General features: G+C 43.1%; 1 protein-coding gene across 1 annotated transcript; it reads right to left on the reverse strand.

The window, feature by feature from the left end:
• Nucleotides 1-2,325: 2,325 nt before the first annotated feature.
• Nucleotides 2,326-60,328, reverse strand: Serpine2 (serpin family E member 2). The gene is made up of 9 exons (XM_026390376.2): nucleotides 60,255-60,328; nucleotides 27,051-27,331; nucleotides 24,451-24,678; nucleotides 19,217-19,414; nucleotides 9,525-9,723; nucleotides 7,421-7,521; nucleotides 6,360-6,446; nucleotides 4,035-4,118; nucleotides 2,326-3,068 (listed from the first exon to the last, which is right to left on the reverse strand). Exons 2-9 carry the CDS (start codon nucleotides 27,307-27,309, stop codon nucleotides 3,031-3,033), a joined length of 1,194 nt encoding a protein of 397 aa, XP_026246161.1. The 5' UTR covers nucleotides 27,310-27,331; nucleotides 60,255-60,328; the 3' UTR covers nucleotides 2,326-3,030.
• Between the last annotated feature and the right edge of the window lie 11,761 nt (nucleotides 60,329-72,089).

Raw genomic sequence — 72,089 nt, forward strand, 5'->3', positions numbered from 1 at the left:
AAAGAAAAAGATGAGTAAGTAGGGATGGCCAAGCGAAGATGGAAGGGTAGACAGTCTAGGAACCTTGATTATTATTTTTCCAAGTTCCATACATCATTCATGTTTGAAACTTTACTAATAAGTGTTAAGGTCTGTAAATAAGTCAAAAATAACACCTGGTATTTTGCCAGAGAAATGTTAGAGTTCGTAAACAAGTCTGGATGGTGCCTGGCAAAATGTCAGAGGGAGTGGTTTGAGAAGTAACAAAAGTGAGCCATTAAGTGTGGAGATTCCTTATTGGTTGATTGATGTATCTAGTTTATGCTAATTAAGATAAGCTGTGCAAAATGTATAAATAGCTCTGTTACCCTACAATAAAGGGCTCCCATTCCTGCTGTATCAATCTACAGAAGTTATTCGTCACCCCCCGGCTATTTTGCTGCAGCCGGACCGCGGCAAATAAGGAAAGAGGTACTCAGAAATAGGACCACATAATTCAAAGTTTAATGTGACCAGTATATTATAGATAGATGGAAAGCAGCCCATCTATATCACATACCAGGGTTGCCCTGACTTATGTAAGAATTGCCAATTCTCTGGTCCTTTCTGGAATGAGCACTGTTGAGAGTTAGGAGCCCAGGGATCTTTGGCTGTGCAACCACTAGTACATTCTTTCTTGGACTCACATCCAGTTGGTCCTACTCCAAACACTTGAAAGAGTGAGATACTTGCTGTGCCAGGATTCTCTCTCACTCCCAATACTAAATTATTACACAGGGAAAGGACGTATTGATCTCTGCAGCTTCTAGTACTTGGTACCTACCTGGTAGGCTCTTGTGATATTTAATTTCAGGTGTCAACTTGACTGGAGTAAAGGATGAACTCTCAAATAGCTGGTAGTGTTATTTCTAGGTGTGTCTGTCAGGGTGTTTCCAAAGAGACTGGCATTTGAATCAGTGTTCTGAGGAAGACCTTCCCTCACTCAATGTGGATGGGTATCATTCAACCAGTTGAAGGTGATAAAATTGATCAAGTTATGTGCTTTTGTATATGAATATATCATGATCAAACCCACCATTGTGTATAATTAATATGCACCAATAAAAAGGAAAAAAAAGGCAGAGGAAAGGCAAATTCACTCTCTTTGGAGCTAGGAGATCTTCTGTCACTGCACATCGGCACCCCAGGTTCTTGGGTCTTCAGAATTTCACCATGGCTTCTCTGGTTCTCCTGTCTGCAGTCTTGGACTGCACTATACCCCCGGCTTTCTTGGTTCTCTAGCTTACAAACGGTAGATCACAGGACTGTCCAATTTCCACAATAAATCCCTCATGTACCTATCCTTATTGGTTCCGTTTCTTTGAAGAACCCTGTACAATATAGCATTTGAATACGTAATGAATGAGGGAATGGAGTAGGTAGTTATTCTACTGCTAACACTATTACTATTCTAAACAATTCAAAATAATATTACGGAATGGGAGACACTGGAAAATCTAGTAAGACTGGCTCTAAAAGGCATTAGTTACAGTTTGCATGTTTGCTAGAATATATGTGGCTTGAAGGAACCATCCAAGACAGCTTTTTGGCTTTTGTTTCTCAATAAGGAGAAATAAAACGTCTGGTTTGCTAAAATATACATACTTCAATAGGTGCAGACAGCAACATTCAGTCCACTTTACCAATAAGAATTACAAATGGCAAACAGGGGGGAGTACTGAATGTGATGTTTTAATGTTTAGCTAGAATAAAAAGTGGAACTCACCCTCTAAGAAGAGAAATAGAATAATATTTGTAAGTTTTGATAAGAAATGTTAAGCCATTTTGACTGAGATATGACTACACAAATCTTTAGGAAATTCATAAAAATGCCCACACAAATGGTAACAATTTTGACGTTTGAGTTAAACTTGGAAAACTCATCTCCAAAAAAACAAACAAAACTTATCATTTCAAAAAGCACACACTGCAGCTTATCACCCCAAACAAAACACTCATTGCTGCCTCAGATTTCCAAAAGTTATTAGTCCCCAGCCGTCTCTTTCCACACTCTACAAAATCCCTGCCTTTGCTGAGGATGCTTGGCCAGAGCCCGAGCACACTGCATGGTTACGCTCAGAACTGGGATTTTCCAAAGGTGACTCTAGTGATCTAGTGCCGAAGCAAGAACAGTGTTTCTTCTCAGGTTTAGAAGAAAAAGAAATAAAGTCCAGGGCTCTGAATCTCCTGTTGTGTGTCTAATGCAAAGGCTTAGAAGAAGAAGCTGATGTGTGTTTTAAATGTGGTTTATTCTGCCATATTTTCAAATAGCAAAGAAATGTCAATTTTTTTTAACTACCCATAACACTTTATTTCTACTTTGTACAAAATACAAAAATGCAAATCTCAAGAGTACAGACCGTGGGGACAGGCACACTGCATGACAGCAAACCTTGCTGAGCAAGACATTAGTTTTTAAACTTTAGTGAATACATGCATTATATAAAACAATAACAGCAACGACAACAAAAACACACAGAAGGCTAGAGATTCTGCTATTTCCACCCCCAAAATAATGCTTGCTATCAAGACTTTGGATGGAGGTGGGCTAAAAAGAATTAAAGAGGCAAATAATATTTTTTACATAAAAAAGTAAAAGCTACCATAAAATCTTCTTTTTTTTTCTTCTGTCACACTGATTAAATTTCTCCTGAAAAGTCACACATAAACAAAACAAAACAAAACAAAAAACCTTAAACCAGACAGACAGCAAATACTCAAGAGGGTTGTTAGCCTAGATAACCAATCAGTAGTTTAAAGAATCTTCCAGACATTCCGAAGCCTTTCTATTCATTCCTCAGTACAGTGTTGTAGCCATCCTGCCCTTTCACCTCCACAACACCTCCCAAAACAGAAATGCTTGCTTGCATCATGGAGTCTGTGGCTAAGAACTAGTTTTGAAAAAGAAAGCAAGGTACAAAAATATTTAACAGAACTATGACGACGTAGGAAAGGAGTCTTTTCTTCATAGCAAAGTAGTCTTTGCTCGCCTGGTTTCTTTTGCATTATTCTTCAGGGTTTGTTTATCTGTCCCATGAATAAGATAGCACCTAGGGAATTGAAAAGAAACAATAGACGAGTCTTATATGATGTATTAAGAACTATGTAATGTTATGAACGACCAATAAAAAAAAAAAAATAGAAGAACAATCCTTAAAGTAGGATGGAAAGTGTGACTTTGAGGGAAGGGAAGGAGCAACAACTAGCCTATTGCTCCACTTCGACTGGGCTGTTAACAAAACTGTGTGAAGAGAGAGATGGCCTACTGCTTTGCTGTCCAATGTGGTGGCCACTAGTCACGCATAGTGATTGAGTGCTGCAAGTGTCACCAGTGTGACCAAGAAGTTGAGGTTCTAATTATATTAATTTAATTAGAGTTAAGGTTAGTAGACACACATGGCTCCGGGCCCCTGCACCTAACTGCTCAGCTCTGCAGCATGCTAATGGGGATGTTGAAGATGCAGAGGGAAAAGGAAATACTTTGTTATTAAAATAACAGTAAAATGTATTAGTGCCTGCTCTCTACTCTCCCCAAAGATGATCTCATACTTCATCATGGAGCTATAGAAAACGCTAAAGGCCAGAGTCAGGTTTGAACCCATGACTTGTGGGGCTAAGAGCTACTGGGTGAACAATTCCCAGGTCATAACAGCAGGGCAGGCTTAAAGATTGAAAACACAAAGGTTCTGGCAAAATTTAACTAATGCATTTATAAAAATATAGAAAAAAATCACTAGATGTCAAAAATGTCCCAATGGGATGTGGAGCCTCTTTGTAGGTTACACATCACCACAATAATCACTGCACCCAAACCTAAAATCCTATGGGTATTTTAAGAACTCTGTCATACTCTGCAACCGCGGCCTTGACTTTCCTACCTCGTTAATGTAGGTGGTTCTATTTTTCCAAGTATTTGTGGTTGTGACACAGGAGAAACAGACGAAGGGCAATATTACTGGACACAGCTATGGCTGAATTCTAACAGAGAACAAGGGAAGAAGAGGAGGCTCATTTACCTGTAGGATTATGTCGGATGAAAAACAGGAAAGGTCTGTCTACTATGAACCAGGGAGGCGATGACCTTGCAATCAGGATAGCAGCTACGGGAAGAAAAAGGACATGTGTTATCAGCAGGAGGCCACAAGGCAGAGGGCTCAATGGACCCTCAGACACTGGGGTCTGAAGACACACTTATCTCCTACCCCACAGGCTGGCCGTGTTGTCACTGCCTCAACGGTCACCATTTATTGAACGTCTACCCTGGGTCAGGCCCCTTATATTTACCGTCTCATTTGTTCTATAAAAGCATCCTCTTCTCTAATAAACCATCCTTGCTCCTCATGGAGTTTATGAAAATTAAATGACATAAAACACACACAGCTCTTAGGACACTGACGGCCACGACATGAACACCATTCACTGTTACTATTAGTTACTTTTTATTTATACCACCTGCCACCTGCTGGCGCCCCCTGGGCCTTTTTAACCTAGTTACCTCTCTTCTGTGCATGAAGGCCCAGCTCAACTCTCAACAGTTTTGTCCGTTGGCCCCTCATTGAGGTCTCCTCGCCTCTGGAATACAGGCCACCCATCTAGACCTCCTACCTCACACTGCGCTCAACTCCTCAGGTGAACATCTGACTTCAGCTCACGGCTCTCAGACCTGCTTACTCTGCCATGCTCACCAATGGTGGCTCTCACATCGCAAGCCCGTGACAAGGGTGGGTTGAGGCAGAACCGCCCCACGCCTGCTGCAATGACTCAGTCCCCTTCCTTGGACTCACGGAAAGCACTGATGGCTTTGCCTTAATGTTATAAAGGACACCTAGAGTTATTCTGGGGCAAGCCATCCCATCCACGGTTATGAAAATTAATAGTTAGCAGTTGTTATGGACGGAATTGTGTCCTCTTCAAATTCACACATGGAAGCCCCAACCCCTCCCCCGTGACTGTATTTGGAGACAGGGTCTTAAAGGAGATAATTAAGGACAAGCAGAGATCATCAGGGTCAGGCCCTGATTCAACAAGAATGGTATCCTTCCTAGAAAGACGAGCAGGCCATGTTTGTGTGCATACAGAGAAGACCAGGTGAGCACGGTGACGAGGCACCATCCACAGGCCAAGGAGAGAGGCTCTGGGAGAAGCCCAACCTGCTAACACCTTGCTCCTGGACTTCCACCCTCCAGAGCTGTGAGAAAATGAATTTCTGTAGTATAAGCCCCTAGCCTGAGGCATTTGTTAGGGTAGCCTGAGCTGCCTGGTACAGCAGGATCTGGGAGGTGACACAGGATCCCATAGTTGGCTTAATACCCTGCTGTTGCAGTCTTGAAATTCTTAAGACAGTTTAAAAAGGGGCTCCATATTTTCATTTTCCCCAGGGTCCCACAAATTGCATAACTGGTCCCAAAAGTTACACTAGCTGGCAATATTGGTAATAATTTTGGTGAAATTTAGATTTCACAATCACCTAGAAAAGACAAAGATTATCTTAAAAATCTCAAGCCTCTTATTCAAGGTCTTCATTTGAAATGTTATTTTAAAGGAATAATAAAAAAAAAAGTGTTTGAGAAAGGCAATGTGGTGTCTATTGTGAGTATAAATGATACCAGAAATACTACCAGAAATATTCAGCCAGCATCAAGTGTAGCTCACTTTATGCGCTCACAGGTTTTGGCCAGATTTCTTTATCCGGTCTCATATGGACAACTGCAGGGGTGGAGGGTCAAGACTGTTCAGTCTTTTTCCGCATTACGTAAGCCACCGAGCAGAGCAGATGAGGGTGCTCTACTTATCAAGAAGGCTGCACAGCAATCCTGATGCCATTCAACAGATGCTCTCTGACTGTCCTGGGGGAAGCTTACAGCATATTTTCCTACATGTTCTTGCTGTTATTTATGTCTCAATCTGAAGACTGATCTTCTCAGCCAATAAGAAGCCAGAGTGTGCTTTATCCTCCTGAGACTGTCCTCAGGCCAAGTCTACAGGGCCAAATCCTACAGGAAGCTGTGGGGACAGGGTCATGACCATTCACTTGCATCGTCTACGGCTGCCTACATGCTACACTGGCAGGCTCCGGAGTTGTGATGGGGACCGTGTGGCTCACAGGGCGGAATGCATAATATGTCCTATCTGGCTCTTCACAGGGCTTGATGACGCCCATCCTAGAGGGATGCCTCTCACTTCCGTGAAACACTGGTCTGTCCATCCGGACTGCTGTCTCTGCAGGTCGCCCCCTGAGGCCCGGCTGGACAGCTGGCTGCCTAGGAGACTGCTGAGGTGAGGACTGTGCTGGGCCTCGGCTTCCCTCCTGGGACTGGCCCTCTTGGGCACCCAGCACTCACTTGTGGTTGCCGAAGCTTTGGTTCCATCTTCACTGACTTCAATTTTTGCTTTTTGTAAGACGTGGGAGACGTAAAGTTTTTCTGACCCTGTTTCCAGAAAATAAAATGGAATCAGCAACTGTTTGGTATGCAGGCCATCTATTTCATGGGAAAAGTAACCTCAAAGTCATGGCAAATTCCAGTTCTTAAAAACTGTCAGCAGTGACCTCAGGCAGTGCCAGAGACTGAGGGACTGTCAGTGGCTGTGACTGGGCCTGAATTTCAATCTCTGCTGAGGGAACGCACTTCCAAGAGAGGCCAGGCCCCGACGTGTTTTAGAGCCTCTAGTCAATTCAACTCCAATCACAAAGAATTTCATTTAAAAAAATGAAAACAACAGGGCTTTAAAAAGGAAGCCTAGTAAGAAGCAAGACAATATTTTATCAGCATGTCACACCCAGAAAGAATTTCAGGTGGTATTTACAGATGGGGAAACTGAGGCCCAGAACGCTTCACCAGGGGAGTTCCACAGTCTCCAGAACAGGTATGCGGTGCTCAGTAGCCTGCAACTGGGGTTGGTAACAAACTGATTTCTCACCAGTCAACGGGAAAAATACCTAACCTGGCATACAGATTATGTCTCAGCCAAGGCTTTTCTTTGGAAGGGTTGCTATGTTCTAAATTTTAAAAGCAGAGAACAGACTGGCAAATGAACCAAGGATGGCTTAGCTGCTGTGGCAAAGTCAAGACCAATTTGAATTTATGTTATTAAAGATTAATGGGCAATAAAAGGCCAAAATACCTAATTAATATCTAATCAGAAGCCATATTTTTAGGTAATAGAGGCAATGCACAAAGTGCTTCCTCAGCTGTACAGAGACTGGAACTTGCCATGCACATGTGAAATGAGGGGAGAATGACACGCACCCATTTAAGTGATGAAGGTAAATAGCGTGATTTGGTGATATCAAAACAGTTTTAAGGCAACACATTTCTAATTCTAGACTGCTTCTCTCTGAACAAATCAAACCCAGTCTGTAACATTTTATTCAATTTAAGAGTAAATTCTAAATTGTACGTACTTGTTATTTTTGCAAAATTTGACTTTGATGGATCAAACATGTCAGTAATGCCAAGAACTTTCAGTGGTTCCTTCAAATCTGTTTGTGCCATAGCTGTGAACCTACATGAAAGCAGAAAATAGGAGGGGAAATCACAAGGCTTTAAATGATACAAAATGATGGAATTGGTGCACATTTATAAACCAGATTCTATTGACTGATTGTGGTACTGGGATTGGACCGAGGGTCTCTCCCACTAAATTACAGCCCAGACTGTTTTATTTTGAGACAGAGTCTCCCTAAGTTGCCCAGGTTGGCCTCAAACTTGTGATCCTCCTGCCTCGGCCTCCCAAGTTGCTGGGATTACAGGTGTGTGTCACTGTGCCTGGCTATGGAGTCTTTTAAAGTAGGATCTAAACACCAATCTGAACTGTATCTTAACTTTTAATTCTAAATTTAAATACCAGGTAAGTATTGAAATTTAGCTCCTCTTTTACTCGGCTGACAAGTGAGCAGGACACACGAACAGCAAGTGTGGGTGACTCGAACTCATGTGCAGCAGGCTCCCTGCTGACGCTCAGGAAGCCCTTTCTCTTAAACCAAGGCAAGGGTTCAGTGTGGTGACAAGTCTCTGGTACTCCAGATTATCTACAGTTCTTCCCCACATCCAACTAAAGAGCCACACCCTGGCGCTGTAGGTACCACCTTCCTTACTGGGACTGGAGATGATGAAGAGAGGAGACAGATTCCCGATAAGGCATGCTGGGATTCTGAAAACATCTCACTGTGGAAACAGGAGTAAGCATTAAGAGTAGGTGGCATCGCACTGGTGTGAGTTTCCTGGATACTTGTGGCCAGTCTGGCTTGGGGACCATGCACATGTGAATTCCAGCTATTAAACCCATCACTAGGAATGCTTTCCCACACCTGATCTCACCCTGAAAGAGCAGCAAGGGAAAGTGAGCAGATTCCCAACACAGAGGGCCATGAAGGCAGCTCTAAGGCTCACAATGCCACCAGCTCTAAGGCTCACATTCACTTGTATCAAATTCTAATAACTATTGTATATTTATTACTCCTATTACTTAGCTGGTAACAGAAGAATCAAAAGCTGCTACTTTCCACTACCACCAAGGATGGGTAGTCAGACAATCTGGATAGTGGGAGAATGGTAATGTCAAAAAACTCATGGGAAGGACAGACATTCACCCACTCCTTCACAGGTATGGACAAGGCATTGTCTGAACTGTCAGAAATTAGGACTCCTAGAATTTGGGATCACTTTTCTCCTCAAGTCACAACAGCTCAAATCCCATATATATTTTACTTTTAAGGTATAAGAGAAAAATTGCCTTAATGCTAATATAAGAATTCTGCCTGTGTAGATTCTAAAACATTTTATTTACCAGCTAGTGTGTGGGCTGTGGTCATTAGTAACTTCTAGCTAAAACTTAAGAAACAACTAAAATGATGCTCCTTATAAAAATCCATGGAACTCTCTTAACTGATTAAGTTCTAAGTCTTCAATTTTGTGACTATTTCAACAAAGTTGACACAGGTGCATTAAGACAGCTGTAAATCATAATCAAGAGCCTTTATACAGCCTTTGTATTTTCATACCTACACTTTCCCAATGCTCTAATAATTAGCCTATTACTCTTCCCAAAAGAATAGAACCCTAAAAACATATTTACTACAAAAGTTGCATAAATGGTATTATTTATTGCTCTAAGTTTTTATAGATGTCTCATACCTGGTACGATGGGGCTTAATAGGTTAAATGTCATTGTATTTTCATCTATATTATGATAACATGTATATGTTTCTCAATTTTTTCCACCCAAATGAAACATGAAAAGTTGTTACAGAGTCATGAAGAACTTTTGCTCCTGTGGAGGAGGTTCGGAGACCAAGGCTGCCATCTCTCCTTTCTTATTATCTTTATCCTACCAAAATTGAAAGAAAGCTTTCAGAAAAGCTCAGCCTTGTATTCCCACCATGCAGTTTCTGCAAAATGAAATGGGCTCCATGATGTGCCATATTTTAGCCTCATGCTGTCTGGTATCTGACGTAATAGGTACTGATGGGACAATCCCAAGTTTTCCTTTAGGGAAGGGCCACTTACTTGGGCAGGACCACCTGGACCCTCTTGGGCACCATCATGCTCATCCAGCTGTTTACGGTCTTGGTGCTGATGTGGGGGATGATGGCCGACAGTGGGGTGGAACTCTCGGTTGGCAGGGCAATCAGCATGCTGATGCTTTCCCCGTGGTAGGGCAGTTCTATGAAGTTGTACCATAAGTCACCAGGGGTGCTTGTAGACCCTAAAGAAATCAGAGGCAGGTTCAGTGTATCTTCAATGACTTCTGGAGGGGCATGAGTGATTGCTGGTCACCAGGGGAGCCCTGGAGGGAAGATAGCAATTCCCCTGGAGAATCTCCCTTTACCAGAAGTAGCTTCCTCAGAAGGACAAAGATAAGGTCAATGATTTCTTCCTTCCCTGGTGCAGAATCCTTTCTTCAGTCTAGACAGAACGCCGTGGGGCACCACTGACCTTACTTCAATTCTGTTGAGTAGACTTTAACTAGATCATTAGGCACTCAGAATACAGTGCTTTACAAGAAGTTGACCTTTACATGAATAAAAGAATGGATCTGTCTACCTTAGAATCAGTTTTTTTTTTCATTCAGTTTTTTAAAACATAAATTGCACTGTGTATAATTAAGGTATACAACATGATGTTATGGGATACATATGGAGGGCAAAATAATTACAATAGTGACACAAATGAACATACCATCTCACATTTGCTTTTTTTTAAAGAGAGAGGAGGTATTATGTATTTTTGTGACAAGAACAGCTAAAATTTATTCATTTAGCAGGAATCCCATATACGTACAATTGTATTATCTATGCTCCTTACTTTGGGTAAATGTTTGTGTGTGTATGAAAAGAAGAGAGAGGAGAAACAGCTTCTATCATTTAGGGCCCACTCTGCCTGGCGCACAGACATAGAGCCTGCAGCCTCCAGGAGGTGGACATAGCTGGCCCTTTTTTACTGGAGGAGGTCACAATGAGAGAAGTTTAACAGTCTGCCTTATTTCGCTACCATGACTCCCTTCCCACTACGCACCTCTTCAGGAACTACCACCAGGGTTTTTAGATATTTTAGGGTACTTACACCTCCTAAGAAAATCTCAAGAATGATTTAAACCAGCATTTCTCAAAATATTGTCTAGAGCATACACTATCTGCAAGCTGCTCACATTGATATTCCACATTGTAGTAAGTCTGGGAAGTACACAAGCAAATCTTCTTATAGATTCAGAATCTATACCAGTACTGTGAAGGCTGAGGCATTTCACAGCTGAGAAAAGCATTTAACCCTATCTATCCCCATATTTCCCAGGCTAATTTGACCCCAGGACCTCTTAATTCCAAGGTAAACGTTAAAAACATTTAGCAAGTGATATGGTTTCACCGTTTCCCCTGAAAGTCACGTTAGAAACTTAATCTGCAAATTCGTATGTATATGGTATTAGGAGGAGGGGCCTGAGGGAGGTAATGGGGACTAGGTGAGCTCCAGTGAGTGGGGTCCCCATACTGGCATAAGGGCTTTATAAGAAAAGGAAAGTGACCTGAGCTAGCATGCTTGCTTGTCTCACCCTGTGATGCCTGTTGCCATGTTATGATGCAGCAAGGCCCTCACCAGATTCTGACAGATGCCAGCACCATGCTGCTGGACTTTCCAGCTTGCAGAACATCAAGCCAAACAAACCTCTATTCTTCATCAATTATCCAGTCTTAGGTAGTTTGTTATAGCAACCATAAGAACAAAAGGCTAAGATGGCTACTAAGCAGCAAAACTGAGCACTGGTGGAAAAGAGCCACGCCATTCTGTGATCTTGCAGTTGCAGAAGTTCCAAATAGGTAATTATTTATTTAGACACAGTGATTACTCTCTAAATCAGGTACCACCTCCTTCGGGACATATGAGACCGTATTAAATTGTATTTATTGTCTAATTTATTTTTTAGCCAGTTATGTAAAATAAACTTACATGCTATTTTTTTCCTCCTCTGATTTTTGCCATTAAGCCTTTAAATTCTAAACTAATTGTAATGCATCCATTTAGGAGTCAGAATTGAATGTTCTATGGGTATGAATATCAACAGAAAGTCTGTGTGTTTCAAGCCTCTCCACAAAATATGAAAAGTGCTCTTAGCATTCTGTGCTAAAACTGCATTGTTAAATACATGTGTACAATTAAAAAAAAAAAAAAGAAAACATAATCACGGAGGGTGCCAGCTTGCCACCCAGCTCATGGCAAGAGGCCCAGGAAGGCTACTAACCAACCCTTGGAGAAAGTTTTCCATAGAGCATGCCAGAGAATTCAATTAAATATTTAAATCAGTCATGTATTGAAAAGAGTTACACAAACTTAACCACATGAATGGGACACTAGTGTTTCCAGATTTATGGTGGATTTCTGAAGTGTTTCATTAGGCACATCAAGCTTTTAAGAACTCTGGTCTTGGTGCCATTATCGGAACTGCCTCCCTGTGTACAGAATGGAGATGTCAGGATGCTACAGTCTGTGCCTCCCAAAGGGCATGACGATTAAATAAGAAAACAGCTGAGACCCTGGGCAGGCCTGGCCCAGGGTCTGTGCCCAGTGAATTTTGGCTCCTGCTCTTCCAAATGATCTTGAGGGACAACACAATTATGAAAGAGTAAAAAGGTGGGTTTTCCTTCACTAGTTTCTCTGGACTTTCCTCTGGGGAAGCCCCCGGCCATCACTGCACTGGAGATGGGGGACTTCAGCAGCCAGGTCTGAGAGGGACCAGTCCAGGGAGAGAGAAAAAGGCACAAGGAGAGAAAGAGCGTGATCTTTGTTACAGAACAAATGCTTTTAGCCATAAAATATGATACAACAGTGAAGCTACTAGAATATTGATGCTCTAAGGTGACATTACAGCTGCTCCTCTGGGAAGAAGTCGTGGGCCGTCAGCAGGGTTGCCCTGTCTCTCGTGGTCCTACGTGCTGCGTAGCCTGTGGGCCGTCCAGGAACCCAGCACCACCCGCCTCAGCTCAGGATGCTGTCAAGTCACCCCAGCCTGGCTACCTGAGATCAAAGTTAGCACTCTTCATCTTCATTTTCAGTCTGTGCAATAAAATGGTCTCAGTAGAAACTGCGAAGTCAAGAAAAATGAGGAAAAAAAAAAGATCACTTCCTAACAAACCTCTTAATCCTAGAAGAAAACTTAAGTCCTATTTTGGCAGAGCTAATTTTTAGAAACTGTAAAAATCTGATAAGTAGTTAATAAATTATTGTTCCAGGGCATATCATAAGGACTTGGAGGCATTAATTGTTTTTAGAAATATTTACTGTTCTGCTAAGAAGAATGGAGGCTATGAATAATGAAAGAGCATGGCATGCCTGAGGTGGGGAGGTGGCACACCTGTCCACAGACTAAGCCATCCTTGACTGGCTAGCCACTACTGATAAGCAATACTGACAACTGTTCTGCACCCAGTGCTCACATCTGCATGACGAATGACCTTTTCCAGGTTCTACTTCTGCTTCTGACCACAGTATCCGACCAACATCAGATGCTCCACCCACATCCATGCTTGGCTTCAGGTGGCAGCTTGAGGAGTGGAGAGAGAAATCAATACCTCCCCTCTCCTTCTGTCTGGTCACCACAGCAGCCTTTACAGCAGATCCTGGAACCCAGATTCAGGACTCCCTCCACAGCGCACCAGCTCTGAGACTCTGGCAAGCTCCTTAGCTCCAGTCTTAGTTTATTTATCTGTAAAATGCTGTGATAATGCCTTACATGGAAATGGAATGAGATAATAGGTACAGAGTGCTCGGCGCAGGCTGGCACATGGCCAAAACTTCCAGGAGAAGTTTGCTCACTTCTTCGATGTTAGGTCACTGCTCATTCTGACCACAGAATCAATGCACAGAGGGTTATCACACCTGCTACCCTGGAACTCGACTCCCGAGCAGGAAGGTGCCTGGGAGCTGGGATCAGGGTGTAGAGCTGCTTGTGGTCCCAGAGCTCCTTCCTCTAAAGTGCCCACTCGTGCTCCCTGCGCCTCAACACTTGGTAACTACACCAGGGGTTCTTCAATGACAGTCTGCAGTGTATACAATGGGAAGCAGGTTCACTCACTCTGAAAAGAACAGACAAGTCTTTTCTTTTAGATGAATGGTGATCAACCAAACTCTTTATGGGAAACATAATAAGTAAACTAGTCAAGTACTGCAAGTATGTGGAGATTTGGGAATTCCATTTCTCCTGGAAAGCCCTCTATAATACTCTTATTCCCACTTTAAGTCCTACAAGGGAAGATATGACTAACTCATTGAAATGTTAAGAACTCTTCTCAGCCTTAAAATCAAAGAGACTATTTTAAATATTCAGTACTAGGAAAGCTTTATAAATGAAAGTCCCTCTAATTTCCTTATACCAAAAGTAACTATGGATTTCCTGAGCTCTTAAAAAACTTTGGGAGAAATGAAATTAAAAACAAAACAAAACAAAAAATAGATTGACTACATATAGCTATGGACATTGTGGACTGGAGTCCAAGAGGAGTTTGGAGAAATGATGGGGTGGGGGAGGGGAGTGTGTACGCTTCAGCAACTGTGTGAGCACTGGAGCCATCTGCTGCTGAGGAACCTCAGAGGGAAACCAGATGGGCAAGACGGGAAATATCATCAGTAGGGGGGCAAGTAGAGAAGTAAGATGTCAGACAGGTGTGAGCTGCAAACATGGAAGAGAAAGACAAGCTTCAAATGAACGTCTGATTTTTTTTTTTTTTGTGTGTGTGTGTGTGTGGTCTTTTGTAGAATAAAGTTCCTAGTGTCTAAATCATAAGCATAAAGACAAAAAAGTAACAACTTTGACTCAGCAATCTGCATTCGAGCAAATTACCTTTAGAAGTACTGATGTAAGAATCTAGAAACTGATGTTTAAGAATATTTATTGCAGTGCTGTTCATTATAGGAAAAAAGTAAATGGCCATCCATAGGACATTAAGGCAAGCTGATGATGGAATACTACCCAGCTGGTAAAGTCACCTAAAGCCTCAAGAAAAAGTTTTCCATAATATTCTTGCTAAGGAAAAAAGCAGATTATGGAATAGAAATTACATTTTAATCTTATATATGCACAAAAGCTTCATAAATACTTTATATATCTATAGAAAAAAATCTCAAATGGTTCTGTCGAGTGTCATAACTGATGATAAGAATACATTTACTTATCATTTTCTTTAATACACACACATTTTCTTGAACAAATCAGTTCTTAATTGAAAAGCTACCCTGAGGTGTTCCTCTCTAGGTGCAGTCCATTTACTTAAAAAAAGTTATATTTCTATAAAAGCAAACATTTGAATCTTGCACACATATGCCTAAAAATCCTTGCATATTAATCTTGGAATACTGGCTTGTTTTTCAGCAACAACAATATCCAAAAAAACATACAATGAGAACACGTCACTTTTAATTTTTAATCGAATGCGAAGTATGTACAAAAGATGACCTAAAATAAAACCGCTGAGTCTGGGGGTAGCATCAGTGTTTCAATGAAGTCTTCTCAGGCAGCACGGCCCTGGTCTGGGAGCTCAATGTGACCAGAAAGTGGAAATCATTTTCAAGCAAAAGGAACCACTTACAGTACAGAGAGTCAAAAGACTAGGTATGGAGCCAGCTATCCCTGGGTATTATCCTAAAGAATGAAGTCATCACTCATCTGATAGGAAAAGACATCCACAGACCGAAGGTAAAATGTTGGGAAAAATCACACCACTCACATGGACTATGGAAGCAAGCAGGAATTTCCATCCTCAAATCAAAAAAAGTAGAATTCAAGCCAAAGTTAATCAAAGGGAATAAAGAAGGACATTTCATACTGCTCAAGGGAACCATACACCAACAAAACATAACAATTATAAATAGATATACCCCAAACAATGGAGCATCTGTGTTCATCAAACAAATTCTTCTCAAGGTCAATAGTCAGATTGACAAAACAATAATCTTGGGTAATTTTTTTTTCTTTTTTTTTTTTTATTGGTCGTTCATAACATTACATAGTTCTTAATACATCATATTACACGGTTTGATTCAAGTGGATTATGAACTCCCACTTTTACCCCGTATACAAATTGCTGTATCACATCAGTTACCCTTCCATTGATTGACATATTGCCTTTCTAGTGTCTGATGTATTCTGCTGTCTGTCCTATTCTCTACTATCCCCCCTCCCCTCCCCTCCCCTCCCCTCCCCTTTTTTCTCTCTACCCCTTCTACTGTAAATCATTTCTTCCATTTGTATTATCTTGTAATCTTGGGTAATTTTAATACAACTCTCTCACCACTGGATAGATCTTCCAAAACAAAAACTGAACAAAGAAACTATAGAACTCAATAATACAATCAATAACTTATATTTAACTGACATATATAGAATATTTCATCCTTCAAAAACAAGCAAATATACTTTCTTCTCAGCAGCACATGGATCCTTCTCTAAAACAGACCATATAATATGCCACAAAGTAACTCTCAGCAAATACAAAAAAGTAGGGATACTACCCTGCATTTTATCAGATCATAATGGAATGAAATTAGAAATCAATGACAAAATAAAAAATAAAAATTACTCCAACACCCAGAGGCTAAATAATGTGTTACTGAATAAACAGTGGGTTGCAAAAGACATCAAGGAGGAGATTAAAAAATTCTTAAAGGTAAATAAGAACACTGACACAACATATAGAAATCTCTGGGATACTATGAAGGCAGTACTAAGAGGAAAGTTCATTGCATAGAGTTCATTCCTTAAAAAAGAAAAAAAGTCAACAAATAAATGAACTCAAAAAGCTAAAAAAAACCCCAAACAAACAAATAAACAAATAACCCAGTCAATAAATAGGCCAAGGACCTGAACATACACTTCTCAGAAGATGATATACTATCAATCAACAAATATATGAAAAAATGTTCATCATCTCTAGCAATTAGAGAAATGCAAATTAAAACTACTCTAAGATTTCATATCACTCCAGTTAGAATAGCAGCTATTAAGAATACAAACAACCATAAGTGTTGGTGAGGAAGTGGGGAAAAGGCACACTCATACATTGCTGGTGGCACTGCAAATTGGTGCAGCCAATATGGAAAGCAGTATGGAGATTCCTTGGAAAACTGGGAATGGAACCACCATTTGACCCAGCTATCCCTCTCCTTGATCTATACCCAAAGGACTTAAAAATAGCACACTTACAGGGACACAGGCACATTAATGTTTGCAGCAGTACAATTCACAATAGCTAAATTGTGGAACCAATCTAGATGCCCTTCAGTAGATGAATGGATTGAAAAAAAATGTGGTATATATACACACAATGGAATGTTACTCAGCAATAGAAGAGAATAAAATCATGGCATTTGCAGGTAAATGGATGGAGATGGAGAAGATAATGCTAAGTGAAATTATCCATTCACCCCCCCCCCCCCCCCCCCCGCCAAATGCCAAATGTTTTCTCTGTTATAAGGAGGCTGATTCATAGTGAGGTTGGGAGAGGGAGCATGGGAGGGAGGAATAGACAGATTCTAGATAGGACAAAGGGGTGGAAGGGAAAGGGAAGGGGCATGGGGTTAGAAATAATGGTGGAATGAGATGGCCATCATTATCCAAAGTACATGTATAAAGACACCAATGGTGTGAATACACTTTGTACACAGAGATATAAAAAATTGTGCTCTCTCTATATGAGTTGCAATGTATTCCACTGTCATATATAACAAATAAGAATAAAAAATTTAAAAAAGAATTAAGTCATCATACTACAGTATTACATGTTCACAGTAGCACAATTCACAATAGCCAAACTATGAAACCAGCCTAGGTGTCCATCAACGGATGAATGGATAAACAGAATGTGGTATATATACATAATAGAGTTTTATTAAGCCACAAGGAAGAATGAAATTATGTTGCTTTCAGGGAAATAAATGAAACTTGAGACCATTATGTTAACTGAAATAAGCCAAACTCAGAAGGTCAAGGGTCATGTGTTTTCTCTCATATGTGGAAGCTACAGAGAAAAAAGGACATAAAGGGGAGGATTACATGAAAATAGGAGACTAGTAGAATAGAGAGGGCAAACCAGGGGGAGGAAGAAGGGAGGTACTGGGAAACAAAACTGGCCAAATTATGTGGTGTGCATGTATGAATATGTAACAATGAATCCCTCTAATATCTATAATTATAATGCATCAATAATTTTTTTAAAAGGAGGCATTTATTATGCTCAGCTGCTTAGTACAATACTTTCCCATGGGGGTTTTAAGAACACATTGTACTTAAAACATACATTTATAAAAAACATTTATTGACTAAAACAATTTGGCGTTTTTTTTCCCTAGAAGCTTAACTGATAACGAATGATCAATAGGAAAAGTAAAGTAGACTGTGGCCCCATAAACCACTCCTTAACTTCAATCTGAATCAGGCAGCTGGCAAAACGTCTGGCTGTTTGGAGCTGATGCATCCTGAACATGAGAAAGTAACACTTAGGACCCCCATATCAGGTGTATCCTACAGCTACAATGTCTACCGTGCAGAAGAAAAACAAAGATCTTATCAGATCAAGAGTGCTTCAGTGAATGAGAAGTAGAAACCACGACCCTTGGGTACCTACGTCTGACTTGGGTACAATGGAAGACATCAGTGATTATATTTTCCCCTGTTAAACTGATAACTGCACATTAAAAGAAATTTCAAATTCGAATAAAAAAATTATTTGAAATCCTACCACTGTGAACATCCTTCAAGACATCTCTCTACAGACATGAAGATTTGCAAAGTAGTTTAAATAAGATTCATCAGCATTTGCTGCTTCATAGCTTGTTTTCTGAAATCAAACATATATTGTACAATCTTTTTTATTTATGTAAATCTAAATCTAATTATCACAATACTCCATTATCCTCAGAGCATCAGTTCTGGGATTCCCAATGACAACAAAATCCACAAATGCTCAAGTCCTTTATATAAATCCATGAAGTACTGCACACATCTTCCTATCCACTTCAAATCATTTCTAGCTTATAATGCTTAATATGATGAAAAGGCTATATAAATAGTTGTGATACTTCCTGTTTTGTTCAGGGAATAATCACAAGTAAAAATATCAACACATGCATTTTTAAAAAAATATTTTCAATGTAAGATTGATAGAACCTGAAGATACGGAATGTCAGATGTGAGGGTTGACTCTATGTTGATAGCCGACTTCTACTTATTTGCTAGAGGGTGATTTTCTTCCCTGGAGTGGGGAGCTGGGAGAAGCACCAACCCCAACACCATACAAGCTCAGGAGGCCCTCTTCCCCAAACCCCAGAGCATCCCTGGGGTTTGCCAATCCTAATTTTTATTGATATGTTAAGTGAAAAATAAACTTAATTTTTACCTTCACTTTTAACTTAGAAATGTAAGGCTGCCAACGACTTGATAATCCTTGCATGTGTTTAGTGCCCATTTATCCCTATTTAATGAATTATCCTTTCATCTTTTTCAGTCAAAACCCTACACATTATGTATTAATACAAAATCTTTGTGCATAGTACAATGATTTACCATGCACTTTTAAAAATCCCAAGTTTTAGTACCCTACGCTGCCCCTACTTTTTAAAAAGTAAAACTGAAGATTTGCTCCTGAATAATGTAAAGCCCTCCAGAGCTTCCTGCCACTAGCATGTGCTAGGACAGGCGTCACCCAGCAAGAACTTACCAGTCCTGAACACGGAGAGCTGGGCCAGCATTGGCACTTGGTGGGATTTCCCGTCTGCTGTCACGAATGTTCGCTTCTTGGTGTTCTCAGGTTGAAATCTCGATTTCCACAAACCCTTAAAATACACTGCGTTGACGAGGACCATTTTGGTGAGCATGCCATCAATAAGATCTGGGGACAGCAGGCTGTCGATCATGCCTGTGAAGTCCAAGAGCAAACAAGCAGAAACCTCAGCCTGGTGACCATGGTGAGGGCAAATGGCTGTCGATCAGGTGGAACTACAAGCCAATGGATTTTTAAAGGACTTTAAAAGACAATTGTTCAAACACCCTTTTACATGTTCTGATTTTTTTCTCACCCAATTTACCATGTTCAAGGAGAGTTTAAAACAAGTTAAAAATCCAAGACTGAAAAAGAATGTGGAGATCCCTTAGTTAAAAGAATCCAAACTTTAAATTGAGAAATTACAGCTAATTTCCTCTAACCTCCCTGGTTTAGAATAGCTTACTCATTCAAATAAACTCTATTTGGTTAATCTTCCCCATTTTTACTGATTTTTAACAGACACAATGACTGCTGGTGAGAGTCCTTGGTCCTCACAAGAGAAGTGGTTTTGTGTTGCTTTGTTTTTTTTTTTCCTCACTGGGTTGATTCAACACCTGAAAAATAAATACTTCAGTCCATGCAGAGTTACGAGGAGAAGCACTTGATTTCTGTCAAGATTTCTGAAATGTTTAGAATCCCTGGTTATCACAGGCCTCATAATTACTTTAAAAAAAGAGCTAAAATTGATTGGCATTTGCAGGTAAATGGTTGGAGCTAGAGAACATAATGCAAAGGGAAGTAAGCCAATCTAAAAAACCAAATGCCAAATGTCTTCTGTGATAGAAGGAGGCTGATTCATAGTGGGGTTGGGAGGGGGAGCATGGGAAAATTAGATGAACTTTAGATAGGGTAAAGGGGAGGTCGGGGAAGGGAGGGGGCAAGGGGGTAAAAACGATTGTGGAATGAGATGGACATAATTACCTAAAGTATATGTAGAAGACACTAATGGTGTGAATATACTTTGTATACAACCAGAGATATGAAAAAATTGTGCTCTATATGTATAATATGAATTGTAATGCATCCTGCTGTCATATATAACAAATTAGAATAAAAGTTAAAAAAAACCCTAACCTTAAAAAAAAAGAGAGAGCTAAACTTGAACAGTAGTTTCTCCATGTATACGTCAGGCATTGAACTAGGTCCCGACTAGTCATCGAGCCAGTCTAGATGACCTCCTCACTTTGAAAGACGATGCTGTGCATGAGATGTCAGGGATGGTCTGTCTTATTTGCATCAGGAGTGAAAACAGCTTCCCAACAATGCTCACGAGGCTCTTCTCGAGGGAGATTATGGCTGAAGCTTGTCTATTGTTTTCTTTTCCTTTTTATTCTGGTATTAGGGACCAAACATGCTAGGCAAATGTTCTACTTTCTGAGTCCCAAGCCTTTTTATTTTGAGACAGGATCTTACTGACTTGCTGAGGCTGTCCTTGAACTTGCAATCCTCCTGCCTCAGTCTCCTGAATAGCTGGGATTCCAGGTATGTGCCACCACACCTGGCTGAGTTTTCATTTAGGTTCTTTTGGCTTGGTCTTTGAATATTTGAATATTCAGTCCTCTCTCTCTCTCTCTCTCTCTCTCTCTCTCTGTACATGTGCACACTATTAAAATTAGTTCATTGAAATTTTTTGCTCAATAAAGCAATGCATGACATGGATGTGAGACATAATTCTTCTAGTGGTGACAATAAAATAAACAGCTTCTGAAGAAGTCATGCCACCTAACTCAGCAGACAGCATTAAGCCCTTTTAACTGAAGCTTAAGGGGATCCTGGGCACAAGAAGCAAACATTTCAATGAGCCACGGCAAATGGCACAGGTGACATTTCTATCCTACAACAGCCTCATTGCAGCTCCAAACTGCCACAAGGGGGCGGCAATGCCACCTTCACTTGGGACCAGAAAGGAACAGTAAGCTATCAACAGGCATCATTCAATTCAGGACAAGGCTGGGCAGGCACTGGGGGGGGGGGGGGGGAAGCGTCAAGGGTCAAGGTCTGCTCCTCAGACTTCCTTCCCAGCATAGTGATGTTGTTTCTTGCCTTTGATGGGAACATCACCCTGTATAGTCCCTACTACACTTAAAGATGTAGCCCCACGGTCCTCTCTGTTTACAAGCCTCCCATGACCTTCCTACCTACCTCCTGTGAGATGCCTCTTCCCTCAACCTTCCATAAAGCCCTAGGCTTAGCACCATGACACCATTTCAACTGCCTCCCTCCCCAGCTAAAGTGACCTGCACTAGAGCCAGCACACTGCCACTCACTCCACCAGCCCTGCGGGCAGCACGCACGCAGTGCTCCAAAGTGTCTGAGAAGCCTCCTCAGCCTTTTTTTTGCAGAAATAAATAATGCCTACAATTTCCACTTTTAGGATCATTATATAATAAGGAGGCAGAAAGCAATAGACGGGAAAAGAAAGGATAAGGGGGAAAACGGTAAGAGAAGCACAGTATGGAGGCAAGAAGGCACCTGGGACCTGCCATCAGTAACTGCCACAAATGTGTGTCCATCATCCAGCTGGCCATCATCCTGGGATACCCACCCAACTACTGGGTGCCAGGGCACTCTTACATAAGAGACCAAAATATGATCCCTGCCCTCAAAGAGCTGTGGCTGAGACAGAGGTGGGCTGGCATAAAGACTTGGTAAAGCACCAAGCTGCTATTTTACAAACACCTTAGAGTAGTGGTTCTGAGGACTGTGAGGGCCAACGCAAGGGATTCTGAACCAATCAGCAGGGACAAGGACGGACGGGGTCCTCGAGGAAGCACTACTTGAAATAACAAACAGCTCACACAGACTGGACAATTCCTAAGTCCTGGGCCTCTGCCAAATGCTTTATATGTATTACTCATGGCCTCATGACAATCTTTATGCCATATTATTACTCTCACAGGTATCACTATTGCATTTCCATTTTACAGAGGTGAATGCTGAGGCACAGGGAGGTCAAGTCACTTGCCCAAGGTTACATAGCTAGTAAGTGGCAGAACTGAGCTTCAAACCCAGAACCTGGTTTTTTAACTATGATGCCACTCACATGAAGGCAGAATTGAGCTGGCATCGATGTCGGGAAGCAGGATAGAAAACATCCCAGGCTGCTGGATGCATGTGTGGGTCTGAGAAGGGACACAGGGTGAGAAGCAAGGGGACCAAGCAGAGCCCACGTGGCTGGCACAAGGGTTACCTGGAGAAACCGAGACTTCAGGGTCCGACAGGTCAGACCCAACACGAGTACAGCCAAGTGCCTGCGTGTTTGACTCTCCCTCTCTGCAAGGAAGAAACTAGCATCTCCTTGGGATGAACTCCTCAATCTTCCAGTTTTGGAAACTTGTGGGAGCATCTTTGGTTGCGTGGCTAGTAGCCAGAGAAGCTGCACGCTCTGCAGTGTTCAAGAGTCTCACATGATGAAGAACTGCCCTGCTCCTTGCATGATTTTCAAGTACCCACCCAGTATCTGTGTTAGTCAGAAGCCTGCTTAGAATCATTTGAGCCCAGAACCTTACTCTTTTTGCATGTAAACCCAAGTTATTTATCCATAGAAATAGATTTGTATGTGTGTATTCTGCCAGAAATGTGACTACAAGACAAATAAAATCAAATGGAGCCTATGCTTTGTTTTGTTTTGAAATTTATCAAGCATTTTGCATAACTATAGAAAAAATTGCATCAGCAATGGTAATAACAGGGCTCAGGGCTTTTGAGTCACTAGTACAGCACAGCCATCTCAGCCTGCTTTTGTAGCTGACAGTTCACAATTATTTTAAGAATCTGGTATTTTGTTATGTCTTCAGGTATAGTTACACCCAAGAGTTTATCTATGAACCACATATATTACTTACTTTTATTTTCCCTTGCTTTTATGGTTTGACATTGTCTTTTTATTTTTTAATTGTATATGTGGGCAGAGGGTATATTTATCTATAAAATTCATTTTAGGATATTAAAGAGAATATTAAAAATACTTGAAAACCACCAGGTGGCACACTAACATAATTTAATACTGCCATCCTGCAGATAAAGAGGAGGGCCAGGTTGGTGTAATGACATCACACAATCATCCGCCAGAGACAGGGTCAGGGACCAGTTCTGAGAGCGCCTGCTGCTGGCTGGCTATCTTTCCAGGTCCACAAACTCCATGGCCCAGAAACACCACTGAGCACGTGTTGCTGCTCTCCTGAGCCAGTCATGGTTTCAGGAAAACAGAATGGTCTGCACAGTGACTGAGGAGGGATCTGCCAAAACCACCAGGGCTTGACTTGCCCTGAGCATTCTTCTTCACTGTTCACCAGCTCCTCCAAGGGTTCGCCCACCTCCCATAGGTAAGCAGGTGATGGGCTGCTAGTGCCTCCCTCAGAGATTCTGACTCGGTCAGCCGGGTCCAGGGTTCTGCATTCTAAACATGCACCAGGTCATTCTGATGCACAGGCCCCAGGACTGTGCTTTGAGAAACATGAAGGCTGTGCTTTCCCTGGGTTTTGACCTTGGGCTTCTCCCTGGGGAGTCTCTTAGCTACCACTCTTGTGACTGCCTGTTCTGTGACCACAGGTGCCCAAATCTGCACTCCTAGCCTTAGGGAAGCCGACATCCTCTGTTGTTCTAGCCCACAGCTCCTCCTAAACATTTCCACATGCACCTCCAGTTTACGGACCAGTAGGTCTAAAACACTGGTGGTGGCATCTCCTCCCTCTAATGAAGTAGAGACTCCTAAATAAGTGATCATCGTGAGAGATGGAAAGGCTGTAATGGGGAGTTTGTTGACATATGATCATAGGCCAGGAGAACCTGAGGGGGCATCCAGGGTCAGGGGATGGAACAAGCGGGCAGCTAGAGGTGAAGTGGCAAACCATGCCAAGGACAAACGGGATGTCCCAGACAAGGGGACAACAGCAGCCAAAGCAGGAAGGACAAGTCAGAAAACCTTTGAAACAGACAAGTACCTGTGGGCAAGGGCTGCAGAGGAGACACAGCCACAGGGAGAGGTGAAGGGCCCAGCGCTGCCCCCGCCCCGACTCCAGGCAGGCAGCCCCCAGGGGCTTCCCATCCGGGCACTTCTCTACAAATTGGAGTCCACCTCACCCCTCCACTCGGAGTGCAAAGTCACACCAGACACTGTGGCCACTCACCCCTGGTCTCGTTTTTAACCCACATGTTGATGGAATCGCTGGTGGACACTGGGTCCGCAAAGTTCATACTCTGCACTTCACACTGAAACACGTCTCTGTTCCTTGTAACAAAGGGCAGTTCCATTTTAAAGCCATTCTTGACAAACATGGCATTTGCCACTGTCACAATGTCTTTATTCTTCTTGGACACGATGGCCTTGTTGATCTTCTTTAGCATTTTACCAACTCCTAAAGGAAAAAAACGGAAAGCAGAAATATTTACGAAAGCATTAAGACAAGCTTTTGTATTACAGCGAACAAGCATAGGCGAGCAAGAGCAGCAAGTCTCCCGTCTTCTCAGGGGACTGTCTCTTAAGGGTTGTGTTGAGGGCACCAGGTCCTGATGAATGCTGGCAGGCCCCTCTATAGCCACGTGGGGATCCAAAAAGGGAACTTCCAATTCACTCTCTCTCTCTCTCGTCTACAAATTGTAAGTGCTACTTCCTTTCTGGCCAAGGATTTAACAATGTGACTTTTTTTTTTCTTTTTGGGAAAAAAAAAAAGATGAATAAAATAAGCATTAGAAAGACTATTAAAAATTGCCATGTGCCACCAACCAGAACAATGTGATTTTTCCCTGATATCAAGCTCAAAAAGTAAAGACATTAATTTTATGGCAACATAAGCTTTATTTTACATGAGCCATTCATACATGCTCCGTTTAGTTTTAGAGCACAAAAAAGAAAAAAATAAGTTATAAGGATGAGATGTTTTGTTTCTACAGAGAGCTTGAATTTCAGATTCTTCTTCAACACCTGGTGTCTTTTCAAAATGACAGTGTCCTAGAATAACCTGCCAGTCACCTTGACAGTCTTCCAAAGGGCTGACTTGTCACTCTAAACGGATGTGTCCTTCAGACCCCTTCAACAAGGGCAGGGCATGGTTGTCCCATGGTCCACAAAGGGGCTTTCAATATGCACGGGTCTTTCTGACCCCCCGCCCCCACCATCCTGTGGGCTAGGCCCATTTTACAAGCCAGGGAGCAATGGGCTGCAGTGGCTGAAGTCACTTCCAAGGTCAAGTGCCAGCTTGCTTTGACGCAGGCCCCTTCCACAAGTCCTGACGTATCTCATGAAGAAAAGACCAGGGCAGATCTTCCGCCACTGTCCTGACCTGCCTCCTTCCCCAATGGGAGTGTTACCACTGAGCACCCAGGGGCCAGGTCTCCAGGACCAAAATGACCTGTATTCTGAAATCACCATCCTCATGTGACTGGTAGCAATTCTGGAGGAAGAATGGGTGTGGATGGATTTGGTGGCCAACAGGACAATATTATGAAAACCTCAGAAATAATGACTTCAAATTCATGTGGCTGAGCATTAAAACAAACAAACAAAAAAAGAACCTATTGCCGTTCTGGAGTTGTCCTGGCTGGCAGGGCCTGGATCACAGTAGGAAAAGCCATAAATCTTTGCAGCGATTCACAATGAAGTTATAAATCACCCAGTTTCTGAACATCCAAGCAGGGGGTGGAACAGTGTGTTCTAAGAATTCATCCCTTCCTTGTTTCCAACAGGTGAACAAACTGCAACTCAAGACAGAAGTTTCATGCTGTGATCATGGAGCAGGGCAGCTAAACCTTTAGTCCTGGAGGCCCCGGAGGCCACACTGAGAACCAGGCCAGGGGGCGCCTAGAGTGAGGCACTCAGAAACACAGACCCCTGCCCCTCTCCTCTTACTCTCCCTGCCAAAGGCATCAAGGTGGGGATGATTCTTAGAACTGAATGGCTTGCAGGGGTAGGAAATGGCTTTCAGGTAGGAAGATTTCCTTGATTTCCAATGAAACAGCTAAGACCCAGACGTGAAATGTGACTTGTAGGTGTAGGATGACTTTGAAGAACACCTAAACTAAAGGAAACACCATGCCAGGGACACAAGCTGGCATGGTGCAATTAAACAGGTAATTAAAAATGGGTTTTTTTTTCTCTTGATAAAACTAAACCTCGTTCATGGATCCTTAATTTGAAAAAAAATATTTTTAGGTTTTTATTTTAGAGTTAAGTAGTTTTAAAACAATAGAAAGGGACATCCCATGTACCCTTCACCCAGTTTTCCCAATGGTCGTATCAAAAAATTGTCCACAGTCCAGTCCACCGAGCTCATTCTGATGTCACTCATTATTCATGCATGCACGTGTATGGCTCCGGGTAACTTTATCACCTGGGCAGGTTCCTGGAATGTTCCCACAGTTGACACATAGGAGAGCTCCAGACCTGGAGGCTCCCGGTGCTGCCCTCTGCCACCTCCCCTCTTGTCATGCTTTACAAGAATGTTTAGGACTCAACGCACTTTAGCTGTGTTCACCGTGCAAGTAGCCGAGACTGGAGGTGGGAACTGAGAGATGTAGTGGCTGACACAAAGCCACACCAAAAGAGGCTAGTCCCCCTGACCCCCAGCTCCTGAGCACCTTCTCTGCAGAGGAGGCTGACCCTGGGCCCCAGCTGGCAACAGCATAACCTCCGGATGCTCTGCTTCTCAGGGCTATAGCAAAGACCCCACAGTGTCCCCCCTAATGCAGGTCTCCTGCAGGCCCCGCTGGGGAGCACAGAAGGCACACGCACCATTCACGCCGTATCTCATCATCATGGTGAGCTGCTTCTTCGTCTTGCCATCAGCTCCCAGCTGCAGCATTCCCAGCACAGATGCGATCCCATGGGGGGAGACGATGATATTGTCATGAGGCCGTGATTTGATGATCTGATTGAAAACTTGGATCCCTATGTTCGAGCTTAGTTCCTCGAGAGGCAGAGGGTTGAACAGGGAGCACACAAAGGGCAAAGTCACTGTGGTCAAGAGGAAGAAGGAAAAATGCCAATTCATGGTTCCTTCCAGCAAGGACGGCCTGAAAAACCAGATAAAAAATATTTACATTATACGCAAATGAACACAAAGGGAGGACTACTTTGTAGACAAGGAGGTATGATTTACTGTACTCAGTGTAATTAAATGCCACGCAAGACAGAACAGTTCAGATTAATTAAATCAGCCTTAAATACACAGAGCTTAGGCAGATGGGCAGAGACAGTTGGCAAACTTCTATTTGCTGGATTCCCATCAGGTATCAGGCACTGTCATCATATCATTATGTAATTCTTGCAACCACCCTTTATTCCCTGAGGGTGTACCATGGGCCACGCCATTTCTAAGTGCTGGGCATACAACTATACATAAATAGGCAAGACCCCTGCCCTCATGGCACCTCCAACCCAGAGGGGAGACAGAAAATGAACCAGCAACAATAAAGTAAATGCAGAGAGGAATAAGGACAAGATAATAAGGCCAGGTGACATGAGTGAAGGAGGGGTTAGGGTGGGGGAGTGAACAATACTAGAGAGGCAAGGGGTACCTCTACAGTGGGAACACAGTGACGAGATCTGAATGGTGAGAAACATCCGTGGATGTGGGAAGAGTGTGCCAGACAGAGGGACGGCAGGACAAAGGACAGTGGAGTGAACACAAAGTAAGGACTCCATTCTAAGGTCAGCACAGGGAGCCAGTCCCTTGGGCTGCCCTGGTCATCTTATAGCCACACGAACTTGATTCTTTAACTGTAAGCATGTTACTTTTTAAATTAAATGTTTGTTAGTTAAAATAAATTTCAACAACTTTAAAGCAGCACCGGGGCAGAAAAATTGGTAAATTCATAAAGCGTGAGACGGTGCTGCTGACAATAATATTTTCAATTACAGTGACTTGTTTTAAATCAGCTTCATCCCTTGATTACCGCTTAAAGAGTTTTCTTTGCTATGACAAGAGGTACGAAATTTACTTGTATTTACAGAAAAGCAAATACTTTCTTTAAATAAGAACCCCACAGTAGCAGCTGCTACAAACAAAAGCAGAATTTGCAATATTGCTAATTTAGTCTCCCTTGGAGGCCCAAACCCTGGCTAGGCACAGGTCTCCTGTGGGGCCAATTTGTGCCCCTGTCATGTGCATTTATATGTGGAAGGCTGGGAACATGTGCTGAGAGTAAAATAGAAGCATTTTAAGAGACAAGGGACCAGAGTCCCCCTGGGAGAAGAAAGGGCACCAGGGTCGACAGGGTTTGGTCTCCCTGCTTCCTATCAATACTTCCTGAACTTCCCATGCAACGCCACGGCAGATGTTCAATAAATACTGTGAAATTAAATCCGACTGCTAAGAGCACTATGTTCTACTTTTATTAATCATTTCATTCCCTGAAAATAGTGTTTATTGAGTGTAGCTAAGAAAATGCTGGTTTAGTCCTGAGCCACTCCGTCACCTAAACTACTCCCCAAGACAAATGTCAGCTCTGTGTTGGGCAAGGACCGGCAGCATCAACAGCACTCCCTGCCTGGCTCCTCCACACACAGCCAGCCACTGGGGCCATCATTCAAGTGGATGTCGCAATCTTCTTATATGTTGTGAAACAAGCACCTTTTTAAAAATTCAGAACCTTCAGTGTTTCTCCAGAGCCTAATTGTAAAATAATTGTGTAAACTTGGCCTGTCTAAATTCAAAGCATGTAAGTGACCTACATACACTCCCACTTGGGCCTTTACTATGGCCAGCGTGGCCTATTTTGACTCTGGCACCTCTGACTGGCTCTAATACCATGACAATCCCCTGAGTTTCCTGGAGCCTGCTGGACACTGGAGAGTTTCCAAAGCCTGACTATGGAAGCTCTACTTGTTTCATCTAAAAATTAAGAATTTTGCTCTTCCTTCTTCCCTCTCTTTTTTTTCAAGCAATAAACTTCCCCTTTAAAAAACTGGAATGTACCATAAAGTGGCCATAAGTAGAAAACGATTCATACAATGTTTGTTCCAAATTGTCAAATCCAATGTGCAACATCCATTTTAATTGGTAACTCTTGCCTCAGTCTATTCTGGCATCTACCTTCAGCATGCCTTAATCTGTCCTCCCCAAAGAAATACTCCTGGATTAGTGCATATTTGAATAAATATTAGAATTTGCACACTCACAAAGCATAAAGGATATCAAATTGATTTTGCCTCTAGTAGCTTAAGGTTGCTTACCTCAAACATCATCTCTATTTCTTTCTTTATCTCTTGTCATAGAACAGGGAGAAAGGGTCACTGACAGTAAGAAATCCCAAGCTCCAGTGTCTTGAAAGACAGCCAGAAGAATCTCTCAAATAAAATAGCTATCTGATTTAGCAGAATTCTGCTTGGTTATGAATTTTTACTCAAAGAATCATTTCATTATGATGCAGAGAGAAGCTGCCATGGGTGTTTTTATTGGATTCTTGGACTTGGAAGTTTTTGAGAGATGTCTATGTACAATTTATAAGAGAGTCCTGGGACAGTGTGAGAGCTGTGCAGAACTTGGAATCAGAGCTATTTTTGATTGATGTTCTGGACAAAACTTATCCTTGGTTTCAACTTCCTGGGCCAAATGCTCATCATCTCAGCTTACTTGGCTTGTGTACATGTCTAAACATAAGCTTCCACTTCTCTCCCAAGTTCAGTAGCCAGGAGAGTATAGATTTTAATCTATAAACTACTTTATGTTTGTGTAAGTCTTAATAAATAAAGATACTCATGTCCTACTAGAGAATCCTTTACTTGAAATAACTGTTGGGTTTTTGGACTTGGAAACGTTTCATCTGTACAACAGATTCCCATAATGGAAGAACACACTAACCTGTTCATTTTCAAGAGAAATTACACTTTATATTTTCATATAAGAGAGAAAGAATAAAAAGTATTGGCCAAATGTCTTGGGTAGTATCAATATGTAGAATCATAAATCTGTTTAAGTGTTTCTACTTCTTAATAATGTTTTCACTTCAGTATTTTAAAAAAATTGTATGGTTTAGGCCATCATGGAGAGAGACCATAAACCTACCAATAAAGCTAATGCCACAGGCACATCCTTCCGAATGTCAGTTTTTCTTTCACCCTCTACTTCTAGTTTTTCTTACTCTAAACTCTCACTTTCCAGCATGGAGAGTGTCTCTGAAGTTACAGGCACTGCTCTGAGCAAATGCCAGGTTCAAAACGCATCCCTAAATTTACAAAAGTGCCACTTGCCAAGGGTAGACAGTGAAGTACACTCTGCAGACACATGGCTTCAGCCGTCACCTCCTCACAGGTGAACTGCAATGCTGCCCTTCTCACACTTCACTGCTTACTTTCACCTTACCATTCAGAACACTACAGTGGCCCGAAGAACCCTGCACGGGTGGGCTGTGGAGGGCCAATCGCCTCTGACACTCCTTTTTTTTTTTTTTTCATTTTTAATTGATTTTATTATTTTTTAAATACATGACAACAGTAGAATGCATTACAATCCTCTTTACACATATAGAGCACAATTTTTCGTATCTCTGTATATAAAGTATGTTCACGTCAATTTATACCATTATACATGTACATTTTTTTGTATTATAATTCTTTTTTTAACGAGAGAGAATTTTTTAATATTTATTTCTAATTTTCAGTGGACAAGAACTATGTAATGTTTTGAACGACCAACAATAAAAAAAAGAAAAAAAAAGAAATAAAATAAAATTAAAAAAAATACAAAATAAAAAGATGTTGTGTCCACTGACACTCCTTTTAAACGGCTCTATTTTCTGTTGATGGCCTTGGACTCTCCTCTCCTTCTCTCCCTCATCCTCTTCCTGGTGACTTGCAGTGCTCCAGTGCTCCCCCAGCTCCTTCTGTGGCCTGGTTGAGGCTCTTCAGGGGCCTTTCACCTCCTCCACTGAGTTCCTACAGCATTCCTCCCTGCACCTCTCAGACTGTTTTCTTTCCTTCCAACAAGAAACTTACAGAAAGCAGGGCCATGGGGCTTCAGAGTCCTGGTGCCCACAGGTCTATGCAGAGGCTTACCACCAGTAGACACCACACCAGAGGCTGAGCTGTGGGGCTAATCCAGGGGCTCAAGGGCTTGGTCTGTTGGAATGAGGACACAGTGACTGTGACTCCTTTTTGTGATTTTGCAACTACTCACGATCATTCCCTAAGTGGGATCATTCCCCAACTTTTAGGGTTTCCCAAATGGTAGGTGCTATTCTAATTCTAATTTTCTTCTTCATTCATGGGTGCAATAATTCTATTTAAAAACAAGTTCCACCCCAACTGTCTGGTCACCCTGAGGTTCAGTGGTGTGGAACGAGCAGGATAAAAACCTTGATTTACTCGCCAAGTCTAACAGCTTTCAGTTCAAGATGAGTTAGTTATTTGACATTCTTAGCTAATGAGGGACATCTGGCAAGATAGTGGAATGGGGCCGGACACTTTCCTGGCTGCTCCATGGTGTGAAACTCAGAAAGCAGATGGGTAACTTCTCTGCAAGTTAGGTACTAGAAACCTTCAGGGATGCTACAAGTCCACAGGTAGAAAATCTACTGCCTCAAATCCATACTTTTAATCGGGTAGACACACAAACAACATGAAAAACCAAGGGAACAAACTGCCCTCAAACCAGCCAAGATACTCCAGCAACAGAATCCATCGATTTTGTGGAAGACATGTCAAAGAAGAAGTTTAGAAGGTACACTGTTAAACTAATCTGTGAGGTAAAGGATGATATAAGGAGTGATATCAGAGAGCAAATACAGAAGTGAAACATCACTTCAATAAAGAGAGATTTTTAGAAAAAAATCAAGCAGAAATCCTCAAAGTGAAGGAATTAATAAATCAAATTAAAAATTCAAAGGAAAGCATCACCAACAGACTAGAACACTTGGAAGACAGCATCTCAATGAAGACAAAATATATAATCTTGAAAATAAAGTCGACCATGGAGAAAAGATGTCAAGAGATCATGAACAGAATTTCCAAGAAATATGGAATAATATGAAAAGACCAAATTTAAGATTTATTGGGATGGATGAAGGCTCGGAGACACAAACCAAAGGAATACACAATCTTTTCAATGAGATAATACCAGAAAATTTCCCAAACCTATAAAATGAAATGAAAAATCAGATACAGGAGGCTTATAGGACACCAAATATACAAAATTACAACAGACCCACACCAAGGCACATTATTAGGAAAATTCCTAACATAAAATTTTAGGATAGAATTTTAAAGATTGACAGACAAAAACAAAAAGTCATGTTTAGAGGAAAACCAATCTGAATCAGCTGATTTCTCAACCCAGACCCTCAAAGCTAGGAGGTCTAGGAATAATATGAAAGCTCTGAAAGAAAATGGGCACCATCCAAGAATACTATACCCAGAAAAATTAAGCTTCAGAATTGATGATGAAATACAGTCTTCCATGATAAACAAAAGTTAAAAGAACTCATAACTAGAAAACCTACTCTAAAAAACCTATTCAATAAAATATTTCATAAAGAAGAAACGAAAAACAAAAGTGAAAACCAGCAAAGGGAGGAACTACACTAGAATAGTCAGTCAAAGGAGAAACTAATCAAATTAAAAATCAGAAATAAGGGGTTGTGGCTCAGGGGTTGTGGTAGAGTGCTTGCCTAGCATGGGTGAGGCACTGGGTTAAATCCCTAGCACTCCATACAAATAAAATAAAGGTATGTGTCCATCTACAACTAAAAAAATATTTTTAAAAAACAGAAATAAATCAAAATGACAGAGAATAATAAAAATCATATAATAGCTTAGTAATAACATTGAATGTAAATGGCCTAAACTCATCAATCAAAAGACATAGACTGGCAGACAAGGTTAAAAAAACAAGACCCAATAATATGCTGTCTCCAAGAAACTCACCTTATATGCAAAGACATTCAAAGACTGGATATAAAAGAATAGGAAAAAACATATCATTCACATGGATCTTGTAAACAAGCGGGAGTTTCTATCCTCATAGAGGGTAAAGTAGACTTCAAGTCAAAGTCACTCAGAAGGAACAAAGAAGGACACGTCACACTGCTTAAGAAAATTATATATCAACAAAACATAACAATCATAAATATTTATAACACAAACAATGGAGCATCTATGTACATCAAACAAACCCTTCAACTTCAAGAATCAAATAGACCACAACACAGTAATACTGGATGACTTAGCCGAGGAGAGGGCTTTGCTTTGTTATCTGTAGCTTTATGAACTCATGTTTCTCAACACATTTTTAGGGGCTGACCCAGTATAAATGTAATTCTTACTGAAGTTGGAAACAAGTCTCTTCAGGCTGTTCCCAAACCTTTCAATATGAGCCTCTAGCCTTGTCAGTTTCCTTGTTTCCTGGTTTGACAAGATGTTCCAGGCTCACTAGTGCATTTCCTGTCCCAGGTAGAACCAGCTCCAGTTCCTTTTAGGTGGAAACAGAATTTAAATAAGGCAGCCTGAGAACCCTTACCTTAGAAACTCAACACATGGAAATAATGAGCAAAAAGTCATATGGAAAAGCCAATATCCATTTATATCACTCTCTGGACTACATTGAAATCCCGAAATTCAAGTTTTGAAAGATGGGCTGCTTACACACGTATCATATTGTGTCCTTTGCCATACAGGCCAGAGGAGGCCAGCTGGATGGTGACAAGATAAGGGAGTCGGCCGGCATTCAAAGTTGGGAGAGGATAATCAAAACAAAACCTCTAGAATCCATCCTAAAAGTGGGATCTTAACAGTGATGGCACCTGAATGAGCAACTACCACTCAAGATGACCTGGGGAGTCCGATTCTCTCAGTCCCCTCCTCTCAATGAAAACTGGGAGTTTCCCTGAAGCCTCAAGTATTGAGATCCTCTGGTCGGCTTCTAGGATCTTGGTTCTTGTAACCTAAGGTCCCTTATTAGTCTTCTCTGGACACACTGTTTCTTCTAGAAGGACTACAGTAAGTAGGAAAAGACTGTTGAGAATGATGACATTGCTACCCAGTTTTTCTTGACGGGGCTTCTCAAGCACCAAGATTCTGCCAGCATGCAAGGGTCTAATCTGTGAGGGTGTTGGTAGGAGGCACTCTAGGCATCCTTCGGGAGCTGACCCATGAAGACTCACGGCTGCAAAGTGACAGTAACCATTAAAGTGCAAGTCATTAGGGTTACCCTTCAAATAGGATCCCCTACGAGGACCAGAAGAGGACTCTCGTCTCTGAAACCTGTACAAATTTGCCTGAAATTTGTCCTTCAAGCAAGACCTGTCTTCGTTTTCCAAATACTCCCCAATTTTCTTAAGATAACCAAATCAGATGAACAAGCAAACCAAAGTGTATCTTGATACCCCTGGGAAGCAGACAGTGTTGTCAAAGTGAGTCAGCATCTTTACAACCTGGAGAAGAGCAAACAGGAAATGCCAAGGGCACAGCAGCTCAGTGGTTTTAAATGTGCTTGAAAGAGGTTTCTGGAGACTTGGAGGCCTCTGAATTTTTCTATTAAAATTTTATCTAACTCTAAAATGTATACTCACTCTATTACACTATTTGGCCAGAAAATAATCTAAAAATGCTTGGGAAAGAAATGTCAACCACTGAAATACATGACAACAACAGTATCTTAAAAGGTTTTTTCAATAAAGAAACCCATAATTTACTGGTAAAATATGCTCTGACATTCGAGGGCCTTTTACCCACATATTGTGCATTGTAGAAATCTCTGTTAGGGAGGTAGGGAGAGGCTAGAGATGGAGGAGGGAGGTATTTATTGCTTTTTTTTTTTTAATGTTTTGGTTAAAACCCCAGTTCTATTGTCCACTAATAGATCCATGGCAAGTCACCATCTTTATCATATTTGCTTTCTCCTCTACCATTTCTGAAGACACATCTTAATTAAGGGTGGTCATAGAAACTAAGTAAGTACAGAAAAGACAGTAACCACCCAGTTACCAGAGCATCGGGATCTGAGCAGATGTTCAACAGTGTGGGTTCCATTCTGCTGCTCTTCCTCCAGGCCCAGGACTTGAAACATGCTGATTGTATTTCAACAACTATCTAGAAAGTCTCCAAGATCAAGCTAAGAAAATGGGCCAAGCACAACATTTCCACCTTGATAAGGCCCTATCTGTTTCTTTTTAGTTTCCTTAGACTATCTAAGATATAGAGATAGAATAAGACAATACTGGTAAATCTCGGTGTTTCTGTAAGAGAAGACAGTGGCTGGCAATGGTGGGGGTGGAAATAGATGAATACATGCCAAAATATCATTTGTAGTTCTAAGATGTGTTTTTCATGGGCTGACTTAGGTCATTACATCTATTTTACTTATTGTACAAAGTCCTACCGACTTTTATTATTGTCCAGCCTTTAATAGGTAATGCCTCAAACGTTGATTTCCAAATCCAATAACCAAGAGGTAATCCAAAACATTATAATGATACTGACCAGTAGCTCTCAATCTTTGAAAATAATAAAGTGCCATTTTTTTTGCATGTAAAAAAATATCATATTGTTTTTACTAATGAGGCATTAGTACTTTTGGAAATACATAATAATGACTATGAATTAATAAAGACTTCAATAAAATTCAAATTCATTATATATAATCTTAAAAATCCAAGTTTAAGATACTATCTATTCAGTCTATACCCGAAGCTGGACCATGAATATGACAATTCCAGTCCTTTGGAATAACAATGATGTTGTCTATGGGTCTTTGAGTCATAAATGGGAAGTCAATGCTATCTAGAGCATTGCCAGTAAAAGGTGAGCAGCAAGTGTTAGAAGCATAAATCAATAAAAAAAAAACCTTTCTGAAAAGCAATCCTTGGTATGCAGAATTAATTTTTAAAATGTATATGCCCATACAAATAGTAATATGCCTTTTATCAATCAACTATAAAATATCAAGATCTGAGTCAAAAATGTTCAAAGCAGCAATATCACTGCAATATTCTTTGCAATAAATAATTGGGCTAGCAATTTTAATTGCAACCTAAATCGCCACTGGAGGGGACACTGGGTGACCTTTTACCAGCTTTGTGTAATTTATCCTGTAGCTTTTGTGTGCTCTGTTGCTAATGGTTTGCACCTGTTGCCTTTGGACAATTGCTAGTGGGAGTCCGAGCCCAGTTTCTCAGTGGGCCTTGAAGCGGCTGAGAGTTCCACACACCATTCCCACTGGGAGGCCAACAGCCACTGACCCTTGGTCTTTGTGACCAACTCTTGAGCTCTCTCTGAGCTCTGCATGTGGGACTTCACCTGATACGGTATCTTGCTGAGCTTCTTCCTGTTCTAATTCCCACTTTTCCCATTCCCTCACTGTTCGTGCCTGGAAGTAATTCCTTCTCAAATCACTTGTGTTTTAACCTTGGCTGGTGGGCTGCTTCAGGCAGAACACGGGTCATGACATCCAACAGTAAGGACAGGGCAATGACATCCAGCTGACACAGTATCACTCATATGCTAGGAGGTAGCTCTGAAGAAAACACAGAGAGATATATTCTGGCTATGTCTTCATTGAAAAAAAGAAAACTACGATATAATCAAGTATGTAAAAATTACACATAGGCACAGGAAAAAAAACTAAAAGGGCAGATATTGAAATACTATCCACATAATAATTTTTGATAGTTATAGCTTATTATTCTGTATACTGTTTGGTATTTTTCAAAACTTTGGTAATAGAACACATCACTTAAAACAAGCATCTCTTTTCTGTTTTTGAAAACATTAGCAGCAGAAACTTAGATTTTGGATTAGCTTGAAAGCTGCTAAATCAGAGTATAACAAAACTTGAAGAAAGAAAGCATGGACTGGAAAAGGAGAAAGAGTTGAAAAACACTGCAGTGAGGTCCCTTTTCCCAGACTGGGATGAATGTTATGCCCTATTGTAACCCGTAGGCCATTTCATGTTTTTATTTTTTTTTTCAGTATACAGTGGCTCTATTTTGATATACATAACCTGACCTATTTATTACTCTAAATCTATATACTACATATTTAATGTCAGTTAGTATAGTGTATTGATTCTTTGTATTTTTGTATAGCATAGTACCAACAATATAGTAGAAACTCAATAAATGCTTATGAAATAAATTGTAATTCACTAGAAATTAACTGTTCCATTACCATTTTAGGTGGGAGCAACACTGTTTTGTTTTTTTTCAAATCCAATATGCTTAGCACTTGTAAAATGTATCATTAAGTACTAAAACAATAGCCATCATTTACTGACTGACTATTGAAAGGCAATATTTGGTATTTAGAATTAATTTTAAAATGTATATACCAGACCAAATGGTCTGAATGTTTGTATCCTCTCCAAATTCATATGTTGAAATCCTAACCCTTAAGGTGATATTATTAGAAGTTAGGCCTTAGCAAATGATTATCTCACAAGGGTGGAGCCTCATGAATGCAATTAGTGCCTTTATAAATGAGACCCCACAAGGAAGCAGCTAGAAGGTACAATCTCTGAACCAGAAAGCAGGCCTTCACTAGGAACCGAGTCTATGAGTGCCCCAATCTTGGACTTCTCCGTCTGTAAAACTGAGCAATAAATTTCTTTTGTTCATAAGCTCATCAGTCTATGGTGTTTTGCTATAGCAAACAGAATGGATTAAGAGATTTACCATATGAAAAACACTGTACCCAAAGTTCTATATTCAACATGTAGTAGAAATCGGCATTAGCCAGGTGTGGGCGCATGCCTGTAATCCCAGCAACTCAGGAGGCCAAGGCAGGAGGATTGCTAGTTCAAAATCAGCCTCAACAACTCAGCAAGGCCCTAGGTGAGACCCTGTTTCAAAACATAAAACATAAAAAGGGCGCAGGATATTTCTCAGTGGCTAAGTACCCCTGGGTTCAATCCCTGGTGCCAAAAAAAAAAAAAAAAAAAAAAAAAAAAGAAGGAGAAGGAGAAGGAGAAGAAGAAGAAGATGAAGATGATATTAGTATTTCTATTTCATAGACGAAGGAAGCTAAGGCCCAGGAAAGTTAAATAGCCTATGTAGATCATATAGCTCATACAAGGCAGAGAGTTCTGGCGCTGACAGCTGGCACTCTTCACCTGTGTGTCCAGTCAAGCAGAAGGTGGAGAAACACGTCGCCTTCACCTCTCTGTCCTGGGCTTACATCACCACACGCCTGGCATAAACAACTGACCACAGCCTACAAGGCAGGGGAAGGGAACATAATGTTTGTTAGGCTCATTCTGTTTTTCGTCCATGTGTGAGGACGACACTGCCCCCCAGGGGCATTTGGCAATGCATGGGGACATTTTTGGTTGACACGCTTGGGTGGAGTGCTGGGGCATCTAGAGGGTGGAGGCCAGGACGCTGCTACATGTGGGTGTGAGCCCCTGCGATGCACAGGCAGCCCCCATGCCCCACGAAGCTGGCGGAGGATGAGTGCTCTGGATGTAAACAAAAGAGCCTCTGCTCCCACTCTCCCCATGGGTCATGCACTGACTTCCTTCAAGGAGAATCGAGGTCTCAAGTCCTACCCCGCTTCCAGTCAAAGCAACAACTGTATTGACACCAAATTACATAATGGCTCTCCCTGGAATTTCAACCTGAGGTTTCTCCATGTGGAAGAGGAAGGAACCAGCTAATCACTTCTGCGAATCCTAGAAGGGAAGGCTGGTGTGACCGGGAATTAAAGTGGGGGGCTGCCAGCCCACTTATCAAATTTATCACTCCAAGTTCGCCTATGGTCCATGGAGAAGTTTTGAGACTAGAGCAGGGATGCAGGCATTAAGGGGCGGGGGGAGATGCAGGCATTAAGGGGGGGGGGGATGCAGGCATTAAAGGAGGGTGGGATGTAGGCATTAAGCTGGAGGGGGGGGGAATGCAGGCATTATGCTGCACTTCCTCTTCCTGTAAGAAGCTCATGGAAGGCCTTCACACAGGCTGAGTCACTGGGCAGTTGTTTCCCATGGAGGGCAAGCCCCACCTTCCTGAAGCTGTCCACCTCCTGAAACCCTTCCCACAGAGCAGCAGCTGGGAGCCCGGCTGGCTGCAGCCCATCTCCACCCACCACCCTGTCCTCCTGCCCCTGGCCACCTTTTTTTTTTTTTTTTTTTGCTGAACCAAAGCAGCTCCATCATTCAGGTTCAGGGAGTAGTAGAAAACCTAAAATGTTCACACACGCCCTAAATTATTCTTCAACCACTGTACTTAGGCCCTGCAACTTTCTGTGCCAATTATACCCAGGTGCCTGCTTAGCTGTGGAGAACTGCCCCAAACCCCTACTTTTCTCCCTTCCCTCATACAAGGGACGGGGCCTGCCAGAGAGGAAGGGCGGTTCAGCAGGTGAGTGTCAAATCAGGTATCCAGGACTTCCCTGGGCCAGAGTTCCCTAAAAAGGCCATCTCTGGAAGGTCCCGCCTGTCTGCGGGATGCCCTCTTTTCCTCAGAAGGAGAGACCAGAGTGGGAGACCTCTGAGCCCAGCAAAGAACAGTGATCTTCTGAGCTGTGGGGTACCTCACAGCCCTAAGAGCGGATGTGGGCTTTAATCGGGCAGGAACTCCAAAGCTCGTGTGTTCCTATTTTAGTCAGCTGCATTCAAGGAAAGGAAACCCACGCTCAGCTGTGCGGCCAGGGACTCAGAGGTCTAGGGCTTGAATTCACAATTAAACCCACTTGGCTCTTCGGAAGGCAGGGTGCGATTTCCAAGACTGCCAGGTAAAGAAGGCTTGATAGAAGTACAGCTTGTCCATTTGTTTATCCCACAAGTGTCAATGCAGCACGTGTGTGCCAGGAGTTGCATATCTGATAAAGGACCAGGGACGGAACAATGGCAACATGACTTAGTGCTACTCTCCTGGATTTTTTTTTTCATTCTTAAATTTTTTCAATTAACATGTAATAAATGTACATATTAATGAGGCACAGTTTCTATTTTAACACATGCACATAGTATGCACTGATCAAATCAGGGTCCTAAGTATTTCTCCTCCCCCATCTGGCTGATTTTGTCCCCCAGGCAACATGTGGGCCATGTATGAAGACATTTTTGGATTTCACAACTGAGCAGGAGTGGGGAGGGAAGTGCTACGACATGCAGTAGGTAGAAGCTGTTAAACATTTTCCCAGGCCCTGGGTAGCCCCCACATCCAGGAACAGTGCAGTCCAAATGCTTATAGTGCTGAGGTTGAGAGAGCCTGGTCCAGAGGGGAAACAGACTTCCGCCCAATCATCTCATTACTGAATTAATATTTGTGGTCATTTTTACATATTTACCATACGGATGCTCTGATAACCAGTGCAATGCACAGTAAGAAAGCCGAGGCACACATGGGCAAGGCCACCTGGGTGGACACTGCAGCATGAGCTGGAGATGACTGACTAAGCAGGAAGAGGGAAAGGGCAGTGCTCCAGTAAGAAGGTCTGAAATGCAAAAATGCCTCGTGTGAGGAAGTATCATGGATGATTCTGGACATAAGTTCTTCTCACCCCATCATCATCTCACAGCCTGTGCCAGACACAGGCGACCTTGGGGCCATTACCCCAACAAACAGTTCCCTGCAACAAACACCAGAGCCCCAAACAGAGAAGCTAGAATAACTGCTCATACTTTAATGCCACTATGTCCTCCTGCCTTTTCTCAACCCTCAGTCACTGCACATTATAAGAGGCAGGAATTAAAATGCTACCTTTTCTTAGATTTAACACTACCAGCATGAATATCAAAAAAGGGGGGAAAATGGACTAAAACACTGAAGAACCGGACCTCGTCAAAATTAAAAATTTTGCTCTGCAAAAGATCCAGTAAAGATCATGAAAAGAATAACAGGGGGGAAAAAAATCTGTGAACTGCGTATCTGATAAAGGACTAGTATCTAGAATACATAAAGAACTCTGAAGACCCAGTCATTTAAAAACGAGATTCCACTTAGGAAATGGGCAAAAGACACAGAGAGACATTCCACTGAAGAGAACGTAAAGATGGCAAATAAGCCCGTGAAAAGGCGTTCCCTGTCGTAAGCCATGAGGGAAAGCAAATTAAAACCAGGTATCATTATAAAATAGCTGAAATAAAAACCAGCGGAAACAGCAACTGCTGGGGAAGATGCACAGAAACCGTGTGACTCACCACACACTGACGAGAAAAATGCAAAATGGCACGACTTCTTCAGCAGTGTCTTACAAAACTAAGCATACACTTAACCACCTGATCCAGCGTTCCTGAACATTTACTCCACAGACAGGAAAACTCATGTTTCACACCAGAACCTCTACACCCACTTTTGTAACAGCCTTATTTCTAGAAGCCCTAAACTGGACACAACCCAGATGCTCCTTGTTGAGCAAACATCTAAAGAGCATGCAGAGCACCATGCAGAGCACAGAACACCACTCGGCAAGCAAAAGGAATGAACCACTGATCCACAGAACCACTTGGGTGCAGCTGGAGGGGATTATGCTCAGTGAAAAAGATAATCCCCAAATACGACATGGTGTGTGATTCTGTTCATGTGACATTCTTGAAATGCAAAATGATAAGACAGATAAGAGAGCAGTGGTTGTCAGGGGCAGGGAGAAAGGGAGGGGCCAAGGTGGGTGTGACTGTAACAGGAGCACAAGAGGTTCTGGTGAGGGAACTCTTCTGTGTCCTGAATGTGGTGGGGACACATGAAACTACGTGTGATGAAACTGCACAGAAGTCAACACACACACACACACACAGAGGAGGACACCAACTGTGGTATGTGCATTAGGAGGGACTGCATCTGTGCCAGCCTCTCCTGGCAGCACTGCACGATGTCATGCCAGCGATTACCTCTGCAGGAGACCAGGGGAAGGATTATGGGATCATCCTGGATTGTTTTTTTACGACTGTGTATGAATCCACAACTATCTCAAAAGAAAATGAAAAAGGAACTACTTTAAGATTTTAGTCAGCCACCAGATGCCACTGTATCTTAAGACAAATCCTTCTAGTACTTTCTTTTCCAATACTACAAGCACACTAAAACTGAAGATCTTCTTCTAAAAGATATCCAAATATGTGTTTCATAATTGTACATTCTCATAACTATTTGGTTGGTGACAACATCAATTCTTGGTCTTAAAGAAAGAAATAAAAGTAATTAGGACACTACACGTGGCCTCTGCAGGCTCCTGAGACAAACCACTCCAGTTCAAACCTCAGCTCCAAGAACAATTAACTGCATGACTCGACCAGTCCACTGTGCCTCAGTTCCTCCATCTGTGACCAGGGTAAACAGGCATCCCAACCTCAGGAATCGTGGGATTCTGCCTCGCAGGACAGTTCCTGAGGCCTCTGTCTAAGCTGGCTTCTGTCGTTATCGTCTCCTCACAAAGGGCTGAGACCTCTCTTCTGCCTCTGCAGGTCTACACCACATTCCATCTTCACCTTCACTCCTACTGCAAAATATTTAGGAGATCTAATTTCCAAAAATCAAAGGAATTTAAAACTGCCTTTTAAATTTACTCATGGTCTTTTTTTTTTTTTTTTTTTAAATTGCAGGCCATTTCTTTGATTTCTTTGCTGCAGAAGGGACTCAAAAGGCTTCTAGGTGACATTGCCAGTTTCACATCTGGTCACGTGTCCTCAGGGAAGCAGACCCGAGGGTTCTTGCCTTCCCCAGGGCTGCAGCACAGCCTGGATCAGAACAGGGTCAGGAAATGACTGGCGGGCACTGGGGGGCTGGGGAAACAGGCCCGGGCCCTGGCAACCTTCCTTGTGTCCTTTCCAAGGCTGTTGAGCTCAAGAATAAGAAGTGTTTTCCTGCTGGCCTGAAACTGAAATAGGGTGAGACTAGCCTTCGGTAATTTTTAAATAGTTTTAGTGTGGCACAGCCAAGACAAGCCCCGTCCCAGGGGTCAACAGATTCCAGGGTAGAAGTCTGCATTTCAAGCCACTCTCAGTACTGTCGTGAGTTTAGATGGATAAAACAGCACCCAACGGGAAAGGCATGATGATTGCAGAGACCCCCTGGAAGTCATTCTGCACTGCACTGGGAGGCCAAGCATGACGGCACTGGAATGAGGGGTGACCCAGGAGAAAAATCTCAGATGCTCGCAAGTAGACCCTAAATCAGTGTTGGAAGGAAGGAGGAAAGTAATGTGGAAGTTCTTGTGGAAATTCAAAGATAGGAGGAAAAACTACTCTTTTACTCCTAAACTTGCGGTTCTCCCTGGCCCCCACATCCATTAAGTGACATCACCAGCCATCCATTGAAGAATCTCAGCCCAGAGTCTGGGAGTTACCCTTTCCCTAGCTCATCTAGACCATCAACAGGTTCCATCCTTCTACCTGTTGGGTATTTCCTGAATGGTCTTTCTCTCTCCATCTCCTGGGTCCCTGGTCCAAGCCACCATTTCTCTGGACCAGAACCTGGGTCTCCTGCATCAACTCACTGCCTGCCCTGCTCCTCTGACAGTGCTGACAGGATAGCCATGGCGGCCCTCCAGACCCGAGTCAAACCCTCCGATGGCCTCCTTCACCTCTCACTAGGAAATGCCCCCCCTGCCCCCCCCACCACCCCCACACCATGGCCCAGGAGGTGGCTGACTGGTCTGGACTTGGCTTCCTTCTCTACGCTAAGCCTGCAGGCTCTTTTTAGGTTCAAGATCCAAGCTTAAATTCCCTCTGATTGGGACATTTATCATTTTCCCTACTCTTTGTGCTTGTGGGCCTGGCAGGGACCCTGTCTGTCCTGTTCACCTCTGTACCCAGTACCAAATAGGGCCCATGGACATGAAGGTGCTCAATATACAGCCAATACACAGAGGCCTTCAAAGACCAACTTAATTCACACAGCCAGCTATGGTTGACTACAGTGACCACCATCTTATAGCAGGTTATGGTCTAAAGTATCTGGGGAAGTTCATTTGTTCTTTCTTGAATATACACTTAAATATGGGAAAGTTCTTTCTTTCTTTCTTGAACATAGACATATTCTAAAGAAGTTTTTCTTTTTTTTAATAATTAATTCCTGACATGTTGGGCTAGATAATTCCTTGCTGTAGAGGGCTCTGTGTTAGAAAATACCTCGCAGTATCTCTGGTCTTTATATAGGAGAAATCAGTAGCAGCCTCCATCCAGTTGTGACAGCCAAATGTCTGGAGACACTGACAATGTCACTGGAGGAGAGAGGAAGGACTGCCCCTAGGTGAGAACCTCTCTAAGAGAGAGAAAGGTTAGAAATTGATGGTTAACTGCTCATTCTGCCTCCAAAAGCCTAGTTAACCACTACTTTTTCTGAATCACAAGAGCAATAATAGACTTTAGTATGGTATTACCTGACCCCCACTGCAACATCATTTCAGTAGGAACATTCATTCCAAATCCCTAGTAAAGTATTGAACAGCCACGGAGGAGTGGGTTGGCCTATCCTGAGAGATGCAGCTTTCTCTTTTCTCTCCTTATCAGCATTCCAGGCGATATCTGAAGTGCAAAGGTGCAAAGAATAGGGGATGGGGGGAGGAACAAAGAGCCAGAGGAGAATTGGGGGAAGCACAGAACTTCTTATACCTGATCCGACCCTTGTCTGTGTCTGGCACATTAAAAACAAGAAGCTAGATGACGCCTTGGTGTCTGAGATCCTCCCTGAAAGCACTACCCCACAGTTCAACATTCTCTTCCTTTCCATGGTGGGGCAAAACCCAGGGATGAAATGTGAAGGACTGCATCTCTACTGATCGAACTCCCTGTCTGCCTGTCTCTAATCTGCTACTGAGTTTACAGTACCTATTCAGGAATGCAAAACGACTTCCTAGATTTACCTGCCACACTGCAACAATATTTTCAATTATTGGTTAAACTGCAAATGCCCCACGAGTCATTTAAATAAATCTCACATGTATGAAACAGTCAATTGTGTTCTCTGAGCAATTCCCAGCTGTAAAAATAGAGCCATACCGAACTCATTTTTTTCCTTCAGCTAATTGAAAATAGTGCACATATAATGCATGATTTAAAGCACCCAGGAGGAATTTCAATTTGCATTCCCTATTTTAAATGTACAATCAAATGCTGTCTTAAAGTGCTCTACACATTTAATTCAATATTACTTGCCTGAAGCCCCATCCACTCCTAAATTTCAACTCTGTGAATTGATGATTCCAGGTTTTAATGCTCCAAGTGACTTTTGAAACAATGGCTTGGATAGTGTTGCTTTTCCTGAGAAAACAAACACTCCCAAACTTGACCGATTCAAACCTTGGAGGCCCAGAGGAAAATTTCCAAAACAGCAGCAAGACACCTGCCTGGAGGATGGTACCGTGTATAAGTAAGAACATCCTTCTCCAAGGAGCCAGAACGGTGACTTCGTACGTGCCCAGAGCTGCGGCCCTGCAGTGAGGCCACCTCCACACTCCTCATGGTTGATCAAGATGGTCCATTAGGGGTAGCAGAGAGCAGAGTCTGGGGATGAAGACAGGCTGGAGCAGTAACACGTGCTAAATAACGAGGATCACCGTCTGCTTCTAAAAGGGCCTCAGAGGCCGCACAAGCAGCTCGTGTGCTTCCCAGTTCACAAGTCACAGAGGCCCTACGCCAGGAGGAAAGCACTGAGGCAGAAATGACAAGGAGGAAGGGAAGGCAGAGCCAGACTTCACAGCTTACACTGGCAGAAGACAGAGCCCTGGGAGGACCCAGAACCCCAGGCAGAAAGTGAGACAATACCAGGACGAGGATCCCCAGGCAACTGGAAGGCAGCTGCTTGCCTCACCTCTGCCCCCAACACTGCTGGATCATCATGTCCCACTCCAGGGCAAATCAGCATGAGGAGTGAGCACCCAAAAGGCAGCCCCAAGTGCCCCAGATGAGCAGCTACCCTAACAAGCAAGCTTCTCATCGAGTCCAGAGGATCCTCTCATTGTCCACCCAGATCTTATGAGTTTGTTAGGTTTTAGTCAGTCTCTGCTCTGCAACAGCCCTAGTGCACTAACAAACTTGAGATTTCTTCCATGCTCCATGCTGTGGATCCCAATAGGTGACATCATTTAAGCCACCACTTTCTCTGACATCATACAAATAAAATGCAGCTCTTTATATCAGCCATTCTATGTTTTTCTTCTTCCTTTGGCACCCAAATAACATTCGCTATCTCTTTTCCCAGGGAAAAGAGAAGGAAAGCAAGAGAATGTTGAGCTTGTGTTATGCAAGCTGAGAAGGAGAGAAAAGGGAGAGCTCAGAACAGACAGAACAGCTTCCGAGCACACCTGAGCCCCCAAGCGGTTCACTTCAGCAGTTCAAATACTGAAAAGGAGACTTAGAGAAAATAGACAGTATTTTTCCTACCCACGCTCCAAATCCATCAAAGACGTTATATTAAAAATATAGATTCCAGGCTGGGGATATAGCTCGGTTGGTAGAGTGCTTACCTCACATGCACAAGGCCCTGGGTTCAATCCTCAGCACCACAAGAAAAAAAAATGGATTCCACTGGTAGTCATGGAGCTGTTACTTTCCATTTTTATTAGATGACTGTAGTGCTGCTTTGAGACAAGCATTGGCATCCGCAGAAGTGATCTTGTGATACCTGAATCGTTGTCTTGTTTTTCACTCTGGTTCTTGTAACAAAATCCCCTCTCTACCCAGGATCCACAAAAGGGACCCACTCGGTTGGTCCATCCAAATCCTTCGGCCTACCTTTGGGCCTGGATGACAAGTCTCAGAGTTACCTAGAAAGTTTGGACCATATAAGAGGAAGATGGTCCCCGATTCCCTCATTTTAACTTGTGGGAGAAAATTACAAGAGCTACCTTCAGAACTAAACTAAACACATAAATCAAAATATGTATGTCCACAGGCACAGGTTCTGGAAATACTTCTAAAGTAAGGACAGGAAATGAGGCTTGGGGAAGATCAGAGGAGACGGTTAACAGCTTCCGTTTTAAGAAGCTTTCATCTCCAATTCTTTGCTCTTTTTATTCTCTTCTTTCAGTACAAAGTCTGTAAACAAATAAATCTCCATGGAATAAAATAAAGATGACACTCCATATTTATATGCTTGGGACTCCCCTCCACTAAAACTCCAGCAAGCCATCCCTAACCCAAAACAGTTATTCAAAGCTCAGAAACCCTCTGAGGTGATGGGAAGGAAGCACAGTCCCTAACTTGGCTTTGGTTAGCGAATCCTGAGGCTCTTCCATCAGCCTGCCCCAACCTCGCTTGTAGCAGCTGATGCCAAAACCTTCTGAGGGTATCTTGGGGCAACGACAGGGACACTGAGCTGTTTCCTAGAAGAAACCTGAGTTCACTCTAATATGACTGTGGAATAGCCCTGTCTCGTCCTAGGCCTGCCTGTACTGGATAAGCTGCTCTGGGACTCGGTTTCCCATCTATGACCAATGATAACCCTCCTCCTCTTCCTCCCTGTATCTCAGAGAGCTGCCATGAGGACCACACAAGATACTGTCGGAAACGGCAGGTACACCTAAACTCCTCCTCGTAGGACCTGCCATTTTCCCCTGCCCCATGCAAAACTAACATGAGAGAACAAGGATGTCCAGAAGTGAAAGTCAAAGACTTAATGAAAGGTCACTTTCTCACCTTTATCTAAACTCTGGCATGAGACAGAGCACTGGGGAATCCTCAGGGCTGTGTTTGTGGCAGTGGGGGGTGGGGGGAGTGGACAGGATCAGCTTCTTTGTATCATGAAATTTGCATTTTATAGATGACATCACCCCAGTTGCTCACAGTCCATTAGAGATGGACTTCCCCAACAAGGAGGCTGGTGTGTGGCTTCACTGGAGATGTATAAATCTCCTGCTATGCACAGAGTCGTGACTAGTCATCTCACCCAGAGAGAAGTGGAGAGGCTGTATAACCTGCCACATCACCCAGCCAGGAGGCAAGGCCGCAGGCAGCAGGCGGACGGAGGTGGCCCACCTCAAGCAATTGAATTCAGACTCCTCACAGGTAGCTCCCAGAGCCTGCCGTCACTTGCTGAGTTTCCAAGTGCGGCATCACCTCACTGTCTAATCAAGGCCACGCACATGTCTACGGTGCATGTGACCAAATCCATGTGTGACCCTGCCATGAAAAAAATCCCACCCAAAGCCACAACAAGCCTTGAACAATGCAGCAGGACCCATTGCCCGTGGAGGTAAAAATATATTCCCGACCCCTGCAGCAGATTAGTGACTATGTTACTTCTTAAAAATGTCCTTTAAGGGTCTTTTCCATCTGCCAGAGAGTAGCCAGCTCCTCAGCTGATTCGCTTCCTCATCTGTCTGACAACGAAGCTGGCCACATGCCCTAGCCTCTACTGAATACACATGTGACCATAAGACTGACTGTAATGGAGAGACAGAAGCAGAGGGGAATCACACTATCCATGAGCTCACAACATCAACACCTCTCATCTGCAATCATCCATGATGTTTCTGCTGTCGTGAGGTTGATGCTGACTAGCACCATGGCCTTCACAACTGCCTATGAAATAAAGTAGCACCACAAAATGTTGGGAGCCTGGGTCATAGAATTACTCAGTTCCACACAGACACATTCACTGTGGGCCTTATGCAAATGGAAAATCACCTCCCACAGCATTTGAGCCATGGCATAGGTTTGGGTTTATTTGTTACAGCAGCTAGCATTACATGAATTAACACAACATGCAACACTTGCAATCATGACATTATGATCTCAGGAATAAATAGTGTGTATTCGTTGTCTTTCCCTTTTTTAAAAAAAATTAGCACCTTTCCATTGCATAACCTTTATAAGCACAAGTATTGACTGAGATTACTTCAGGCTAAGGTGCCTTCCCTTGATCTTCTCAATCACTCATGCATGGGTGCCATCCACCTACCCTTTCTGTAAACTAATGAATGTATTGGGACCTTATAACTAGAAAGATTTTGAAAGGACCCCATGAGTAGCAACTCTTTTTTCCTGAGGAACAATTTGGGAGAGATTGTCACTTCATGTTCAGACACAAAGTCTTTAAACTGGAACATTCTTTTTCACAGAGAAAACACTCCATTTCTGTTCCTCCTGATGACTTATCAAGGCAGCGTTCAGGCTAGCCCAGAAGAGATGGGCCTTCCTGTAATTCTGTATACCCCTGGGTCTTGTAGTCATGAGTATTGAATGAAAGTAAAAGTTACATACAAGTAACTTTTAGCTGTTCATCAAAATTTTTATCGTTTCTTTAAAGGGAAGTAATTTCTCCTCTGTGAGGGAGTGATCTGTAGCATTCAGTCACAGAGAGCCAAACAAACAATTCTTAGCTGATACAAATCAATAAATACCAATTCTGCAAAGTTTAGGGCAAAAGGAATTCCATGGAGAGTAAAGGAAAAGGAAAAAAATGAGGGCACTATCACCACAGGGCTGGCTAGGCCCCCACATTCATCAGCTGTCAGCTGCCAGCTCATCTTGCACATGGAGACTCACCTCTCGTACATCCTCGTGACATGTAAGCCACTTCTCCATGTGAAGGGCTTTGTGTTAGCACCACTCAGCCTCCCAGCTGGTCACCTACAAACTGAGCCTTGCTGCCCTCGAGTCACACAGGAGGACAGGGAGGTATCTCACTGCTTGTCCACATTCCCCAACCTCAGGGAGCTTCCAGGGTCCTCCTCTACAGAACCACCCTGGACCACAAGCTTCTCCAGGCTGCTTGGAGGATGAATCAAGGCAATGCACATTTATAAAGCATGTTCCTAGGCCACAGCTGGACAGGCCTCAGTGACTGCTCCAGTCATGCTCACAGGCTACTCTCCTGGAGTCCAGTCATGGCCAACAGGGGGGGAGTAGGCTTCTGTGTAGCCTTGCCAACGACTCAGTACGCACCGACCGCTGCCAGCTTGACTTCCCAAACACCTCATTCGTGTCACTCATTCTGGCAGCTGATTATTGTCCCAGTGCAGGACTCAGTGGCAGGGTGGGGTGGTAGGATCCGTCTGTTCCAGTGGAGGAACGTTATCACCAAGACACATGATGATAATAAAAAAGCAAATCAGTGTTATGATAATTTCATTGTTGCTTTTCAATCCTCTACGAACAAGGCCCTCCCTGACTGCTTCCCCATCCCCATCGTGATAAGCCACTGTCCCAGGCTATCTTGAATTGCCAAAGTATCACAGATGTGCCTTTCCTGCCTAAGTGGCTAAGACTTCAAAGGCTGACCTGTTTTGTAGCTACTTCTCCGTGCACCTGTTACAGAATAAGTGCATCAAAACTAGCTCCTTAACTGAACACCACTCAAATACTACAAGGCTGCCACCTCAAAGTCCTGTGCAGGGAAGTTACATCAAGTGTATGTCCAGTGGAATCCCTTTTACGTTCAGGGAAGAACGCCCTTCAGGAACATGGGAGGGAACCTAGAGAGAAAGAGATAAATTAGCCACATGGCTTGTTCATGTGGCTCTGGAAAATGGATGGGAACAGCCCAAAGTCAGGGGGCTGCCAAGGGTGTGAGCCAACTGTACCCAAACTTCATGCATGTCAAGGAATTAGGGGTCAGAGATATTGGTTTTCAATCTGCCACATCCCTGACCTTGCCAAGGGACTTAGGTCACAGTACTTCCCTGCTTGTGAAACAGGACAAACATGATCTTTCTCATCCTCATCTTTGACATTCTCCAGCTGTGGAAATGGAGCACAGAGGGAATATCTGTGGCCTAAGGTCACCCAGCAACCAAAGGAAGAGCTGAGATTTAATCCCAAGTTCTTCCAACTTCCAAATTCATGCTCTGCCCAAACGTGTCCTGACCTTTACTCTGTGGGCCTTGCTCAGCCTGCTATGGTTAGACTCAGCCATTGAAAAAAGCATCTTAGAATTGAAAACATCCATCCACATGGGGACATGCAGACTTGGAGTCCCCCTCCCATCATAGAGCCTCTGAGCCGATTGTCTACCTACCTGAATCTTTTCACTATAAACTAAGACTAATTTCTACCTTACTAGGGTTGTCAGGATTCAACAAGGTCACATATAATCCATGCCTAGCAGTAACTGACACACTAAGGATCAACTTTTCATTTCCTTCTCCCCTTCAAAGCATCTTTCAGGCTCCTCCTTGCCAGGTACAGTGGAAAGAGCCCAGAAGGGGTAGAACAGACTTGAGAGTTCCCAGCAGGACAGAGAAGACACACAACTAGAACACAAGGCAGAGAGCAGAACAAAAACATGATTTTATCACAGTACATGTTAAAAAATGGACTATCTCTTGCCCAAAGAAATAACAGTCTAATAAGCAGCATGTCTACACTGGAATAATTATGTTTTCCTACCTTCAACTACACTGAACTAATTCACATTAGTATGATCACCACTTTGGTATCATAATTTACCACCTTGCTGCACAAGAATAGGTTTATTATGAATACTTTAGCATCTCTGGCTATTCCTCCAAATTGCTATTTTAACCAACATATCATTAAGAAATTAACATAGGTTTGGCCAAAGATTGTGTGAGTCTTTTAGTAAATTGATTTCAAAGAGAAAATCTACATCTTTAGAAATTTCTCTTTATAATGAAGCCAGCACACAGAATCTCCAAGCCACTCTCAGAACAATGGTTCAGGTGGAGGCATATACCCAGTGTCATACAAAGTCCCAGATGGATGTTTGCCATTAAATCCTAAAAAGCCTTATCAATAGTAGCAGAAAATGCATTTCCTATCTGGAAATGTTTGCTAAGGCTAATCCAACATTCTTAGAATGCTCTTGTATATTGAGGGAATCAAATCATAATCAAGCATGTTTAAAAAGGTTATTCCTAGATACCCGGATGTCATTACATAGCCAAGTGACTTTTTTCAGTCTGAAAAACAAGGATGAGAAGAGACAGCTCTGGAAGCTACACTTGCAAAGGCCTATACATTAAACCCAATAGATATTCACTCTCTACAACTAACTCAAGGGATAAGAGCACCCAGCTGCCAGAGCTGGTGCAACATGCCCCTCAAAAGAGTCCTTGCTAACATGAGTGTTTTCCCCCACAACGCAAGAGTGGAGTCAGAGGGAGGGTGTGTCACAGAGCAGCCATTCTTTGCTTGTCGGCCAGCACATGAAGAGCCTGAAGTCTGCAAAAGAGTGCTGACCACGGGAGTACTGCCCACCCAGAGTGCCACAGGACAGGGAACTAAGCAAACACACTGAACAAGTCACCCTCTCACCAGGTCAAAGACAAAATGGAAACGAGTCCTGAAGAAGTGGAGCCCCTGCCTGTACTCCTATGACAAACATACCGTAGGGCCACAGCCACAGCCACCTTGTGTTCTCCATCCCAGTTCCATTTCTGCCACTGTGCTCAGCACCTGAGATCCACTCTCCATCCCACAACAGTTAAGGGGTGGTCACCTTCAGACCTGCTCACAGATGAACAAAGTGGAGATTGGGAAAGTGCAGAAACGCAGCCATGGCCTCCCACTTGCAATGGACAGAAACTAGAGTAAATAAAAGTCTCCTGGACTCAAAAGCCTCTCCACTCTTCCTTACCACTATGGAGGTGGAGGAAGAGGAAGAAGAGGAGGAGGAGGAGCAAGAGGAGAGGGAGGAGGGGAGGAGGGATGGAAGGAGGAAAGGAAGAGGAGGAGGGGAGGAGGGGAGGGTGAGGAGAGGGAAAGAACCTCTGCTAGACAGAAGGGATAAATTCTAAAATAAAGGTAACTATAAACTTCAGAAGTGAAATCCCAATCATTGTTCAGTGAGGCACCTTTTAGAAACCATGCCACACTTCTTCTTTGGTTCTCTTGAGTTTTATTCAGTGCAGCCTAAGTTATTACTTTGGACTCTGTAAAATGTACTCTACCTTCTCAATCCAAAGTTCAGCACTAATTTTAGACTCCAGTCTTAAGAAAAAAAAAAAAGTGTCTAAGGAACAAACTGGGGTGGGGGTGGGGGAGAAGGCACAAAAACATTACTCCAAATATCATAAAAATATTATATTGGCCTCTCTCCATCTGGTGTGCTTTGGTTGTATTACTGAAGGATATCATGCCATGTTTTAAAAAGAGCCATGTGCTTTGATGGGAATTTCTTTCTGATTAAGTATAAAGACTGCTGAGACATAGATCTTTGAAATCCACTACTGGCTCACAGTTCATTCATTTACCAACCCGGGTCCAGGTTCTGGCATCAGTACACACAGGCTGTATGACTGCGGCCACCTGAGCTTCTCCACACTCTTCTTTCCCGACTTATGACTGGGAGTGCTATTCCTAACTATCCTGGAGGCAGGCATGAGGTTCAAGAAGGCCACACACTGCCAACTGAAAGCTAATGGCAGTTGGGTAACTTGCCTGCCCTGCACACCCTCTTCTCAGTATGCTCTCCCCTGCTGGCTACAGGGTTGAACATGTGACTCAGCCTCAGCCAATCACAGTTTTCCATTCTCTACACCAACAGTCATTGGCACAGGAAGAGGCACATGACCAGAACTGGGAGCCAATCAGAGTTCCTCTCCAGGATTTTTTTTTTTTTTTTTTAAATTAGAACTGGCGGGGAAGTCTCTTTTCCCTCTTTGATTGTGAGGGTATAAGGAGAAAGCCTGGAACTATTTGCAAGCATGGCCTCTGAGGGACAGAAGACAACCACTAGAGAGAATTCAACACAAGAGACAAAGCAGAAGAGCACCTTCAAGACCCTCAGTCTCTGGTTCTAGTGAACTTCAGAGCCAGAGCCACTTCCACCACGGCAGGGATCAGCAAGGGAAGGCAAAAGCTCTCCCCTGGTGTTCTGTGTTTCAGCCTGAGCTATTTTGACTTAGGTTTCTGTACTTTAAGCAAAAGATAATGTAGGAGTTAATAGTTCATATCATCTGAACCAAATCCTCAACAAAAATAACTTCTCTTAAAGTAGATTCCTTATTTAAAAAATGAAGGAAAAGATGAGCTTTAGTAGAAGCAGCAAACACTGCTATTATTTATATAGTACTTTCCTGAAAGAAAGAGGCATCTATTTTCACTTGTAGTTACCTTATTCATTTTGGAGTGGGCTTTGTATTTGGCATAAAACTTTCTCACATACCCACACCCACTCTCAAGATTTGGACTGTAAAACTTAGGGCAAAAACAAGTGGTTATTTTTCTCCCTTCTATGGAGGGGGAAAGGTGGAAGGGTGGGGAGAGAGGGCACTGATGCTATTTTTGGTATGTTCTCAAGAGAAACTCCCCAGGTTACCAAAGCTCTCACTTGGGAAATAGGGGTAGAAATACAAGAATAAAGCAATTTACCAAGATTTGCAGCCACTACAAGCAATTCGTTCAGTCTTTTCATAAGATTATTTTTTTACATTAAAATCTCTTCTACATTATTTTTCTCCTAAGGATTAACTGATAAAAATAGAAAGGCACAGTGGATTCCAATTCTCAAATTATCTTCTGAAATGAAGGGCAAAGTCTGAGGTCAAACTGTAGCAAGATACTGGGTGTTTATGATCTGATCTTGAACTATGGTGACCACCCCAACCTTGGGAGCAATTCAAGGATGAAATGTGGGCCATGTTTGTCAAAATACACCAATGGCATTACAAATAGTCAGAGGATTGCTTAGGCCCAGTGGCCATCCCATGCACAAAAGGAATCACAGGAGGGATGCTGACTTCTCTGGACTGGGCTTACATCCAGACCTAGAAACCTAACAGCAGAATAAAGGGGAGACTCACTGACCGTGTAAATGGACTTGGCTTATTGGATGGAAGGTGGCATTTCATTTCTCAAAAGAATAATAAAACCATCTTTCAACATTCCCTCACAAATTGGGAACTTAAAGAAATAACCTAACAAGGTAATTTTTGTATTTTATTCCGTTCAGCACTTCAGCATATTTTTTAAGAACCCACATTGATTTCCAGACCAAGCATGCAATCTATTCATGAAGAAGATGATTTGGAGAGAAAAGACGGGAACATTCAGGGGGAAACGATTCACAAAGAAGATCCATGTTTAGTGGACCCTATTTATTTAACAATTTTATATATTCCTCCAAATGGAATAAAAATGAAACGTTCATGTTGGCCCACAATGCTATTTGTGAGTACTAATACTGAATGATTTTATAGACTTTAAAAAGAGAGGCAGGAACATCATGGTACATAAGCATATAATAATACATCCAAGAAAAAAGTTTATCTAATCCTGATATTTATAAGAAAGCTGGATCCAAAAGAAAAAGTCAAGAAAAGCTTTTTTTTTCAATCTATAGGACCATTAATAAGATGCTTTTGAGATCATGTATTTCAATGATACCCACTATATAAAGAGACTGATTTGTGGATGGTACATATACAAACTCTATACATATACGGTTTATATATAGAGTGGCACAACCCAGGACACTTCAATCAAACTTGACTAAAGATATTAGCCAGAAAATTCTATGGTTAAAAAAAAAAGAGAGAGAAAGGTCATGCATCATCACCAAGGTTAATGGAAATAAGCATTCTCCAATCTTGTGCAAACATGAAAGGCAGAATGCAATCCATCCAATGGACCCAGAGGAAAGAGAACCAAACTGGAGGGTTCAGATGAGCACAATACAAGTGAACGTGGGCACAGAGCACGTCTGTACTGTTCAAATCTAAGTAATGTTGTACTTCAAAAGACTGGTTGACCCCAAAGTTAAAAAGTGTGAAGGTATACATCAAACTCAGAGGTACCAAAACCAGACATGGAGGGTGGGGTTGGGGAGAACTTGACTTTAAGCCTAAAACAAGCACTCTTCCATAAAACTTGCAGTAGACCTGTGAAAAATACAAAGGCAGTTTAGTTCAGACACTTAAGTGTCTTTCCGTTATACACCACAGCTGGTGCAAATAAAACTAAAACACAGACACATCTTCCCAGAGCTTTGAGTCTAGTATGTAAGTACATGTTCTATGACGGCAACTGCCATCACAGAGGTATGCACAAGGTAAGGGGTGTATGTATGTGTGCACTGCCTACGTGCTAGAGAGGATCGGGGTACTGATTGCCAGGGAGGAATTTGTGGAACAGGTGAACTAGACCAGAGTCTGGAAAAGAGTGAAATCAGCCAAACACTGAACACAGGAGGAGGAAGGGAATTGTAGGCAGAAGTCCAGCAAGAGCAAAACCAGGAGGGCACAGCACAGCTCCATGGTATGTGGAGTCTACAGGAAGCCCAGTGTGCCAGGAAATAGTTTGGGGAAGGATGCAAGGTAGGGATGTGGGAAGGAGTTGAAGAACGAAGAGACCCTGCCAGGTCTTCATAAAGAACCAGCAGCCTGGTGAGTCCCAGGAGCACCAGGGAAAGTCCCTGGCTCTGTGCTGAGAGGAACTTGGACTCTGTGCTAGGACTGTCTAAAGGCAGCTGAGTGAACTCTGGGCCCATAATGTTCCTAGGGCTGAAAGCTCCTGGGGCAGCCTGTGCTTCCACACTCACAGTCTCCCCACTGCCATCTCGGACGTGAAATCCACCCTGCCCCATCTCCTCCCAGCGGGACTTTGAGAAGGGAGGATGGTGAGGGCTGTGAAATGGGATATAAACAGCAGGTGACGTAACACTAGAGTTCTGCACTAGCCACCATACACAGGTCAAAAGCATTGAGAGACTCAGGTACAACCATACCCAAAGATAATAGACTGCTCACCTTTTCAATCTGAGATACTTATTCAGAGTTGGGGTTTATCCCCAAATCAAGAAGGAGGCACTGACTTTGAAGGACACAAGCATATTTTTAATTTCAGAGGGATGGAGGATCATACCTGCAACAATGTGGAGGACAAAGATACAGAACAAGGTGGGGGAAACCATGCAGCAAGCCTCTGGGATTCCCAGGCTGCCAATGGCTGTCTCAGCCTATGGTTGTAGGCTCAGATGCCACAGGAGCTACAAAACTACTGTCACTGAGAGGAGCATTCCTATTTGGGAATGTAAGCCTCATATTACAGGTCTTCTGACTTTTAAGAGAGGCTACAAATCTAAGATACATATCCATATTTCTAAATATTAATTCAATTTCTGTATACTTTGTTCAGGTCAACAACACATCTTCCAGTTAGAAGTGGCACACTGGCCACCATTTTGCTACTTCTAGATACTACAGCAAGGCAGGGTGGGCATAACCACAGTGGAGATTTATGGAATCTTACAGTAAAGAGAAGCAACAGGACTTGGTGACTTGCCAGTGTGGGGATGCAGAAGTCTGGCATCACTGGAAGCTCCTGCATATATACCTTGGAGATGGAAGGAGCCACCACCCAAAAAAAGAGGGAGACATATTTGGGCTAATGATGATGTGGATATGGGATGGGCAATAAAAGCTAAAATCAGTTTTGTATTTTTTTTCTTAATGGAACTGGATATATCCAATAGACATAGGTAACTGGTTGGAACACAAGGAGAATGCTATTAATGCAATGCCAACCTTGGACTCTCTTGACTCTGGTGATAGTTGAAACTGTAGAAGCATGATTAACTCAGACTCTAGGCAAAGTAGAAGAGGGATGGGGACAGAGCCCTGGAGAACCCCAGCAGGTACCAGAAATGCCAGAGAAGCAGAAGGAAAAGCATGGGTGGTAAGCAGGGAAAAGTATCAGTAAATCATGCACATGCCTCATCAAATGTGCAGAAGGATCTATGAGTATGCAGGAGTTTGCTTCTTCAGGATACAGTGCAGGTCTTCCACTCTGGGGAGGCCACACCAGTTTGCAGGAACTGAGAAAGAAAGGAGGGGTTGGGGAAGTAGTAAATAGTTTAAAGAGCCTGGGGATATGTAATGGTCATGAGAAGTGAGGTAGGATGCAAAGAAGGAAGTTACAGCATTTAAAAAAATACTGCTACAGGAGAAAAGAGTTCATAGGGAGAGGCTGAACACAAAAGTGAAAGAGGGGGACTAAGATTCCTAAACAGAGGCATAGGGATTCAGGAGAGACATCAGTCATTGCCACACAGAGGTCTTCTCTCTAATCCTCTCCAAGTTCCTAATTCAACTTGATTTTTCTTCTGTCATTCTACTCTATTCAGTTATCATAGATTTTATAATATATTTATGTTTGCTTTCTGTCTGCTTTTTTCCCACAAGAATGATAGTCCCATGAGAACAAGAGCTTGCTATATTTACCATATACTAAGGCCTCGCAAAATACTTGACACATGAAATACCTAAGATTTATTGGATGACTGGGTAAATAGAGAAAAGTTTGGGAAGGAGAGATACAGCAGAATGTGGAGCAAGTCTGATGACCTCTACTTTCTCAGTAGAATGGGCCACGAGGTCACTTGCAAAACCTGAAGGAGGAGGCTTTGAAGATCTCTGTGTTGAAGATTACAATGTCAGTACCAGTTTGCAACCTGGGAGGAAATGAGCTTGTGGTTTGGAGACCTAAAAATCCTGGAGGTTCTGACTCCAGAAGTTGAGCATCCCAGAGTGAAAGCAGGATTTTGGTATGGTTGGTGTATTGAGAAACTGGAGTGGGTGAAAGTCCCAGGATTGAGATGGTCAAGAATTGAGACTCTGAGGCATCACCCGTATGCACTCTGGGAATAGAGAAGGAGGAAAAGCCTGTGATCCCAAGTCCCCTATGCTGTGACAGAAGGACTGCCTGGAAGAGGATAGCAATGTGAAAGTGTGGCTGGGGACTTGATTAGGTCACCAACTCACTTCCAACTCTTCCACCTCAAACAATCTCTGGCCAGTGTTTAATCACCCATGAGTGGAACTGCAAATAATATCCTTCAGAGATTCACTACTTTTTGTCCTTTCACTAATATATGAACTTCATGGGAGGCAGAAATTTTTCTGCATTGATTCATTCCTTAGAATAAATGATGGATGACATCTTCATGACCTTCAATAACTGCTCTGTGCTGTACAATGTTTTCAAACATAATTTTAATAAGGATTCAAAACTAGAGCTTGAAAGAAACCTTAGATTATTTGGGCTAGTACCTTCAATTGTATACCTGAAGGAAATCTTTGCTTACATTTTGCATACAGCACATAATTACTGGTTTAGATATGCAGATAGCATTGAAAGTACCTTCAATTTTTAAGTGTGCTTTAGATATACAAATTAGCAACGCTGACATCTGTGTTCAACTTTTGATATAAAATCTCCAAAATACAAAATTATCAAATAAATTGTTGCAGAACAGTTCAGAGAAATAAACTGCTCCCTGGCTTGAAAGAGGAAGACAAACCTCCAAACATCTTTTTATGTTGATGCTAAATATAAGAACAATCTCTGCAAATTAGTCAAAGCGAGATACAGCAACACTTAAAGAGATCTCAAGACAGAAACATACTTAGATTATGTTTTGTTCATTAAAGCACTAAAATCTTCAGTAGCATCTTCCATAATACCTGAAGGTGCAGTGCTGTCTTATGTAATAGAAGCCTTCCCTCCTCGCTCAGCTTGTGGGCAAATTAAATACCTAATTCCGTCCAGAATTTGAGTACTTTCACCTTATCTCTAGTCACTAACCAGTCTCACAATTCCCACCTGGACAGGTGACGAAAATAACAGATCTGCTAGATAGAGTTAAACCGGATGCAGAGGCCAATTTAAAGCTCTCCCTCAAATCCCTGGTCCCCTCCGCCCTGCTCCGTCAGAGGTAGAGAGTCAGAGTCCGGCTTTCCCTGTCCGGCGGACAAGCCAGGCGAAGTACGGGATAGGGGACGCCCGCGAGTAGCCGGATTCCTCAGGTTCAGGGTCAGGGGCGCAGCCGGGATGGACCCCCAGGAGCCACGCCGAGCTCGGGCAACGTCTCCGCGGGCCTCGGTGTTCCCAGATGTAGGCACACCTGGACGCCCCGGCCGGCGCGCCGCTCCTCGCCCGGCCCGGGCGCTCCTCGGGGTTGCAGCGGGCGGGACCGGGAGCCGGCGCGCACCCAGCCCCGGCCAAGGCAGCCGGAGAAAGTTCCCTCCGCCCCGACGACGGCGCCCCGGCCCCGCTCGCCCCGCAGCCTCGGGTCGGGCGCAAGGTCGCGGAGCCGAGCTGGCGGCGCGCGGAGCCCGGGAACCGGTCCCCAGCGCCCCTCCCGCGGAGGGGACCGCGCAGCCCGTACTCACCGCCCGTCGCTCGGATCCCCAGGTGGCTGCCGCGGAGCGCGGTGCGGCCGGAGCCGGGTCTCGGCGGGGCGGGGGGCCGGGGAGGGAGGGCGGCGGCGGCGGCGGCGGCGGCGGCGGGGAGGGAAGGAGGCGGCGGAGGCGTCTGCAGACTCGGAGCAGCCAGTGCAGCCCGTGCAGCCCGAGTGCCGGAGCAGCGGCCGCGGCTGGGGCTTTATCGTCGCCCCGCGCCGCCCCCGCCCCTTCCTGCCGCCCCCGCCCCCGGCCCGCCCCGCCCCGCCTTCCCGCCGCCGCCTTTGTGTGCCCGCGGGCCGCAGCGCCCAGCGCCCGGGCTCCGGGACGCCCCCACTCCTCCACGGCCTCCCGGATTCCGTCCCCAACGGGTCCCCGTCGTGGGGCTGCGCCCAGAAAGCGCCCGGAAACGCGCAGACCCAGAGGTGCGGTGCCGGCCGTGGCCCAGCTGCACGTGGGTCGCCGGATGGGCGTGTGCGGAGTGGCGGGGGTGGGGGGATCCTAGGACCAATGGCGCGTCCCCGGACGCAGGACTTGTCGTCTTGACTGACCCCTGGGAGAGGGGGGCGCACCGGGACCCCGTTTAGGTGATGGGGATAACGGCGGCCGGACGCGGCTGGAAAGGGACAGAGCATCCCTCGAGGCGCTTTGCGGGGTGCCCTAGAGCCCACTCCTCTTCGCCTGGAACAGAGGAGCCGCGGAGGGTCTACTGAGGCAGATGACAGAGAAGGGAACCCAGAATACTGGATTCCTGGATGCGGTGACATCACGAGGTACCCGCAGAGTCCTGGGAATTCAGCCCCTGTCAACCGAAAACTACAGCTGATGGGACCCTGTGCGCCAAGAGAGAGGTGAAGACCTAGGCCGGCAACAGAGGGCGGTCCTGCTCCGGCCTCTTAACCCAGATCTCTTGTCCTGTCCTTTGCTTCAAGTTAGGTTTGTGGGGACCCAACTTTAATGACAATTTATCTTGCCTATACTGTAAAACCTCCCTAGCAGGCCTGTGGCCCCAACTATGAGAAAGAAATATGGCAAATCTTGGACCAGCCCTGGATTATGTTTTCTTCTACTGATGAGAGCAACTTGGAACATCACTGTGCAGCCATCCCTTAGCACGCAGGTGGCCGGGCTAGACAGTGCTTAGGTGTGTTGACACAGGGGTTGCTTTTAAAAACATAAAATCGCACCAGCCTAAGGATGTTCTAGTCTCTCCTACAATAAAAGGGGGAAAGAAAAAGAATAAAGCTATAGGGAGATTTGCCCCAAAATAAGAAAACATGAAATAAAGAAAACCTGTTAAATTGTTTTACATTCATGCCTAATATTCATATTCAGTTGCAGGGAATTATGTAAATCTTTTTTTTTTTTCCTTGTTGTTCTCCTGCCTGGTGTCTGAAATGGTTTTCCCCCAGGCTTTTTTCATGACTGTCTCCTAATACTTTAGGTCACAAGTCAAATGCTGTCTCCTCTGGAAGACCTTCCTGAAGTTAAATTCACTTCCTTCCTTCTCCAACCTATCACTTTCATCAGAGCCCTCATCATGAATGTATTTAAAAAAAAAAAACTTGTTTCTTTCACTCTCCCTCATTACAATATGCTCCCAGAGATCAGAGAAAAGAAAGCAATTTAACATGGTTCCTTATCCACCTGATCCTTAGTGCCCAGAGCCATACTATACATATAGCAGTTGCTCAATAAATATTTGTTGTCAGGGGATGAAGAAATGACAAGTATCTATAAAACATGATAACGATAGTTTTGTGGCTAGGCTCATCAGGGTGGGTGCTTGGAGAAAGTGGAGATGGGCTGGAATGGGGGAAATGAGGAGAGAAAGCCGGCAGCTGGGGATGAGCTCCCTCCATGTGTTGAAGAAGCTGGGAATAGCCTCTTCCAGGTGGGAGGGAGTCATTGGAGAACCTACTGAAAAGACAAACTAGGACCAAGAAATGTAGGTGAAGCCAGATTAGGAATGCTTGCCAGGTTTTATCTCAGTCCACTTCTATCTCAATCATTTTTTTAAACTGAAATTTTTCATTGAGACAATTGCAGGTCCCATGCAGTTGAAAGAAATAATAATCCGAGATCCCTTGTAGCCTTCCCTCAGTTTTCCTCAACAGTAACATTTCACAAAACTATTGCATAATATTATACTCAGGATATTAACACTGATACATTGACTCATATCTCAAACACTGGTTGATTTGCTCTTCTCAATTTTTTAGTAAAGTTATTCTAAAGTTAAAACAGTTTTTGAGAGAGATGCCCAGGAGTACTTCAGAGGATTTTAGTCTTTTGTAATGAAGTTAATGTTTTTCAGGATAACATAAAACCTTGTTTTCCCAATTAGATGATTGATGGGGTCCAGACTCTTTATCTATAAAAGACATTCAGAAGTCCTGAGGATTTTCAATTTTGTTTATATTTTCATGACTGGCGGTCACTTCCCTATTTTCTTCAGTACTGTCGAAGGAACATTTTTGAGCAATACTGTACATGACTTGTCAATTCTGAAATCAGACAGACAGGATGCAGTATTAACTAATATGCTAAAATAAGCCCAGCCACTAATTCTTTTCTCTTTCCTTGGCCATTAGATGGGACTAACCATAAGTGTCTTCCAAGGGAAAGAATTCAAGACAAAGACCCATTCTGCCAGAGGGATATGCTGGGAATACCAACTCTGCTCTTTACTGAGTGTGCATGGTTGGTATCAGCCAGCTTTCCTGATGCCAACAGGAGGAGACAGAAACAATGCCCTTTCCATGATATTCAAGTCACAGGGCACTCTGACACCTATCTCCAGAGGGCTGTTCCAAAGAAGGTGTGTTCCTATGTCAGCTGGTGCTCTCCAGGTTCGAGTCTTCCCTTCCAGTATTTGACCTTCTTTGAAATATATTTCTCATCGGTGTCCAATCAACCTTTCTCTCCTGTTGCTGCCTTGGTGTGATTTGAGAAATCCAGACCACTTAACTCTCCTATGTGGCTCTTTCTTTGCAACTTCACATTCACAGCAGAATTTCATTTTGTTCCTCAATTGGGTGGTTTGCCTTAATCCACAGATACAGCTTCAAATTGTTTATTCCTTAAAAAATAAAAAGGAAAAAGTGACCTGGAGTTGAGCCAGCTCTAGCCAGACTCTGAGTTTGGCTTTGTGTCCATAAGCTGCAGTTGGGAGAATCGCAAGAAATGCCCAAACAGAATAAAACAAATGATCTATTTAGTCTCGTTTCCTCTCTTGGAAGAGGTCCAGCGTGGAGTGCCTTGGAATAAATGTAAATCCCCTGACCCCACCTCCTCTGTTCCCCCATGCTCCCAAACAGTATGACCTTGTATTTAAGTAAAAACTGTCCTTAGCTCCCAATGGGGTGACAGTGTTTTGTCTGGAAGACTGATGGATAGGATATTACAATAATAAGATAATGATAGTAGTTTCTCTCCTATCTCACCTCTACTTAAGATATTACACCACAAGAGTGCATGTTACTCAACATGATAGATGCAAATGCTGTTTTGTAAGATTGTTTCAACCAGGGGAAAGGAGAATGGTTTTAACAGTTCACTTATACAATTGCTTTCTGGGACTTGGCACTGTTGTTTTTGTTGTTGGTGGTGTTTTGGCTTATAAAAGACATTTGCCTTTTATTTCCCTTTAAAGTTGGCTTTCAAATAAATCCAATTTCCTCTTTCTGTAACTTCTGAAACTGATTAAGCCAGAACATCAATTTGTTCTTTCCCATTGTCTATTTTTTCATTGACAGATTCAAAGAAGAGACTTTACTAAGTGCTGGGCTGGGTATTATTTTCTACTTATATTTGACCAAATTGGTTGGAACATCAGGTCCTGAGAAGCCTATGGCACTGACCCCTCAAACAGCAACCTCTCAGCTCTCCTATTACCACACAACGGATGCTCCCTTCCTCCTTCTACGAGTCTCTTTCAACCCATCATTGGGCTCTCCTCCCTTCTGCCAACCCTTCCTCCATCCTTCCTTCTCTTCCAGAAATTACCAATTTCTTCCATTGCCAATGACAGTAGTTTTTCCATTATTCTTTATCACCTTTGATCCTCTGGCAGCATTAGATTCATATTTTGCCCGTTTTTGAGACTCCTCTGTCTAACTCTCTTCTCCAGTTCCTCTCTTGCTTTTACCTTTCCCGATCAAATCCTCCTCCTTCTGTGGGTAGGCACTGTGCAATTGACCACCCTCAGCTCTGTCTTCTCTTCTCCACTACCTCCCAACAGAATGAACATTGATTGATTTGTGGCCAGCCAGTATCTACTGTCCCCATCTTTTCCTTGCAGAATCACTTCTGTTCATGTGCCATCTTATTGGGAATGCAAGTTAAGGTGTCCTTTAGCTAAAAGGTGGGCATCTGATCAAGCTGATTAGGTTTCCTCTCACTACTTTCACTCTTGAAAGGGGTGGGAAAAGCAGGTGGACTGACTCATTGCAGCTTGATGAGATGGTGAGCTCTGCCCATCAGAAGACCAGAGCTTCTTTACCCCTGCCCTTCTGAGGTCCACTGTGGGTTATGTTGCTGTGAGCCATTTCCACTTGTAGCCAAGGACCTCCAACTGTCATAACCTAGGCGCATATGACTTCACTTCATTCTGGATGAATTTCAAAGCTGTATCTACACAGACCCTTGATCAATGTCCTAAGGTCCATTTATATAGCTCCAAATACCTGGCAGTTACCTCCACTTAATATCGCCCCACAAATTCATACATAACAACTCTAAAAACAAATTGATTATCTTCATCCCCAAACCAGTTTTTCCTCCTGTGCTGGCTAAGTGTTTCACAGGAGTGACCACCACCTCAGTCACCAAAGCCAGAAAGAGGGAACAAGTTCTCCCTCCTCCTTGGCCCTTGTTCATCCCATAGCCAGCAAGTCCCTGGTGCTGATATTTTCTTCACCAAATCCCTCCTGTTCACCTCTGGTCCATTTTTTTTTTTCAAGATAGTTCAAACCTTTATTGCTTCCCCCCTGGACCACTCTAATGGGTTCTAGCTCTCTTCTCAGCCTACAGATCCCTTCCACAACTGTCAGCCTAATCTATCAAAAGGACTGCTTTAGTCACACCACTCTCCTGCTTAAAATAATCCCATGTTTGTCACTAAGGTCCAAATTCCTTGGTGTAAGCAGTTGGGAGAGCTTATGGGCCCAGGCTCTGGAACTAGACTGCCTGTCTTCCAATCCCAGCTTCATCCCTCTGCATTTTTTTTTCAAATAATTTATCTGAGCCTTAGATTCCTTCTTTATAGAGTGGGGGATAGCTATAGAATAACCTATTCACAGGGTTATGTGAGGATCAAGTAGTTAATCTATGAAAAGGGTTTACCTGAGTGTCATACAGTAAGTGCTCAATCAAAATGACTGCAACAAAAGCTCTTCCATAATCTAACTCCAACCTGCCTTTCTAGCAGCATCTTCTTATTTTTCTGATACATTATTAAAGACTTTACCAAATAGAAATAAACAACTGTACCATATGGTACTTTTTTGTTTTATAACTGTACTGTTGTTGAAACCACTCTCTCTGTATGGAATATCTCTTTTTCACTCCACCTATCAGTTTTCTAGTGTTGGATTGCAAATGAGCCCAAATAATAATAGCTTAAGTAACAACCATTTTATTTGTTCACCATTCTGTGGGTAGGCCAGGGGGGCTCAGCTGGGATGGCTCTGTCTGATTCACCTTGCGCTGTCTGACATCTTTAGTGCAGCAGCAGGATTCTAGATGGCCCCTCACATGCAGATCCTCGGTGGGGATGGCTGAAACCCTGCCTCCTCTCTTCTCCAGTTTTTTTTTTTTCCATCTTTATGAGCTTTTCCACCTTGTCATGCTTTGCACTCAAAGGCTTCTCCTCTACAGGGGTTTTTCCAGAAGTAACCAGACTCTGCAAGATGGATCAAAACTCCAAAATGGTGAGAACCAAAGCTGCAAGTTTTCTTCAGGACTAGTTCTAGGTTTGGCACAATGCCACTTTGGCTGTCACAGTTCAGAGCAAGTCATAGGCTTTCTAAGGTACAAGGAAGATAAGTAGATTCTGCCTCTTGATGAGAGGGATATCAGTCAGCTTGGGCTGCTGTAACCAGATCCCGTAGACGAGGGGCGTAACCAGCCCACAGTTATTGCAGATTTGGCCCCTTCTCATGGTGTGCTCACGGGGCCTTTCCTTTTTCATGGGGGAGAGAGAAAAAGATCTGTGTCTCTTCCTCTTCTTAAAGGACACAGGGCCTCAGCCCTATGAGCTCTTTTAACCTTAATTACCTCCTTAAGACCCTGCTTCCAAATAAGTCGCATTGGTGGGTAGGGGCTTCAACATCTCAATTTTCGAGATCAAAATTCATTTCATAATAAGAGGAGTGGCAAAATCACATTACAAAAGGGTACATGGGAAGAAATTACTCTGGCCATTTTTAAACACAATCCTCCACCTTTCTCTGTCACTAAAATCATTTTCATCCTCCACAACTTCTCTCTCTCTCTCTTTCAACCCAGTCTCTCTCTATTCAGTCTTCCTCCAGCTATAGGTGTAGGCCACTTATTTCATACTATTGCATCCTGCCTTGAATGTCAGCATTTGATTTAGGTTCTAACCTCAAGGCCGAGGACCCTGTATATATTTATGTTTTCACATAGTGCATTGCACAGAGAAGAGCATAATAAATAGTAAATGTTTATTGAATGAATGAAAAAATGCAATTAATTTGACTATTCCAAAAGAGGACAGCCACTCAAAGCATGCATTTACTCTTTATATGTCCTAAGTCCTCCACGTCTTTCACCTCTATTGAGCATTGAATAATGGGAAGGAATCAGAAGACTGGACACTGGGAACCAGGATTCCTGGTTTCCCATCCTGTTTCTGCCATTTCTTCATTGTGATCTTGGGAAAGACATTTAATTTTTTCGAGTCTTAGTGTTACAGTTTGGAACTGGAATGTTCTCCAAAGGCTCATGTGTTGAAAGCTTGGACCCAATGCAGCAACATTTGGGGGTGGTGCTTCTGGGAAGTTCTCTGATCTCAGGTGAACAAATCCATTGAAGGAGTCATAATTGGTGAACCATCAGGAGGTGTTGGAAACTTGAGGATGTGGGACCCTGTTGAAGGCAGGGGATCTTCGAGGGCATGCCTGTGGGGACTGTATTCTTCCCTCAGCCCCTTTGTCTGTCTCTGCTTCCTGGCTGCCATGAGATGAGCAGTTTTCCTCTGCCATGCCCTTCCAGCATGATGTTCTGACTGGCCTAAGTCCCAAAGTGACATAGCCAGCCAACCATGGATTGAGAACTCTGAAACCATGAACCAAAATAAGTCTTTCCTTTAAGTTGTTTTACTCAGATATTTTGCCATAGTTGACAAATCTGACTAGCACACCTACAAAGGTTCATACATTAGAGGCACTGTTGGGAGGTGTTGGAAGCTTTAGGAGATGGGTCACTGGGAGTGTGCCATGAATGATTTATATTGTCCCTGGCCCCTTCCCTTCCCTCTCTCTCTCCCTGATGCTTCCTGGCCACCATGAGAAGACCACATTTGTTCCTCCCTACCCTCCCACAACGTGAAGTTCTGACTCCTCACAGGCCTAGAAGCAATGGAGCCAACGTGACCATGGACCAAAACCTCCAAAACCATGAACCAAAGTAAACCTTTCCTATTTGATATGACTTGTCATGCCTGTGGCAAAGCAGACTAACACACTCAGTTTCTTTGTGTCTAAAAAAAAGAGTAACAGAATACCCTTTATAGGATTGTTGAGGGAAAGAAGTATGATATTAAGTAAAACACGTGGCAAATGCCAAAGAACTTCCAAATATCAGCGTTATTATCAATTTTGAAACACTCTGTCAACTTCACTGGTCCAACTTGATTCCTTGTTGGTTCAGATCAACTGCTGTGGTCTCAATGTTTGTGTCCCCTTAAAACTCCCATTCCGAAAGCTAATCACCCATGGATGACATTGGGGGGGTGCCTCTGGGAAGTGATCCCTGAGGGCCCTTCAGGAATGGAAGAAGTGCCCTTATAAAAGAGGCCTGAGAGAGGCCTTTGTGATGATATAGGGAGAAGGTGGCCATCTGTGATTGAAGAAATGGCCCTTTACCTGACACTGAATCTACTGGTTCCTTGATCTTGGACTTCACAGCCTCCATCATTGTGAAAAATAAATTTCTGTGGTCAACAAGCCACCCAGTCTGAGGCATTTTGTTATAGCAATCCAAACCAACCCTTTGGTGTTCCTGCTGGAGTGTCTGGCACATTATAGAAATCAATAAATGATGGCATTTATTATAGTTCTCCCAGACTCTATTGGCAGGTGTCAGGGAAATGAAAAATGAAGACAAGGGTCCTGAGATTTCCAGTTATTGACAGATAGGGGAGGGAATTTGTTTTCTTTACACTCCTGACTTCCATGCCAGGTTAGAAAAGCTTTCTGAGAACTATGTTGGTCTGTCTCCAAATATCTAGAAAGACCTCAGAATCATCACTCTCTCTCAGACAGCAGAGTGAAGGCAACCAAACTCCCAAGGTAGCTTCTGGGTGAAGAAAAATCATCATCATAAAGATAAGCTGATTTGAAAAGTCACAGGCTGCTTAATTTAACCAGCTCTAGTTGGTCATCGGGCAGGGCCTGATCTGTATGGGCATCTCTCTGTTTCAGGTCGCCAGAGTCTCCGTTGTGATAAAGGACCCCGTGTCTCACCTCATCTGCTTCCACTTATCACCTCTAGTCATACGCCATTTGGGATTTAATGAGGATAATGATGCCTCATGTTTATGAGCCCCCAAGGAAAGACTGGTTCTTATTAAGTAATAGAAACCAATTATTAAGTTATACCAGACATAGAGAGTCATTGTCACTTTTTAAACAATTATTCCATAAAGGGCCACCAAGAAGACACTTTCCAGTCTCTAGCCTATTCTTTGTAGACTTCTACCCTAAAGGGTCTTTGAATAAGCAACTAAATAGCAAGGAAGTCTATAAAGGTGAGATGTTGTCTAACTGTATTGACTCAGTTGGTATGCACATCATCTTAGCATTGACCATATCTTCAGAGATTTCTAGAATAATCAAGGCATCTTAGACACTGTCCAACCCAGAATGTCTTAAGTATAGTCCAAGATGACCTGCAAGATCACCCTGAGATTCTTGTTAAAAAATGTACCTGGAAGTCCCATGCAGTGCCATACACCTATAATCCAAGCTACTCAGGAGTCTGATACAGGTGGTTCACAAGTTTGAGGCTTACCTGGGCAATTTACCAAGACCCTATCTCAAAATAAACTCAAAACCACAAGGATGCACCTGGGATTCTATCCTCACATCTGCTCATCCTTCTGAATCTGAATTCTTTAACAAGCCTGCCAGATGTCACTTATGGACACATCTAAACACTAATACAGTCCAAGTCCTTGATTATGAAGATGTGGTCCTTAGACCAGCATCACCAAGGAGGTTGTTGGTGTTGTGGTATCTCAGGTCCTGTCAAAACCCACTTTTTAACCAGATTCTCAGATGCTCAGCTGAGTCATGTGGACATTAAAGTTTACAAAGACTTGCTTAACTAATGTAAAAAGTAGCTGGCATCCAAGGACCAATGGACTTGCCCTGGGTCATGTAGCTAAGCCAGGAGATCATGTGGATAACTAGATAAGAGTCCATGCTTAGAGTTAGATAGAACAGTGCTCAGATCTCTTCCCTTGGCCAGCCTGAAATCTTATGTAGTGCCCTGAATATCTCTAAGCCTCAGTTTGTTGTTAAAGGAGTAGCAACACTACCTCATAGGCTCATTGAGAAGTTAAAATGAACATACATTCATTGTAAAAAGCACTCAGAAAACTCTCAACCAACAATTATTGTGGCCATTATTCTAACTTTGATCTCCAGATTCTGTGCTGTCTCCAAAGTGTCCCATGTTGTACGCAAGTAAACGGGAAATAGTATTTTAGATGAATCTGGTCTTTTTGAGGCTATTATATCAAATTTCGATTCTATGTTTTGAAAGAAGGAGGACCAGGGATGGGGCCTCCAGGGGAGAGTAAACAGAATGTGGTATAGCCATGGGGTTTCAGGTTCCTGCTTCCCTGGTTCTCCCTTGCTTGCCTTGCTCCAGATGCCCTGCAGAGCCACCCAGTCCCTGGGGAAGCCAGGTCGGGTGAGGCTTCTGCCCACAGCTTTCCCAACCTGCCAGGTTGCTTCTCCTTTCCTCACCATCATGGGCTCCCCTCCTCTGGACCCCCATGTGTTCTTGTACAATCTCCCTGTAGCCTTCCAAAACAGCTTCCTGGGAAAGTTCAACAAGTTGTGGTCCTTCCTTCTGTACATCAAAAGTTGCCTGCCTTTGCCTTTTTCTACAAGATGGCCAGCTAAGGTGAGAAATCAGCTGGCTTCACTTCCTTTCAAATAATACTTGCATCTTAATGACATCTTTTCATCTTATGTGCTACAGAACGAGTAATGTGTCATCCCATGGCACAGATGTTTTTGAGTGGAATGACAACAGGATCTTTTTTAGCATTCGTTCCTCAAATCCTGCAAATGTGAACAACAGTAGCACCATCTCCCATTAACAATCCCTAGGGACCCTCTTTCTCTTTCTCCTTCCCCTTCTGCTTTGTCCCTCCCCCTCTCTCATTTTATAAGTCATATGGCCTTACAAGGTTGAGAACACATATTCTGGAGTCAGACTTCCAGAGTTCAAATGCATGCTCTGTCATTCACTGTCTTTGGAACGTGGACAAATTGCTTAACTTCCCTGTACCTCACCTGTAAAATAGAGTTGAGGACAGTAGCTAGTTTATTAGGTTGTAGTGAAGTTTTCACATATTAAGTTTTGTTAAGTGTTCGAAGCAGTGTGTACATTGTTGTCGTCATGAGCCAGGGACCAAATTGGGTGCTGTGGTTCCAAAGATAAACAACATAATCCCTATACATGGAGATTTGAGCAAAGGGAAAATATAGGGAAGATGGTAAGATAAAGTTGGAGTAGGGATGATACTCAGGTACATGCCTGAAATTCTAATATTCCTGGAGGTGGGTGGCAGATTTGGCTTCAAGCTTCCTAGCAACTAGAGTCTGAGATAAACTGTGTAGGAGAAACATGACTGTCTGTGGCACTTAGTCTCAATGTCCCCTTTGTGGATTTTCAGGGAGATGGTACTACGTTGTGTGCCAACAACTAGTAGATCAATTTTATGTTATAATATTATAACATCCTTTACTATCAATTGATGGGATTATCCCAAAGCATAATCAAAAAACATTATTATGGAGAGTGAAGGCAGAGCACCAATGTCATTTGTTTCAGGATCCTACAGTCTAACTCTTCAGCATTGCTGCTTAATCCAAGGATGAATTTTAGAGCAAAGATTCCCAACTCTTTTTTTGCTTTAACTCTATTTTTTGAAAATAAATAACCTTTTTATTTTGAAATAATTTTAGTTTTGCAGCAAAGTTGCAGAACAATACGGAAAGTCCACAACTTAGAAATTAACTCTGGCACCTTATCACTCACTAAACTCTAGACTTCATTTGGATTCACTAGTTTTTCTCCTGATATCTCTTTCCATTCCAGGGGCCCATTAAAGATACCCATTGCATTTAGTCATTGTGTCTCTTTGGTCCCCTCTGTTGTGTGACTGATTCTCATTCTTTTCTCATTTCTCATGACGTTGACAGTTATGAAAGCCAGGAGTTTTGTAGAATATCCCTCAGTATGTGTTTGCCTGGTGTTTTCTCATGATGGATTGGGCTTTGGGGGCTTGGGATGGTACCACAGAGGTGAATCTCTCAGCTCTTCTTATCATGTCCCACCTGG

Source organism: Urocitellus parryii, chromosome 1, assembly GCF_045843805.1.
Source record: "Urocitellus parryii isolate mUroPar1 chromosome 1, mUroPar1.hap1, whole genome shotgun sequence".
Taxonomy (NCBI): Eukaryota; Metazoa; Chordata; class Mammalia; order Rodentia; family Sciuridae; genus Urocitellus; species Urocitellus parryii.

Bases quoted from the DNA above. Each gene is read 5' to 3' on its own strand.
- Serpine2 (XM_026390376.2), bottom strand. From the start codon at position 27,309: ATGAATTGGCATTTTTCCTTCTTCCTCTTGACCACAGTGACTTTGCCC. The intron at 24,679-27,050 runs GTGCGTGTGCCT...TTTTTCCTTTAG, and splicing joins GATGAGATACGGCGTGAATG to GAGTTGGTAAAATGCTAAAG. The intron at 19,415-24,450 runs GTGAGTGGCCAC...TGGACTTCACAG, and splicing joins GGTTAAAAACGAGACCAGGG to GCATGATCGACAGCCTGCTG.